Source organism: Corvus hawaiiensis, chromosome 18 (assembly GCF_020740725.1).
Source record: "Corvus hawaiiensis isolate bCorHaw1 chromosome 18, bCorHaw1.pri.cur, whole genome shotgun sequence".
In the NCBI taxonomy this organism is placed as follows: Eukaryota; Metazoa; Chordata; class Aves; order Passeriformes; family Corvidae; genus Corvus; species Corvus hawaiiensis.
In genome coordinates, this window is record NC_063230.1 from 3,192,955 (window position 1) to 3,261,420 (window position 68,466).

Genomic DNA, 68,466 nt, shown 5'->3' on the forward strand with positions numbered 1-68,466 from the left:
ACAGCCTGGAGACATGGCCATTTGGATGACACCTTTGGACCTTTCTCAGTGACATGGCCTGGCAGCCCCTGTTCCTATTGGGAAGGTACCGTGCAGACTGGAGCATGTTCCAAGCACTGTAATTGCCCAATAAAACCGTGTTTCTTCACCATCCAGTTGAATTAGTGCCTGCAATATGTTTGAAAGCTTTATAGCCCAGTTAATTGTGAGGCAGTAACAGGAAGGGGCATTATGGCTTCAGGAACACAAGTTGCATCTGTATTTAATGATGCTAAACCGTAAGAAGCCTCCATTCAAATAAAGCAATGGCTGCTATAGTGCCTATAAAAGTGACGATCACCGTGTTCCGCAGAGATGCTGAGCTTGGGTGCAGCAGGAGCATGGACGCATTGCTTGGGGCAAGGACACTGCCCAGCTCCTGTGGCCATTCCAGTCGATAGGGCTGAGAGTACCCACCCCTGTACCCCAGGGACCCCTCTATGTGCCTGCTCTCCACACAGGATGTTATCCCACAGTCCCCCAGCCAATGGTGTCCCATGTCCCTTTGAAGGGAAGGGCCACCACCCCCATTCTGGCTACTAGACAGCTCACATCTTCCCTGCAGGCTCCCACCACCACCCTACCCATCCACGAAACTGGGACTGGGGACCTGCCCATGCCTCTTCTCATAGCTGGTGTGGATGGAGAAGCTTCTGTGGGAGTGGGAACCAGAGCACAAGTGTCCCTAAGTGAGACATGCCCTTCATTTTCATTAGGAGGACACGGATTTGGAGCTGGGGAGGGTCCAGGGCAGCAGAGCACTGAGAACAGCCCATGGTGATGTTCATGGACTCAGCAAGGTCCTTGCTTGGCACCTGCAAATGGTTCTTCTTGGGAGCCTCTCCTTTCTCCAGTCACAGGAGTATCTGGAGTAGCCCCTGGATGGAATAGGGATGAAGAAGCTGTTGGGGATGTTCTTCCACTCGTCTTCTGGATCCACCATCGGGGACATGAGAGTATTTAGGGGCAGAAACTGCACAGCACCTCAAAGCCTGTTTGGAGAAACATCTGGGCTCATTCTTGTGCTTGCAGGAGGGAATTTCAGCTGTGTCATGGATCCTCCCTTATCATGGATCTTACCCCAGAGAGTCCAGTTCACCAGGCAGGGCCACTGATCCAGCACAGCTCCTGGTGACAAGGACAACCCTAGGGCAGATGGCACAGAAGGACCCACCAAGGGGGCAGCAGCAGCTCTGGCTGATGGCAGGGCAGCTGTGATCACTTCATTGGGTCTTCACAGTCCATCCCCCCCTTCTGTGCATGCCTGGGTTGTGCACCCACCTGTACAGGCACTGTGCACCCCAGTGCTTGGACACTGGGGGTATCACCAGGGCAGCAGGGCCTGGAAGGGCTCGAGGCTAGTGGTGGCCATGGACAGAGAGCTACAGCCCCATGGTAAAGCACAGAAGAGAAATCCAGGGACACAAGGAAAGTCCCAGCCAGCAGCATTTCTTGCTTCCAAGCAAGAGCAGAGTAATCTTGCTCCTTTAGGGGCTTGGCCATCCCTGGAGCAATCATGGGGGTGACTATTTGTGACCAGCCTGTCATGACTGGCATGACTCATGAGCCTCCAACAGGATCTCAACAAGCAGAGGACCAAGAGCCAAGAGCCAAGGTCAGGCCAAGAGCCCTGACTGGATGGACACCCCCAAGAGCACCCTCTCCTGCAGAGCAAAAGCCTTGGCTCTGTTCTTTGGGTGCAAAGGGTGAGTATTTAGCACCTGCAGGAGTGGGTGACAGGCAGGTGACAAGCCTGTGACTCCTTCCGCATTGTATTTGCAACTATATCAACTGTTGAGATTAATTCAATGTGCAGCAGGGAAGTCAGTTGCCAGTGAGTTCATTTAGAATTAGATATGCAATCAATGGAAAATTAATACAATTAAGTTTCAAATTGTCATTTAATAAAACACCTTTTTGCAAGCGGAATATTAAGTGGGACATAAACGCTGCAACACTGCTGGAATGTGCTGCTCTCAGCCAGGGAGGTGTTTGTGCCTAGGAACTGTGCACACACATACCCCTCCACCACTTTAACTCATTAGACAGACTCTAATTATATATTTATAGTTTACAGAAGCTTCAGCTAATTGCATGATGCCTCTCAGAAGCTGCTGCAAGGCCCTGCTGCTGTTGTGGGGTGTTGGTTGTTACTGACATACCCGTAACTGAGAGTGCTCAGCAGATCTGCTAATTAGCACAAGCCTCAAATCTCCCTGCCTGACACATTAACTGCATGCAGGGACACTTCCACTGATAGTTCAGCCAGAAAATGAATAGAAAATACCCCAATTCCTAGTTTTTCTCATGGATTTGGAGAGAAATTGCCCCAACTTTTTAAAGTGATGTGCACAGGCCACGCCCAGAGCCCATCCATGAGAGGACAGTGATGGGACACCACTGGCTGTTCCCAAAACTGCTACAAGACCATTCCCAGAGAGTTTTCTTGGGCCATGGTGTGAGCACTGTTTTTTTGGGTGAGCAGGCACCACGAGGGATGTGCAGGAGGAACTGGAGGTGCACAGGGACACGTGGCTTCAAGGGGATGAGGACATGGGCAGGGCCAAGGGCAGGAGATGTGGAGGAAGGATCACAGCCCCAGCAGCTCCCACACACCTCAAACCTGCAGGATTTAGCTCCCAGCATCTCTCAGCCCCCCTCTCCACTGACCTCAAAGCACAGTGGGGCAGAGACCCAAGGCTCCCTGACAGCTCCTTGGGAGGAGATTGTCAGTGACACCAAATCAGATAGATCCTTAATTAAGCTGTTCATGCCCATCTTTTATTTCTGGTCTGACTCATCCTAGTGACTGTTTGTACCACGGACTCTTTTCTGTGTGCTGCTCTCACCCAAATTCCTGTCTCTCACCAGCGCCGCTCTCCCAAAGCAAGGGCTCCTGCTCAGCAGGTAGCTCACTGGGGCACCTGCCCCTCACTGCCCAGGCCAAGGCAGCTTTTCCAGCCACTCTGCCCTTCCTGCAGCTCTCTTCTTTTCATATCCCACTCCATGAACAGCCCTGACAAAGTGGAGATGCCATCCTCAGCCAGAGGATCCAGTCACCGGCTCAGAGCTGGGAATGGCACCACAAGGACTTGGCACAAAGCTGGACAGCTGCAGTGAGGAAGGGAAGGTAATTAACAGCAATTGCTTGCATGAAAGATGCACTAGTGAATCTCACTTGCACAGCCTGTGCAGGGCCCTGAGCTGTCAGGGAGCACCTCAGATTGTGTGAGTGGGAGAATAAACCCATGCAGGTCCTGCTGGATAGAGATCAGCACCGTAATGCATTCAGCATTTCTGGGAGCAGGAATCCAGAGCCCTCTCGGAGCCTGTCTGTGATCACACACCCCCAGCCTGGTGTGTGCCGTGGGACCACACAGCAGCAGGACCCCACCCTCGGCACCCTGCAGAACAGCAATAAAAATACAAACTGAGACTCGGGGAAGCATCACCACTGCTGCAGGCTTATTACACGAATCCCAGAAAGAGTTGCAGCTAAACATGTTATTAGGTTAAATAAAAATAAAATGCATTCTAGAAAATATTTTGAGATTTATCATGTAATTAAGCTATTAATTTAATGGTCTTACTTATTTGGATTGGAAATTCACACGGGTCCTCATCTCACTCCCGTTATTGAAAAGCGTGCTCATCATACGCAGTCATTATGCATTTTCATAAACATTTGATGAACAATAACTGTGAGAAACATAAAATATTGGTTTCGTCCTTCAACTGTAATGGCCATATGGAGACGAGCTGTGCCTCAGAGTCAGCAGTTGCAGCACATCCTCATTAATAACAACACTCTCTATTTTTACTGTTTACAGCACAAATGCAGCCCTTTAATGGGGGGGAAGAAGGGCGTAACCTGTAAGGCCTTTGCAGTGATTTGTAAGAGAGCTGATGAGCCCACATTCGTTTGCAATTCAGGGTGAGCTATAATTACTAAGTATTCTGGACAGCTCTCCTACAAGATGTCAATTTATTTGTAAGCGGAGCAAGGCGGTGGCTGGGGACACCTCAGGCCTCTCCCCTGCACACACACACACGTAGTTTCCTTAGGTTTGCAAAGAAAATATTTTCCAAGTCAATGGAGTGAGGTCCTGCCCTGGAGGCAGGGCTGCTGGAGCTGGTGGCTGAGTGAGCACATCGCCTTGATGGTGGCCAAGGCATCCTTGCCACACATCACTGGCTTCCACAGGCACCTCATTCAGCCTGTCCTCACCAGGCTGGGGATGGAGCATTCCCTTGACTTCCCATCACTTCACCTGCCCCATGCTCATTCCTGCTCCTGCTCCGTGGCTGACAGGGAAAGGACCAAGGTGCTGCACTCAGAGGAGAGGAGGCTTGGCCAGGGCAGGTGGCAACCACCATGCACAAGGTTTGTGCACACACAGAGTGCTCTGGAACAGCTGCCAGCACCAGGGGAGGTGGCTGACTCTGGTCTCTGCTGCCAACAGGCTCAGCTCAAGTTTGCACCAGGCTGAGCAGACCCATAGACATGTCTAGCCCCAGCACTAGGGGCTGGATGAGATCTCTCCAGCTCTCCACTGCCAGCTGCAGCTCCCACTGCCCCAGGAGGTCCAAGCTGTGCCCAAAGACAGGAGCCAGGACACTTGTGCTGCCCACAACACCCTCCTGTTGGGCTGAATTTTACCACAAGCCTGGAGTGCAGGGCCGGGAGCCTTCCCCATCAGGTTCCTGTGGCAGCAGTGTCTGCACCTGCTACCCACAGAAGTGCTTGTAGTCTAAAAAGAGACACCTCAGATCACGGCCATCCCTTGAAGGTGATTTTCCCCATGGCCCAGAGCATCCCAGAACCTGAGGCAGAGCAGCTCTGTCCAGCGAACCAGCAGTTATACACCAAGGACCCCCCTGGGCCAAATTCTTCCATTCAATTTCATATCTGAGGAGAGAGGTAGCTTGCACCAGAACTGCTCTAGGAGAGTAACCAAAATCACATCAAAATGTGCCACCTCCTGTTCCACCTTCAAAAAAAACACCCAGATCTCCTGCCCCAAGGAGGCTCGGGAGCATAAAACCATACACCAGGAGTGCCAGGCAGTGGCAGGAGCAGGCAGGACAGCCTGCAAAATCTGGGGATGAATGTCCCAGGGCTTGGATGCGTCTGTCTCCCCTGTGCAAAGCATTAATGAAGTTTCTCCCAGGGCAGGACACAGATTCAGACACAACACTTCCCCTTCAGCTCTGAGTCCCAGGCCGATGTCAGCCCCGCGTGGATTTATGGCTCCCCGTGCTCATAAATGTCAGCACGGCTGTGATGGATGTGGGCGCTGGGAAGCGCTCCCCCAAGTTCGGGAGATTTCTTTATTTTTTTCTGATCTTTTACAACAGCCATAAACCAGCTGCTGATTAGTGACGGGTCTTAAAACTTTAGGCAAAAGCTGTTGAAATCAGCTTTAAGTGCTAAGCTTCTCCCAAAGCAGAGCAGCTTAGTGTTTCCCTTTTGAGGTCACACATGTGACGTGTGGCCCTCTGAGCCACTGCTCTTCCCAGGGCAGGACTGGGCAGCCCTTGCAGCCCACTGAGTCAGGGGCCAGCTCTGCCCTGCCTGGTGGCACCAGCAGCAGATGCCCCCAGACAGGTGTGCCAAAAAAAGGGCAGAGCCTGCTCTTCTCTCAGACCTTGCAGAGATATGTGAGGGGCAGGACAGAAGGACAGCTCACAGTGATGGGCATTGCCACCTCTCCCAGCAGGGCAGAGTCCCTTCCAGCATCCCTCTGGGCTGGCATGGTCACCGTGGGGACTGGCCATTGCTCGCCAGTGCTGATCCAGTGGTCACAGATGATGGGCAGAACCAACAAGGACATGGAGTGAAAAAGGCTGTGCTGGGAGAACCTTCCCAGCAGAACGGTCCCCACTGCCCCAAGGATATGGCAGGCCTGGTGATGACGTTTTTGTAGCCAGAGGGCTACTGCAATCATGTTTCCTGTGGTATTCATTAAGTATCTATTGCAGAGGCCACAAACTTGCAGAAAAATTTGCGCAAAATGACACAGAACATGGTTTCATATTTTGGGAAATTGTCTTCTGGTGCTTCTGACTGCCCACAGTTTCTGGATTCCTTCCACCTCCCAGCTCATGGCTGAGTTCTTGTCCCCATCCCAGCATCCTGCTGACTTTCCCTTGGCTGCTGCATGGGGCTGCAGCTGTGGCCTCTCCAGGCTTCCACAGCCCCTTCAGATGTGCTTTGGACTGTGCACTCCTGCCTCCTTGGCTCCAAGGGTTTTGCAGGACACACAGTCCCTTTTCCCACCTCCCACCGTTACAGGCAGCAGATTGTTGTGGGTTGGCTCTGGCTGGACACCAGGTGCCCACCAAAGCCTCTCCATCACTGCTCTCCTCAGCTGGACAGAGGACAGGAAATAGAACAAAAAGCTTCTGGATTAAGATAAGGGCAGGCAGAGATCACCCATCCATTACCATCACAGGCAAAACAGGCTTGACTGAGGAAAATACGATTTATTGCAAATCAAATCAGAGTAGGACAATAAGAAATAAACCCAAATCTTGAACCTTCCACCACCCCTCCTTTCTTCCTGGGCTCAACTTCACCCCTAATTTCTACACCTGTTTCCCCCCAGCAGTGCAGGGGGGCAGGGTTTTGATCCCTACCACACATTCTCTGCACCACTGCTCCTCCTGCTCCAGCGTGTGTCCCTCCACAGGGTCAGTCCTTCAGGAACAGGCTGCTCCCATGTGGTCACCCACAGGGTCACAAGTCACCACTGGGCTCGGCTTTGGCCAGTGGCGGGTGCATCCTGGAGCCAGCTGGAATTCGCTCTGCTGGACATGGGAGAGGCTTCCAGCAGCTTCTCACAGCAGCCAACCCTGGAGCCTCCCTGCTACCAAAACCTAGCCATGCAAACCCAGTTCATGGATGATGGATGGATGGATGCATGGATGATGGATGGATGCATGGATGCATGGATGCATGGATGGATGACGGATGGATGATGGATGGATGGATGATGGATGGATGGATGATGGATGGATGGATGGATGATGGATGATGCATGGAGGGATGGATGGATGAGGGATGGATGGAGGATGGATGATGGATGGAGGGATGGATGGAGGATGGAGGATGGATGGATGGATGGATGGATGGATGGAAGGATGATGGAGGATGGATGGATGGATGGAGGATGGATGGATGATGGATGGATGGATGGATGGATGGATGGATGGATGGATGGATGGATGAGGGATGATGGATGGATGGATGATGGATGGATGGTTGATGGATGGATGGATGGATGATGGATGGATGATGGATGGATGGATGGATGGATGGATGGATGGATGGATGGATGGATAGATGATGGACGGATGGATGGATGGATGGATGATGGATGATGGATGATGGATGATGGATGGATGGATGATGGCTGGATGATGGCTGGATGGATGGATGGATGGATGTTGGATGGATGATGGATGATGGATGATGGATGGATGGATGATGGATGGATGATGGATGGATGGATGGATGGATGGATGGATGGATGGATGTTGGATGGATGGATGGATGTTGGATAGATGATGGATGGATGGATGGATGGATGGATGGATGGATGGATGGATGTTGGATGGATGGATGATGGATGGAGGGATGGATGGATGGATGTTGGATGGATGGATGGATGTTGGATGGATGGATGGATGGATGAGGGATGAGTGGACAGACTGACTCTGGCTAGAGAACAAGTGTGGCATTTTGGGCACATTTCCTGTGGTGATAACTACTCTTTAACCCACCCCTCCTGCCCTCCTACTCCCCATTACACATTCAGGCTCAGACCTGGCAGGTCCCCATCACTCCCTCAGAGGGAGGAGGCTCCACTTCCCTGCGGGATCACTTCTGGGACCATCTGTCCTGCATTGGGCTGGACACATTCCCTCCCTGCTGCTGCTTCTCTCAGGAAGAGAAGTTAGTGAAGATTTATCATGGCACTAAACCTTAAATTGAGCACATTTGAAAGAAGAACAATTTATTCATCAAAAATATAGCTTCGTTTTATCTGCAATTATTCTCAAGTTAAGGCTCCATTCAGCAAGCATTTGGCTGAATAAACAGCAATTTTTTATGTCTAAACCATCCCATTTTGACATTCCAACACACAAACAAATGCAGGAGGACACAGCCCACCCAAAGATCATTTGTAAAGTTCTCTGGATACTTTTTTTATTCCAAAGTGCTGTTCTGGGGTGGTTGGGTGGGGGCAGCTCTTCCATCCTCTGACCAGTATGCAAGGACCAGTTGGGTCCTGTGGGGCAGAGCCATCACCAAAAGCGGTTCATCGGTTTTGAAATTAAAAGAGATAATCCAAAAAATGACAGGTGGCTGCACAACCATGAACAGAACAAACTCAGGGGGATGCTTTTCCACCAGCAACATCCCAAGGAAAAAATCAGAAATACTGGACTGGAAGAAGTTACTAAAAGAGAGTATATGAGGTGCACAGCTGCTAAACTTCCTGCTGCAGAGGAACCACAGGACAACAGTAAAAGGCCAATATTGCTGCATCAGGAGCACTTTAGTGTCCTGAAAATCAAAAAGGAGTCCTATAAAAATGGGAATGAGAGTATAAGGATGAGTATAAAGGGAAAGCTCAAGCACATGGGGGCAGAACGAGAAAGGGTAAGGAGCAGAGAGAGTTACAGTCAGTGAGGGGCATAAAAGGAAAGGAAACAAGTTCCAAAATATACTGGAAGTGCAATGAAAAGAAAAAAAGAGTCAGCATTCGTGTCTTGTGACGGAAAGAACCAAAGGGATGACACAGAGGCACAAACAGTGACTTCCTCACCGTGGCTACACAGTGCAAGCCTGTAACTAGTGCCCGGAGCTGTCACCATTAGCGAGAGAAGCTCGGTGCATTGACTAGTCAGGGGTCAAGAGAAGTCACCCTGGAAAATGTAAGCAACTTCTGAACAATTAGCAGAAGATTGTGACAAATTTTGAAGGCTTAGGGGATCCTGGGGAAGTGCAGAAAAAGCACTTTTTCTGTGAAAAATAGAAATACATAAATAAAGGAAATTAGGGGTTTGGGGAGTTACAGATCAGCCAAGCTGGCTTCAGTTCCTTGAAAAATTTTAGAACAAATTATTGAACAATCAATTTGTAAGTACCAATATTGTGATAAAAATAAAGGATAAAAACCAGCCAACACAACTCTACCAGGAACAAATGATGTCAAGGTGATCTAATTTCCCTCCTCGCCAGGGTATTTGGTCTAGTGGAGGAAGAGACAATGGATGTGATCCATTAGGCAAAGCGTCTGGTGCACTCCTAGGAACAGGCAGGGAAGTCCAATCTGAGTGAAAACATGGGAGAAGGGTAAAACTGAGAGCAATAGGTGCTCCAAGCAAAGCTAGGGGGCTGAGAGCAGGGGCAAGGGGGGTGGCAGGTCTGTTATCATGGTCTGGATGCCTTTTATTTTCCTACAGCATCACCAGCGGACATGTCCAAAGGCAAGGGTGACACCTCTGTGGACTCCCAAGACACTAGGGACCTCCAACCCCTGACAGACACTCAGTGGTGCCAAGTTTCCCTTGGGAAGGACAGTAGAAGCTTCTTCAAAACATCTGCAAGTTAAAGCAATTCCTCTTAACTGGACATTTCAGGTGATGGGAGGTGCATGGCTTCGAGTAAAGCTCTGTTAAATAAATATAGATATAGGTACATATTCAGATAAAAATAATCAATTATTGTTATTGTTGTTATTTAATTCTGGTTCATGCCCTGCAGCCCCACTCTGAAGTCTCCTGGCTGTTAAGCAATGACTAGCAGCAGTGTCAGCTCTGTCCCTCAGCCCTGGGGAAGCACGAGGAGAGCCTCAGGCAGCTGCCCTGCTGCCGTGAGGGGTGATGCTGCAGGATGGAGCTCCCAGTTCAAACCAATTCAGCACCAGAACCACCCCCACCCCAGACAGCAGGGGTTGAGCTCCAGCCCCGCCTCCTCATCAGAGCAGATGGTTTCAGAAGAGCCCCACAAATGCTCCTCTCTGGGCAGCCCCAAACAACAAAAAGTGTTTGAACCCACCCTATGACCTCTGCTTTCCTCCTTTTTTTCTGCCAAGACCAGAGAAAATACCCCATTTTGAGAATAAAATAGTGCAAAAAACTAAAATGCCACAATCTTGGAGTTCAGTGTCATGCACAGCCCCTCAGCCTGAAGAGGTTTGACAGTTTGTACTGGGGGGAAGGTGTGATGCTGCAACGTTTCTTTGGAGAGGAAAAAAAAAGAAAGAAAAAAGGATGACTTTTATTTTTAGAAGTTTAGCAGCCAAATTGTTGTCAGGCCGTCTGTGCTCTGCTGAGCAACACACAGTGTTGGCTACAGCCAAGAAGAGCTTTCTCACAGAGCAAAATGTCATGATAAAACCAGGTTTCATCAGAATCCTAGCACCCTTTATGGAAAGAATTGCCGAATTTTGGACAAACTGTATATTGTTTATCATCTTTTTTTGTTACCATGATCCGCTTACAGGTAGAGAAATATGAGACCGGGCCTGAATTGCTGTTTTATTTGAAAACATGCCACATTTCCCTTTGGTGTTCTCCGGTGATGCTGGACAGCTAAAGGAGGACTGGGACTTCAGTTCCCTTATATCTTACACCACCACCCAGCTTTTCCCTTAATTGCTGTCCATCCTCTGCAACTGTAGATGCTTCCAAAAGGAAACAAAACTGGATTCTTATTTCTCTTTGTCCTCTGGCCTTTGGACATTCTTCCAGGGCTCGACGCTCTCATGACTGACTCACAGCACTCTGAGGTTGGGGAACCTCTGGAGATGGTCCAGTGCCATCCCTGCTCAGGCAGGGTCACCTAAAGCTGGATTCTCTGGGCTATAGTCCACAGGCTTTAGGATATCCCCAAGGGTGGAGAGCACTGTTTCTCTCATGAGTGGTTTAGCCATTCCCCCAGCTCTTCCCTGGACTCAGTCCAGTAACCAGCATCTGTCTTGTACTGGGAAGCACAACAGGGTGCAACACTCCAGATGCCACCACATCTGTCTGTAAAACCAAACTGGTACCCCAGTAATCCCTGGCACCAGAGAGCCAGGCTGTGGGAGCTGTGCCTGTCCTGGTGAGACACTCAGCCATGACTGTACCCACCCCTGTCCACCTGTGATGTGGGCCAGGCTGGCAGATGGGCACACTGCAGTGTGGCCAAGGGGACTCCGGAGTCTGGGAAAGGGCAGCCCTTGGTCCAGACAATGGTGGTCCTGTGGGTGCCAGGAGGGAGCAGGCACAGGCAGGAGTTGTGGGAATTTTGCTGAGCCCATCCTTGACACCGACACCCACGCATGTCCCAGGGACAATTTGTTATTCGGGTTCCCCGTAAATGCCAAGTCAGTGTGTGATGGATGGGCTGGGAGCTCCTCCCTGGATCTCTCCACAGCAGCTCCCAGGAGCAGAAATAAAACTCCATTGCCAGTTGGGCCAGGATGAGGTGTATGGGGGATACCCTGGAAAGGAGCCTTTTTGGGGAGCCCTGCACCAGCCAGGCACCCCTGGGGCAGAGCAGGGACAGGGCTGATAGACCCACCTTGGTCTTGCTGGGCACTGCTCCATGCACACACTCCTTCCTCCTCCCACCTTCTGGACACGTGTGTGCCCCAATAAACACCCTCCTCTGCCCAAATCCCCCTCGAATGCACCGCCAGGGTGCACACACACACACACACACACTCTGCACAGCCCTGCGGGTGCTCACCTCTGCTCCCCAGCACCCCCCACCATCCCACACGGGCACTTGGCACTGCTGGGGCTGCATGACAACGTGCAGGGGAGGAGGGCTCATTCAGAGAGCTGCCATGTCCCACAGCATATGAACGGAAGACAACCCAGATGTCCCCAGCCCACCTGGCCCTCCCAGCACCCTGCAGGAGCCCTGGTGGGGGCAGGCAGTGAGGGAGTAGATGCAGCCATCCAAGGGCAGCCTCAGTGCCACCCACCTGGGACACTCACCTTGGGATTCCTTGGGGACCTTGTCCAGTCCCTGACAAGGAAACTCCACCCACACTATGGGAGAGCTGAACACCCCTGCCCACTCCTCACCTGCTGCCTGAAGAGCCCAGGCTGAGGCTGGAGGACGGACACCAGGACATCTCGGCTAGAGAACAGCCGGATAACTAGAGCTTTCAGGAGAACTGGAGGGCCCCCAGAGCTGTGCTGAGGAAGGGGCGGGAGGACAGCAGGGCAGAGGCTGGAGGAGCCTGAGGGGCTGAGGCGGGATAAATTCACGGGAGCAGCCGCTTCCAGAGCGGGCCAGACCCTAGGGTGGGGATAGAGACATCCAGGGGAAAGGAGCGGGGATAGCAGGACGAGGCCTCGGTGCCCGACGGCAGCCGGAGCCCGCGGTGTCCCCGCGGTGCCACCGGGACCGGCCCCGGGAGCTCCGGGCGCGAGGCCGCAGCGCCACCCAGCGGCCGAGAGCTGCCACCGCCTCGGCTCCTCCGCGTCCTCCCCGCTCCCGTCGTGGAATCCGGAATGCTCCAGGGACCTGCAGTGCTCATCCAGTGCCGCCTCTGCCATGGCCAGGGACACCTCCCACTGTCCCAGGCTGCTCCAAGCCCCAATGTCCAGCCTGGCCTTGGACACTGCCAGGGATCCAGGGGCAGCCACAGCTGCTCTGGGCACCCTGTGCCAGGGCCTGCCCACCCTCCCAGGGAACAATTCCTTCCCAATCTCCCATCCAGCCCTGCCCTCTGGCACTGGGAAGCCATTCCCTGTGTCCTGTCCCTCCATCCCTTGTCCCCAGTCCCTCTGCAGCTCTCCTGGAGCTCCTTTAGGCCCTGGAAGGGGCTCTGAGCTCTCCCTGGAGCCTTCTCCTCTCCAGGTGAACACCCCCAGCTCTCCCAGCCTGGCTCCAGAGCAGAGGGGCTCCAGCCCTGGAGCAGCTCCTTGGCCTCCACTGAACTGTCTCCAACAACTCCACCAGCACACCCAACCCACAGCCAGCCCCAGTTCAGCCTCCTGGCTGCTCCTGGCTGTCCCCTCAGCACAGGACAGCCAGGAACCGCTGCCACCACCACATGCTCCACCCAAAATCATGTCCCAGCTGAGTTGCTGTCTCAGGTGGGTGATGTGACCCAAGGAGGGCAGGAGCATCTACTGAGGCTCACATCTGCATCATGGTGCTTTAAGCACCTCTGCTCTGGGACAAAGGCACATCCATCTCCTCATGGATGAGCAGCCCCTTCCTGACCATACACAGGTCAGGAAGTGTCTTTGGTGTGTCTTTGGCCTTTCCTCATCCTCTTGAAGGAACACAGTCAGCAAAGCAGGGAACAAGACACCTGCACAGGCAGGTTGATGGAGCTTTATTCCTGTTTCTGGGTAAGAAACACAAATGCGTTCTCTCCAAAATCCAGGGGAAAGGAGATGCCACAGTGCTCCCTGGAGGGAAGGAGAGGACAGCAACCACACATCAAATTTGGTGATGACTTCTCCAAACTTACAGCGGAGCTTACAGGTTCATCTCTCATCTTCATCTTGCTTTTATTTACCTTGAATTTGCTACCTTTCTCTTTATTGGAAAAAAGAATACCCAAAGCATAAAGGCATCCTTTTAGTAACACAAAAAAGGTTTAAACCCTTGGAATGACTCAGATCTAATCTCCTTGTTTCTCCACAGGTGAATTTGGAGGCCTTTGGCCTCAGCACCTGGGGACTTTCTCAGTGGCTCATGGGGTCCCCATGGAGTGCTGTGGGGTCCCTCCCAGTGCAGAGGAGCCCAAGACTCAGCACAGCCCATGAAGGTCCTCCTGCAGAGCTCCACAAACCTTGCAGGGATGGGTTGGCATCCTCTGGCAAAGACCTGAGTGGAAGAATTCACAGGGGGGAGATGGAGTCACAGCAGTCTCCAGCATGTCCCTTGTTAAAAGCAGCCTCGGGTGCATCCCAGAGCCAGCCAGCAATGCACAGACACAGAGTAGCTCTTTGCCTTTGGTTTCTAGTAAGCAGAGCTTGTAACAAGATCCCAGCTCCTCATTTCCATCAGGTGATTTATCTGGGCTATGTCAGGGTTGTTCTGGTGCTACCACAGATGTGCAGCGTCTGCTGTGCACAAGCAGCCAGAGGATCAAAGCTGCTGGGCCACCTCTGGGAGTGGGGTGGGCGGATGGACAGCCATCCCCACAGGATGCAAGACCACTGCAGCGTCTGCTTCTGAAATATCCACAGCTCCAGAGACAAAAAAAAAAACCTTGGGAAAACCCAGAGAACGTCACATGTGGTGGTGTTAACATCACCTCTTACACTGGCAGAACTTGACCTGGCTGAAGCAGAGCTGCAGAGAGGCTCTCCGAAGCACAGAGCAAAAATGTCAGCACAAGGAACAACCTTTGCTGGGTCTCTCTGCCAAGTCCCACCTGGATTCACTCCAACTTTATCCTTTAGGCTTGAAATTTTCCATCCTAGAGTTTTATTTTTCTTTCCAAGTCCCAGTGCAAGAAGCTGGGGCAGCCATACAGCCCGAGATATGGTGGGGGGATGCTGCCCTTCACCGGCAGATGAGGCTTTGGAGAGAGAGCTCATTTTTCCGGCTGTATCAGGAGCTCTAATGAGAGAAAACTACTTTGGCCTGCATTAATAAAAAAAACCCCTTTCATTCCAGTGGAAAGCTGTCACATTGCCAGCTTGAGGAACAGGGACTTGGAGTGTTGCCTTCTCCTGTCCCCAGGAAAATCTGTGGAAATTTGGCTGGTGGCATTGAAAAATTATTTGAGTTCTCATAGAATCAAGGTGTGAGTTCTGGTGACAGCTGCCAGCACTGCTGTCCCAGGCCCAGTGTCCCCTGGCTGTCCCTGGTGGAGCATCCTCCAGAGCTCTGGAGGGGCTCTGTCCTGTGCTCTCCCCTGTCTTGGGGTGGCTGTCGTGGCTGTGGGACAGCAGCAATGGGGCTCAGCAAGGTGAACCTCCCCTGTGGATGGCATGGCTTGAATCCCTCTGAGGAGGGATGCTCCCTTTGATACTTCCTTGGGCAAAGAATTAAAAAATTACCCATAAAACTTCAACTGGAAGAAACTTTGAATGAGCAAAATGAAGCCACACAACCACCAGAGTGAAATATTCAGCTTTGAAAAAAATAAAACATAAAGGGTGAAAAAGACCTATGAGTAGGTCAGCAAGGATCTGCAGCCCGTGCAGTGAGCGAGGACGCGTGGGTTTGGATGTGGAGTTCAGGGCTCTCTGAGCATCCCCTGGCCCTGTGGTGCCCATCCCAGCTTCGGGGCAGGGACTGGCTGGGATCACAGGACAGAGCCCACAGGTGAGGTGGAGGAGGAGGGAGACACAGCAGATATGGAGCCTGGACAGGAGCAGATGGAGATGGAGAGCAGAGTCCAGCTGATCTGTCAGGTGACAGATGGCCTCCACGCTGGCTGGGGAGGGAGGCAGGGCCAGTGCTGGCAGCCAGCAACTGCAGCCACTCTTCCCTTTTTCTCCTTAATTTGTCTCAGAAGGCCTCTGTATTCCCCCTGCCGGGCTGTGCTCAGCTGCACAGAGGTTGTGGTGCTGGCGGGAGGGATGGTGGGGACCACAGGGCTCTCAAGTACCCCCTCTCCACCTCCAGGACATGACAAGACACTCCTGACACAAGAACCCAAACTCAGAGACATGAAACAACCCCAGGAAATAAATCTATCTTCTATATTTTTTCTCTTTTCAGCCTTTTTGGGATTCGCACAGCTTCTATGGGACAGGAGAATAAGGGAAAAGCATGAAAAGTTCCCACAAAATATTTGTCCTTGTAAAGGAAGGAAGGAAGGAATTCGGAAGGAAGGAAGGAAGGAAGGAAGGAAGGAAGGAAGGAAGGAAGGAAGGAAGGAAGGAAGGAATAAGGAAGGAAGGAATTCGGAAGGAAGGAAGGAAGGAATTCGGAAGGAAGGAAGGAATTCGGAAGGAAGGAATTCGGAAGGAAGGAAGGAATTTGGAAGGAAGGAAGGAAGGAAGGAAGGAAGGAAGGAAGGAAGGAAGGAAGGAAGGAAGGAAGGCAGGCTTTTTCCCTTCTCTACAGACAGTTCAGGAGCACAAGGCAAAAATGAACATTTTTCCTTCCATTTTGTTCCACTGGAAGAGAAGTCCAAGTGCCCCTCAGTGCAACCCGCTCACAATTAAGCACACAGAAAGTTAAGAAGCAAAACTAAGTGACACTTGGAAAAAACAAATATCCATCAGCTGCTGTGAGCTGGGAACTGACCTGAACCAGCCTGAAACCTCCTGTGGCCAGGAGCTGTCTCTGGCAGAGGCTATCCAGGCTCTGTGGCCACAGGTCCTGAGCTGGAGCTGCAGCTGCAGCTGCCCTCAAATCAATCAGGTTTTGCTGTGAGACAACTCTGCTTCCAGAGGCTCAGTAATTAAGAGCCTATTTTTAGAGAAATGAGCCACCACATTAATCAATAAGGAGCAGCCAGGTTCTCAAGGGTAAGGAGGGTTGGAATTGCCCTGCTCCAGTCTCTGGGGCTTGTCCCTAGTCCCATGATGTGTGGTTGCCCCCAGGTGCTTCAGGGAGCTCTGCCCCATGTCCCCACCTCGCTGGGGTCCCACAGGGCACATGGGACCTTTGGCCCCATTGGCCTTCCCAGGGGATGCTCCTGACAGGCAAGGGCTGCAAAAAGGAGTAGAGGGGCTCCTTAGGAACATCATCTGGGAGGGGTTTGGGAGGATGCCTCTGGCCAGCTGGACTAGGAGCTGCTGGTTCAGGTCTCAGCAGCAGCTCTTGGGGGACAGGAGGGGCACAGCCATCCCCACCACACGCTCCTGCTGTCCCTGCCAGGGCTGGCTCCCTCTGCCTCCCACCATCTCCTGCATAGCCCTGGTCTGCCCAGGAAGAAGAGCCAAGCAGCCCCTTTCCTGGGAATGTTCCCCCAGCACGAGGTGTTTAAATCATTTACAAAGCGCTAAAATAGAGCTGGCTCCCTTCCAGGCACTCTGGCATCCAGGCTCTGTAAACAACTCACTCACCAAGGGAGTCAGCCAGGAAAAAAGGCTTTTCATGTCCATTCCCCAGGCCCCACTTCCACAGAAACCTTCCAGCATGATCCTTTCTCAGCTGCAAGAGCAGCAAAATTGTTTAAGGTCTTCACTGACGTTCCTTTTCCCCCAAGCATGCTTGTGGACATCCCACACAACTCCCTTCTGCCAGTGGACGGAAAAAGAGAAGGACTCTCTGCAAAAAAAATAATTAGCTGATGTGGTAAGTCTGATGTGTCTGTCCCTGCCTTGGATATTTCCTAGGTTCCCTTACAGAGGCAACTTATTTTTTTAATAGCATTGACCTTTATGGAGAAAAGAATTCACCTGGGTATTTTCTCATGGCTTCTGAGCTGCACCTAGGGACTCGCAGGGAGAATCAAGATATCTCCAAGGATAAAAAGACAGAGGAAAGAGGACATTTATTTCTTAGGCTGAAAGTGATTCACCAAAAATCACTGGGATGCAAGTGGAAAATGCCAGGGATCAGAACACAGCCCAGCTTTCAAAATCCCAACCATGCTGGGAGAGCAAGGTCTGGGCTAGCCAGGAGATCAGCTGCAAGAGGAGCCACCCAGCATCTCTTTCCACTGCAGGGTCTGTGGCAGCTCTCAGCTGCTCTCCCCAGGGCCCCCAACCCAAAGGAACACCCCAGGAGCTGGAGCTCCCACCCTGCGACTCCCCAGATAACCAGCAAGTTCCCAAAACTCCTACTCTGGTCTCACAGAGGCAAGACACGGAGTTCTGCAGCCTCACCTGCTTGTGCCACACCTGGATGGGGATCACCCCTAATCCTGCTGGAGCAGCTGAACCTCCTGGGTCCTCTGCAGCACCAGGTGCAAGGCAAAGGATGCCGTTCCCTGGTTGCCCAGCTGTGAGAGGGAAGGCTGGGGAACTTCATCCATCCTGCTTCCTCCATCACTCCGGCTTCCTCCATCCTGCTGCCGGAGTGTGGTCCATACTGTGGCACAAGTTAGAGTCACCTCCAGGAGGGTGACACTGAGGCTGACAGGGTGCTTGGGGGGGTCAGAGAGTACCAACTCATTATCCAAACACACCCCATCCTAAGGCTGGGAGCTCCTGTGCACCCCAAAGGGGATTATCCCCTCAGAGTGGGCAGTAGTGGATCTGGAGCTCTGCCTGACGAGTTGCACAGAGGGAGAAGAAGCCTCTTGTGAAGAAAAATAACCCTCTACAAGATGAGAACCCACACATGGCTGCAATTTGGGAAGCGCTGTCCACCTTCTCTCGGGTTTTGCCAGTGGATCCACATCACACTCTGACCCACCCAGCTCCTGCCACCCCTGCACCTGCTGCTCCAAGGGGCACCTGTGGCAGAGCCAGATGCAGCTGAGCATCCACCCCCACCCGCAGGGTGTAGGTGTCCCTCCTGCATGCTGGCCTGCGGTGGCAGTGATTAGGTAGCGCAGGTGCTGGGCACGAGTCAGGCATATGGTCAGTGAGAAACACCTGACAGAGGAGGACCTGAGTCAGCACTCTCCAAGGAAACCTCAGAGGAGCAATGATGGAAGCACGGAGTGCTGGGGCAGCAGGCCTGGAGGGCTCACAGAGCTGTGGGACAGTGAGGACAGAGCCCCAGCCCCGAGGATGGGGCAGAATTGCCCCTAGCCTGGCACTGGGCTGGAGGAAGAGGAGGGTGAGGAAGGCTGATCCCACACCGGGGGAGCACAGCCAGCAGCTTCCAGGTCCTGTGCCCCTGCCCACTTCTGCCATGAGGCAGGAGGAGCAATCATCCCACAGCTCTCCTTCCCAGATGCTGGAAGGGGCTGCTGTTACTCCTTGCCATGAGGCCTCTGCTGAGGGCTGGCCCATGAAATATGCATGGCGTGTCCTCCCCTTCTAAACTGCATCTCCTCCTGAGCCAAATTCCCTCCTCGCCTATTTGTCTCACATTCAAATGTTTCTTCACATTCTACAGCTTCTCAAGCCATCCATAACAGCTTCTCCTGGATTTATTCCCATCGCTGGTGCAGCCAAAAGTGCCCATGGAAGGACTTGGATGTGTGTTATCTGGCCTGGGCCATGTTCCCTGTGTGGGATACAGCAGTATGGTTGTGTCCGTGGTGTGTGTTCTAGCCATGGGCTGGACTGAGCCACTGTGAGCAGGGACCGGCCCCTCTGTGCCAGCAGCACCTGCCTGGGCATGGTGGGGACAGGGACAGCAGCCTTGAGGGCATTATGTCACAGCCAAAGGGGATTGGGAGCTGGGGTATCAGTGCTCTGCAAGGCCACGGTGACCCAGGAGGACTTGGCACAGTCCCCACAGCAGCCTGGAGCATCCCTTGTCAGTCTCCCCACCACTGGCAGGGCTGCCAGCTCAGGGATTTCCTCTGCTTCAGGTACAACCATCCTGAGAGAAACCCCATCAGATTTCACTTCCACCAAAAAGTGGCTTTTTTACATTTCATCTCTGAGTTTGGGCCTGAGAATAAAGTTTCTTCAGAAACTCAGACCTGGTTTTGCACCACAAGCTCTCAGTCCCAGCCGGACGCTGCAGGGCTGCAGCTCTGCTGGCACAGCAGGCAGCGCTTGGAAGCTTTCCCTGCTAGGACCAGGCGAGTGTTTCCCAGGGGTGACTGGTGCCATTAGAGCCTTTGAAGGGAATTTTCTGTGACACCTGGATGAGAAACAAGGTTTGAACTGCAGCCCAAGAATTCGTATGTGCAGTCTCATTATGGCAAGGAGCTTCAGGTAAATTATTATTATCTCTAAATGGCACAAAAGAGTTAGCACAGCACAGGGAATGTTTTGAAGGAAGTGGATGCTTTTCCAGAACTTTGTACCCAGCTCTGTCAGAGGCAATGCCCCGTCTCCGGCTGTCTCTGTGGAAGGACAAGATGTTCCCAAAGAAAACCTTACAAATGAGCTCAGGGAATCTCCGTGGTTTCACTGTTGGTTACAGCAATGTCAGTGTTAGGGAGGGCAGGAAAAAACAATTGCAGGAACTAATTTTCCCAGCTCCTGCCTGCGCTGAGCATTCCCAGCACAAGATGTCACTGAGGAACTGAATTTGGACAGCTCTGCATCAGCCCGGCGTCATCATGGAAACGGGACTGGAGAGATGGGCATGGAGAAGGAACATGGTCACAGAGAGAGGATGTGGGCACAGAGAAGGGATGAGGGCACAGAGAAGGGGCACGGGCACAGAGAAAGGACGCAGCTGTGATGCTGCTGTGAAACAATCCTGCGAAAAGGAAGGGAGGTACCTGATCTCCCAGGCCAAGACTCGGGAGCATTTCTGGCCGCGGGGTGTCAGGGAGGTGCTCGGCGATCTCCGGAGCTCAGCACTGAGTGCGCCGGGGAGGAACAGCTCAAGCAAACCCCTGCTAGGAGCAGGACAGGCACTCGTCCTGCCTGGGAAGATCCCGAGGTCCTGCCAGCCCCAGACGGAGCAGGCGAAGGTAAACAGCCCCAGCCCGTGACGAGGGAGCCAAGTCTGCTGCCTGAAGCACCCCAAGCACCCATGGACCCCGACCAAATGAGCGAGTATCCAGCTGAAATCCCCAACCTGTTGATGCACACATCAGGAGGAGCAAGTGCGGGAGCTTGAAACATCTCTCCCATGATAGGTCCCGCAGGTCTGGGATCCCCTCCCCAAGTTTTTCCAGCTCCATAGGCTGGATATACCACAGCCTGCCCCAAGGATACGAGGGAACAAGGACCCTTTGAGGCATCCTTGGGCCCTCTCTGGGGCTGCCCTGAGCAGTCAGTAGCCCCTTGGCTCTGCAGGGTTGGCCCCGGTGCTCCCACAGGTCCCCTTCAGGGACCACTTCAAAGTTCCCTTGGGACCTTCATAATTTTCCCAAGGGCTCCTCCAAAGGCATGAGGCTCTTTTTGCCCTGCTCCCAGCACTACTCCAAGCCCCACCCAGGGCTCCCCTCGAGCCGCACCTGCCCCTCCAGGCCCTTCCTGGGGCTTCCGGGGAGGGAGGTGTCCCCGGGACCGGCTGCGTCAAGGGGATAGGAATGGGGAAGGCACCGGCCAGGGGGCTGCGGGAGCGGGGTGCACTGGGCAGGGTGGCTCCAGTCCTGGTGCTGGCCCCGGTGACGGTGCCAGTCCCGGTTCGTATCCCCGTGTCGGTCTTGGTCTCTATCCCAGTGTCGGTCTTGGTCGCAGTCCCGCTCCCGACCGTAGTTCCGGTCCCAGTGCCAGTCTCGGTGCCGGTGCTGGTCCCGGTCCCTGTCCAGGTCCGAGTCCTGGTGCCGCTTCCGTTTTCGGTTCCAGTGCCGGTCTCGGTGCCGGACCCGTTCCCAGTCCCGCTGCCGGTCCCTGTCCTCGTGTCGGTGCCTGTCCCGGAATCAGTCCCAGTTCCCATCCCCGTGGCCGTGCTGATGCCTGTCTCGGTGCCAGTGCCACTCCCATTTCCAGTCCCGCTGCCGGTCCCAGAATCAGTCCCCGTCCCGGTGCCGGGGCAGTGCCGGGGCGCGGTACCGGTTCCGGTGGCAGCAGAGCGGAGCCAAAGGCGGGGCGGAGCGGGGCCGCGGAGCTGGAGGCCCGGGGGCGGTCCCGCGCGGGCCGTACTTAAGGCGGCGACGGGCAGCGACCCCGCCGTGCCCATGGCTCTCCCGAGCGCCGCCCGGGTGCTCCGCGCCGCCGTTCGCCGGTGCGATCCCCCAAGCCGCCCGCGCTCCGCGCCCGCCGGCGCCCCCCGCGGGTCCTCCCCGGCGGCAGCGAGCACGGGACTCCGGCCGGGGCCGCCCCCTCCCCCGCGGGGCGCGGAGCGGAGCCCGCCGCCGCCCGCCGTGGATTTCGGGGACGCGCGCGAGGCGTTCCGCAGCAAGAGCAGCGCGGAGCTGCTGCGGGGGCTGGTGGTGCTGGGGCTGTGCGCCGTGGAGCCGCTGGTGCAGCACAACCGGGAGGTGGGTGGAGGAAGGGGTCCAACTTGGGGGGGTTCTCCGGGGCGGGGCTTGTCCCCGCTTGGGGGGTTACCGGCTCTGGGCCGGCGGGGCTTTCGCTCAGGGGCGGCCCGCTCCGGCAGGTGTCAGTCCCCTTCTGGAGAGGCTTCTTGCTCCGGGGAGTCCCATTTTGGGACTGCGAGTCCCGGGATGGGGGTTCTGTCGCTACAGGGGTGACTGCTCCAAATGGGGGGATCTTTCGTCACGGGGGAGTGCCTGTTTTGCAGGATGTTGGTGCGTGCCAGGGATACTGTCACTCCGGGGGGTGCCGGTCCTAGGCTCGGGGGGCTCTCACCCTGGGGGTGCCCATTTCGGGACGTGTCATTCCCCTTCCGGGGGAAGTCTCGGACTGGGGGTGAGCGTGTTGGGGAGCTCTCGGTCCCGGGCTGGGGTGTGCCCGTTTTGGGGGATGCCAGTCCTAGGTCGTGGGGACTTTTCCTCCGGGGATGCCGGTGCGGGACGGGTGCTGAGCCGCTGCTGTCCCGCAGCTGCTGCAGTTGTGCCAGCGGGTGCTGGGGCAGACGCTGTTCGAGCGGCTGATGAAGATGACGTTCTACGGGCAGTTCGTAGCCGGGGAGGACCAGGAGGCCATCAAGCCGCTGCTGCGGCGGAACCAGGCCTTCGGCGTGGGCGCCGTGCTGGATTACAGCGTGGAGGAGGACCTGGGCGACGGGCGGTGAGTGCGGCACCGCGGCGCTGCGGGCGGGCCGGGGGCGGCCCCTGGCCGCGCTGCCATTGGCTGCGCCCGCCCAGCCCCCCTCTCCCATTGGCTGCGGGACCGCTTGCGTCACGGCCTCGCCCCCCCCATGCTGCCGCCCATGGCCCGCACACGGCAGGGGATGGCAGTGCCCAGAACACGGAGGTGGCAGTGCCCAGAACACGGCAGGGGATGGCAGTGCCCAGAACACGGGGATGGCAGTGCCCAGAACACGGCAGAGGATGGCAGTGCCCAGAACACGGAGGTGGCAGTGCCCAGAACACGGCAGGGGATGGCAGTGCCCAGAACACGGAGATGGCAGTGCCCAGAACACGGCAGGGGATGGCAGTGCCGAGAACACGGGGGTGGCAGAGCACAGAACACGGGGGTGGCAATGCCCAGAACACGGAGATGGCAGTGCCCAGAACACGGAGGTGGCAGTGCCCAGAACACGGGGGTGGCAGTGTCCAGAACACGGCAGGGGATGGCAGTGCCCAGAACACGGAGATGGCAGTGCCCAGAACACGGGGGTGGCAGTGCCCAGAACACGGAGGTGGCAGTGCCCAGAACACGGCAGGGGATGGCAGTGCCCAGAACACGGGGGTGGCAGAGCCCAGAACACGGGGGTGGCAGTGCCCAGAACACGGCAGGGGATGGCAGGGCCCAGAACACGGGGATGGCAGGGCCCAGAACACGGGGGTGGCAGTGCCCAGAACACGGCAGGGGATGGCAGTGCCCAGAACACGGGGATGGCAGTGCCCAGAACACGGCAGGGGATGGCAGTGCCCAGAACACGGGGGTGGCAGAGCCCAGAACACGGAGGTGGCAATGCCCAGAACACGGCAGGGGATGGCAGTGCCCAGAACACGGGGATGGCAGTGCCCAGAACACGGCAGAGGATGGCAGTGCCCAGAACACGGGGGTGGCAGTGCCCAGAACACGGCAGGGGATGGCAGTGCCCAGAACACGGCAGGGGATGGCAGTGCCCAGAACACGGGGGTGGCAGAGCCCAGAACACGGGGGTGGCAGAGCCCAGAACACGGAGGTGGCAATGCCCAGAACACGGCAGGGGATGGCAGTGCCCAGAACACGGCAGGGGATGGCAGTGCCCAGAACACGGAGGTGGCAGTGCCCAGAACACGGCAGGGGATGGCAGTGCCCAGAACACGGAGATGGCAGTGCCCAGAACACGGAGGTGGCAGTGCCCAGAACACGGAGATGGCAGTGCCCAGAACACGGCAGGGGATGGCAGTGCCCAGAACACGGGGGTGGCAGTGCACAGAACACGGGGGTGGCAATGCCCAGAACACGGAGATGGCAGTGCCCAGAACACGGAGGTGGCAGTGCCCAGAACACGGGGGTGGCAGTGCCCAGAACACGGCAGGGGATGGCAGTGCCCAGAACACGGGGATGGCAGTGCCCAGAACACGGCAGGGGATGGCAGTGCCCAGAACACGGGGGTGGCAGAGCCCAGAACACGGAGGTGGCAATGCCCAGAACACGGCAGGGGATGGCAGTGCCCAGAACACGGGGATGGCAGTGCCCAGAACACGGCAGAGGATGGCAGTGCCCAGAACACGGGGGTGGCAGTGCCCAGAACACGGCAGGGGGTGGCAGTGCCCAGAACACGGCAGGGGATGGCAGTGCCCAGAACACGGGGATGGCAGTGCCCAGAACACGGGGATGGCAGTGCCCAGAACACGGGGGTGGCAGAGCCCAGAACACGGGGGTGGCAGAGCCCAGAACACGGAGGTGGCAATGCCCAGAACACGGCAGGGGATGGCAGTGCCCAGAACACGGCAGGGGATGGCAGTGCCCAGAACACGGAGGTGGCAGTGCCCAGAACACGGCAGGGGATGGCAGTGCCCAGAACACGGAGATGGCAGTGCCCAGAACACGGAGGTGGCAGTGCCCAGAACACGGAGATGGCAGTGCCCAGAACACGGCAGGGGATGGCAGTGCCCAGAACACGGGGGTGGCAGAGCACAGAACACGGGGGTGGCAATGCCCAGAACACGGAGATGGCAGTGCCCAGAACACGGAGGTGGCAGTGCCCAGAACACGGGGGTGGCAGTGCCCAGAACACGGCAGGGGATGGCAGTGCCCAGAACACGGGGGTGGCAGAGCACAGAACACGGGGATGGCAGTGCCCAGAACACGGGGGTGGCAGAGCCCAGAACACGGCAGGGGATGGCAGAGCCCAGAACACGGGGGTGGCAGTGTCCAGAACACGGCAGGGGATGGCAGTGCCCAGAACACGGGGGTGGCAGTGCCCAGAACACGGCAGGGGATGGCAGTGCCCAGAACACGGCAGGGGGTGGCAGAGCCCAGAACACGGCAGGGGATGGCAGTGCCCAGAACACGGGAGTGGCAGTGCCCAGAACACGGCAGGGGATGGCAGTGCCCAGAACACGGGAGTGGCAGTGCCCCGCACACGGCGGGGACTGTGTCCTGTACACGGGGGTGCTGGGCCCCCACTGGGCTGTATCGCCCCCCCCGCCCCTCTGCACATACCGGGTGCTGCACCCCTGTCTGCTGCACCGCCTCTGTCCCCATTTATTCCCCTGCACACACCGGAGTGCAACCCCTCCCCGGCAGTGCTGTACACCCGGAACCCTCCTGCACACCCTGAGGGGGTTCCCGCCTCTATCCTCCATCTCCTATGGGATGCTGACCCCCCCCATTCCATCTTCCCTGTGAGGTGCTGCCAGCCACGTCCCATTTTCCCTAACCCTCCCGGGGCGCTGTGTCCCCCCCCCCCCCCCCCCCGCACACAGTGCGTTGCTGTCGCACCTGAAGTCCCCCTTTCCCCCCCCCCTCCCCCCATTCCTGCCGCCTTCATCCCCCACCTTACAAACACTGGGATGCTGCCCCCCACATTTTGGTGGGCTCAGTGATCTTGGAGCTCTTTTCCAATCTTAGCAAATCCATGATTCCACGACTTCCACCCTCCACCATTTCCACCCGTCTCAAGCTGGGGTGGTGCCCCCCGTTCCCGCACTGCCCCCCAGTCCCGGGCAGCTTTCACTGCCTCCCGCCCTCTGCCAAGAGCTGGCACCAGCCCAAAGCTGCCGGTAACTTTCCATTATTCAGGCTCCAGTTCCGGGCAGCTCCGCTCTCCGGATCGATGGGCCGCTGGCCGGCACCCCACGGTCACGGGGGTGGGCGGTATCCCCCCACCCACGACAAGGGTGGCCCTTCCGGAGGACACGGGCTGGGGATGCGGCGTCCCCCGGACCAGGCTGCACAGCGGCAGTTCCTGTGGGCAGCTGGGGACACCATCAGGGTGTCACATGCTTGTCACGTACTGTTAAAAACACAGCGGAAATGGCTTTTTTAGGGTGGTTTGCGAGCTTTTTTAGGGTGGTTTGCGAGGTGGTTTGTGAGCCAGGGTGGTGATGCAGGTGCTGCCGCTAGGAGCCTTATCTCTGGTCCACACCCGGGCACTGCTTATCGGGCACCCCCATGTGCCATGGCGGGTGCCACTGCCCCTCGCTGCTGCTGCTGCTGCTGCCAGACATCCGCGGGAGTGAAGGGTCTGTGCGGCCGTGATGGGAGCAGGCACTGGTGGGGGCAGCGCGGGCACGGGAGCTGTGCGGGGGGACGCAGGCCTGCGCCGTCCCAGAGTGGGCTGCAAACTTTCGGTTTTTTCTAGAAAAGCTTCAAAACACCCTGCTGATGCCTGGCAGGGGTGTGGCTGTTTTGAAGGTGTGTAGGCAGGTGTTTCTCCCCTGGACACACAGCCCTGGTCCGGGCACAGTATTCGGCATTCCCGTGGGGCTGAGCCGGCAGCACCGGTGCTGCCAGGCTGGCACTGCTGCCCTCCATGCCTGGCTCTGCTGGGCCAAGGGCTTTCCTGTGGGTGACCGTAGAAGACTTTCAGACAGGTTTTGCCTGCACCTGTATCCCTCCTGCTGATGGGTGCCTGCAGTGGTTTGTGAGCTGGCTGGGCTGTGCTGCTCCCCCCCTGCTGCAGATTTGCGATTGTGAGTTGCTAGGTGAGTTCTGCCTGTGCTGTGTGGGGCATTCACTTCCAAGAGAGTTCCCAATGCATCCCTGTCCAAGCCCCAGTGGGATTTGCCTGGATATCAGGAAAAGGGTCTTCACCCAGAGGATGGTTGGGCACTGAACAGGATCTCCAGGGAAAGATCACGGTCCCAAGGCTGCCAGAGCTCAAGGAGTGTTTGGACCATCGAGCACAGGGTGGATTGTTGTCCTTTGCAGGGCTAGGAGTGGGACTTGATGTCCTCATGGGTCCCTTCCACCTCAGGCTGTTCTATAATTCTATGAACAGGGACAAAGCCCAGGGTGGCACTGAAAGGGTTATGTTGAAACCTGTCCCTTGCCAGCCATCACTCTGTGTCCTCCTTGGCTCTGTTTGGGGCAAAATCCCAAATTCTCAGTGCTTCTGCCAGGGCTGGTGCTCAGTTGGGCTGCACGTGGTTGAGAGGGGTGGGCAGTCCTGGGTTCATGGCTGCTGGACTCTGGAGCTGTCCCCTTCCCTTTGGTGAATGCTTTGGGATTGTGCTGCCAGGAAGCAGAGGTACAAGCCACAGCAGTCAGTGGGTGTTGTGGCCTCTTGGTGCCATCTCCTGTTGTTCTGGAGCAAGCCAGAGATAATGGCAGGGAAATGCCCTTTCCACCCCAGCAACAGGCTGTGGCACCTTTTCCACAGCCTTTCCGGCTGGGAACAACAATGCAATGTGGGCAAGAACTGGCTTATCCTGCCTGCCGCAGGCCCCTGCCTGCCCTGCTCAGGCTGGCATCCAGGACTCTGCCAGCTTGTCCCAGGAGGCCTCAGCCACGTGCTGAAGGCTGCTGCCAGGTCATGGTGACACAGCTGGAAAATAAGTGTCCTGCAGGCAGCAGAGGGCTGGGGGCTTCGGGGTGGGTTCAGCCCTGGGTGGGGGGTGGAGAGGCAGCACTGGGCAGGGGCTTCTTTTACCCGTGGGGTGAAACAGAGAGCCCCCCCATAGTGGAGGTGGTTGTAGCCTTCTGGCAGCCTTGGGGCCATTGCTGGCCCACAGGCATCCCAAGACTGCAGGTGGGTTGGGGTTGTGCTGACACAGGGGAGGGACAATCCTGCCATAAGCATTGTCAGATGCTTTTCAGGCTCTGCCATGCGGAGTGTGGACTTGGCTTCCTCTAGAAATTCCTTGTGTGGATATCTGACACCTGCCCCAGTGTGGGATCACTGTCCAGCCTGGCCAATCCTGCTCTCAGAGCTGCCACCTCCCCTTCTCCTCCTGCTCCCAGTGCTGCTGCCCCCCCTGCCCAGTGCTCTGTCAGCATGTCCCTAGGATCATGGGGCAGCTTCTATTTAGCTTGAAGCTCTCCAAGGCAGTCCTGTGGTGGTCCTGGGCTGGTGTGTGCTGACAACTCCTGCATGGAGCACGTTGAAGGTCTATTCTGCCAAGAGCTTTGCTTTATTCCTACCTTTGGGATTTTAAGCACCCATAGCTCCAAAATGAACTTCATGTAACCATGAGTCTTTTCCGTGGATGTGGTAATTCAAGGACAGCTTGTCCCTGGTCCCTCATCCCCTTTGCCAGACCCATTTGCTGCTGAGCAAAGCAAACATGCTGTGCTGCTGGCATCCTCCAGGTAACCTCCAGGGCCAAAGGGATTATTTGTGGTAGTGGCACCTTTGTGCTCCTCCTGAGCTGGTTTGCATAGCCTGATCCAAAACTTCCTGAAAGCCCCATCTGCTATGTCAGCCAGATTACCCTTCCCAGCCATCCAGCAAATCATCACAACCTGCTTTAGGCGAGTGTGAGCTCCCAGGCCCTGAGCTCAACCTCGAGGTTGTTCCTTTCTGGATACAGCCTGCCAGGAGCATCTGGACAGCGCCTGGAGATGGGACCTGCTCTAAGAGACTTGCTGTGGGTTTGCAGAAGGGATGGTCAGGTATAAGCCTGGTTCAGTGGCACTTGGTGGGTGAGGGAATGGCTTTGCTGGCCAAGAATAATATTGCAAAGTGAGTAGCTGATATCCAGGACTAAGTTATTTCTTCAGCTGGAAGGAGCTTCCTTTTTTTGCTTGATGCAGAAGAACAAAGTGAGCACCGTGGCACTGCTTTGAATACCCCCCCTAGAGGGTGAAGGAACGCCTGGTGCAGTCATGCAGCAGGAATGCTGCTGGGAAGGGTGTGTTTGTCTTCAGGAGTATAAAACACTCTAACTCCAAGGGTGCCTTTTGCTAATTGAACTGTGTGCCTTCACTCCAGCCACTTGTCCCCAGCGCCTCAGATCTTGTGCCCAAGGTGTGCCTTGGGCTCAGAGCTGTCCCCTGCCTGCAGGACCCATGTCTCTGTGTGTCCTCACATCACAGCAGTGTTCAGCTGAAGCTGTCCCCTATGCCACACCGCCTGCTTCAAAAGGAGCTTCCACCTAGCAAGGGCTTTGCTGACAAATACCGTTTCTGAGTGTATGATCTCCTTCCTTTCCTCCACCCTCTGTATTCAGGGACAGAAAGCTGCTTTCCCTGTCCTCAGGCGAGTAAAATCAGGGAGCAGAGCCTGCTAGACATGGTGCCTGCTGCTTCCCATGAGCTCCAGCTGCTCCTGCCCTGGCTCACCCCGGGCTCTGTGGCACTTTGAGCAATGTGGGGCTGTTCCTGGCTCCAGGGGGCCAGAGGGAACGGCTTGTTTCTGGTTGTTTATGCTTCCAGCAGCCCCTAATCCCTGTCACAGGGTTTCCATGTGGGAGAACATGTCCTGGGACCATGCCATGTGCCTCTCTGCTCTCTTGTCCAGGCCTGCTGGCTCCAGATGGGTGGCTTTGCTGCTTCCCTCGCACTGTGCTTCTTCCCCATTGGGCACAGCCACTTTGGGGACAGTGATGCCAAGGCAGAGACCTCCTGGAGGAGATGGCTCTGCTGCCACCCAGAGCTGCTCTCCAGGGGCTGGCCCTGTTCCAGGTGAGACCCTGGGTCTGTGGCTGGGTTTAGGGCGCCAGCAAGAAGGCTTAGCTACTCAAGCTCAGAAAGGATCTCGTGACTTGGCCAGCATCCCCCAGGCTGTCAGAGCCCTGTTATCTCCATGGCAGAGAGTTTGGGCTTAAAATGACATCCGAGGTCAGCTGGAGTTGAAAATGAGACGTTGTTTATGAGTTGTTTGCTGAAGCCAAGGCACAGAGGAGCATGGAGTAGTAGGGCACCCTCGGCTTGATGTGCTCGGGGTCTGGAGAAGCTCCGTGCTTCATGGTCTGGCTGCTGGTGCTATGAAGATGAGGAGGCAGTGGGTTGAGGCTTGGTGTCACCCCAGCAAGGACCATGAGCAGGTTGGAGATGGAGCATGCCAGCCCCACAGGACTGACCTTGTCCTTGCCATGGGGTGGTCTGTTGGACGGCAGCTCTGAACCCTGGGACAGGCCATCCTCACTGTGCTGCCTCAGGGCTCCCAAGTCTTCTCTGGATGGATGGTGAAGCCCTGTACCCTTCCACAGGTGGATTTAGCCATCTGACCTGCCAGTTGGATCCCATCAGCAATGGGATGGCAAGGGAACAGCAGGGTCCAGCACCAGGATGGCAGCACAGGAGCCTCAGAGCTTCCCTGTCCATCAGTGTAGGGTTGCAGGGGGTTGCTGACCTGGCCCTTATCTTCCCTGTTTCTCTTCTTAGCTCCCGCACCTCTGCAGCCGAGAAGGAGATGGGAGGTGAGTGACAGGAGATAGCCTGGAGGTCCAGGCACTGCAGGCCTGGTGTTGTGGGGGAAGGACCCAGGTACCACAGCCTCAAAAAATGAGCTGAATGAAGAACAATGTGGTTCCTGGCCCAGTCCTGCCCCTCAGCAAAGACTCAGCCTCTGCTCAGGCACAGAGCAAGCAGGGCCCTTGTCAGCGCTGGGGGCTCTTCTGAGGTCCAAGCTGGAGCCTCTCTCCCCTTCACCCACACTGAAAGCTCCTGGGGAGGCCATAGGAGCTTGGTGGGGCATGGCCCATCTCCATCCTCTTCCACCCCAGGAGCAGAACAAAGGGAGAAGCAATACCGAGCCCATCAGGGATTTGGGGATCACCGTAGTGGAGTCACCGGTGCCCACACCTATTTCTACGCTGATGAGGCCAAGTGTGACCAGCACATGGAGACTTTTCTCCACTGCATTGATGCTTCAAGTGAGTGCTCCATGTGTCCTGGACAGCCCCACTGTGCTGGGGACTGCCAGGATCCCTCAGTCCCACCACCACTGTATCCCTCCTGCCCAAGGGCTGACTGTTAGGCTGACTCTGTCCTTGTGGCTCCATCCAGGTGGCAGCTCAGAGGACGGCTTCTCTGCCATCAAGCTGACAGCGCTGGCCAGACCCCAGTTCCTGGTGAGTGCCAGAGCTGTGACTGGGTGTGGTAGGGCAGAGCCAGGGCCACAGATGATGCTTCTGCTGGGTCAGGTGCCAGGTGGCATCTCTAGTAATGGCAGAGAGGAGTGGGCACCAACAGCCTGTCCTCTGTGAGCCCAAGACCCCTGGAGACCCTGCCTTAACTTTTGGGGAGACATCAAGAGCTTAGAAGTTTAAAGGTCCCAACATGAAGGGGGGTGTGTGAGGTCTGTATTGCTTGGCTTGGCCAAGGTGCCCTTCTCTGGGGTCAGCATCTGCCTTGGGCTGGGTGTGAGTGATCTTGCAAAGCCCTGGCAGGACAGGAGGCTCCAACCTGGGTGTCTCACCTGGAGCTCTGTCCCCACAGGTGCGGTTCTCAGAGGTGCTGGTGAAGTGGCGGAGGTTCTTCCACCAAATGGCCGCAGAGCAGGGCCAGGCCGGGTGGGCAGTCCTGGACACAAAGCTGGAGGTGGAGAAGCTGCAGGTGAGGCAGGTGATGCCTGTGGGAGGAGGCTGTGCTGCAGGGACACACTGCTGGAGGTGGCCATGGACACAGAGGTGCCAGAGCAGCCCTGAGCTGTGACACCTCAAGCAGACAGACCCCTGTAGCCCCTGACGCTCCTTTCGGTGGCAGGAGGCACTGGCCAACCTCGGCATTGTGAGCAAGGCAGAGAGCCAGCAGTGGTTCACGGGCAAGAACGTGGGCACGAGCGGGTAAGCTGCCTGGGAGCTGGGGGTGCTGCAGGGTGGGGACACTGCGGGACTTTGTGCCTGTCCCTGGGGCAGCAGCAGTGGGAGGTCTCCAAAAGCTCCAGCACAGCAATGGAGCACAGGGGAAGTTTGGGTGGAGGTGACAAGACAGGTCAGGGTGGCACGTGTCATGTATCCTTCTTGCTGGTGGGGGTTGGGAGCTGATAGAGAGCCCCCTGCCTTTGCAAGACATCAGCAAGGACCTGGCTCTCTGCTCCCAGCACTGTGGACCTGCTGGACTGGAACAGCCTGTTCGACAGCCGCACCAAGCTCTCCCGGCCTCTGCTCATCCCCAATAGGAAGGTGGGTACCCGCCTTTGCCACCCCCAGAGTGGTGCCACAGAGTGTTTGTGGAAGCAGGGTGAGGGTCTCATGCTCTTCCTAGTAAATGCTGGTGGCTGCAGTGCTGGTGGCAGAGCTCAGCCACGCTGTGACCACAGTGCACAACCACCAGGCTGGCAGGATGGGTGGGCACCCTGTCACGCCATGCTGGCTGGTGGGGGTTGGGGGGCTGGGGTGGGGCAGCAGTCCTGGGGATGGGCTCCCTCCAGGGGCATTTGTGTCCCCCATGGGCAGAGCTGGGTGCAGGCAGGGTGCCACAAAACTGTTCTTGTTTCAGACTGGGCAGCTGGAGCCTCTGCTGTCACGCTTCAGCAAGGAGGAAGAGCTGCAGATGAAGCGGATGCTGCAACGCATGGATGTCCTCGCTAAGGTGAGGGGGCCTGGGGCTGAGGGAGCCACAGAGGGGGACACATGGAGCAGGAAGCCCTATGAACCCAACCTGTGGGTCATTCACCCCCCAGAGAGCCATGGAGAAGGGTGTGAGGCTGATGGTGGACGCGGAGCAGAGCTACTTCCAGCCAGCCATCAGCCGCCTCACCGTGGAGACGCAGCGCCGCTTCAACAGGAGCCAGCCCATCATCTACAACACCTACCAGTGCTACCTGAAGGTGAGGCAGGCATCTCCCAGTGCCTGCTGGTACAGATGGATGGAGACCTCAGCTCCCGAAGCCATGGCAGTGCAATGGCACAGCTGCTGAGGCACAGTCAGGGGTGGCACTGGAGCAATGACCTAGTGCCATCTCTTCCACCTGGTCACAGGAGGCTTACAACAACGTGACAGGGGACGTGGAGCTGTCGCGCCGGGAGGGCTGGCACTTTGGCACCAAGCTGGTGCGTGGTGCCTACATGGAGCAGGAGAGGGAGAGGGCAGCTCAGATGGGCTATGAGGATCCCATCAACCCAAACTATGAGAAGACCAACGAGATGTACCACAGGTAGGGGACAACCCCAGGCACACTGCTCCCTGCTGCCCCAGTGGGAAGAGGCCTCACCAGAGGCCCATCTTGCCTTACAGGTGCCTGGACTATGTCCTGGAGGAGATCAAGCATAGCCAGAAAGCCAGTGTGATGGTGGCATCTCACAATGAGGACACAGTGAAGTTCACCCTGCGCAGGTGAGTGCTGGGCAGGCACCATGGTGAGGCAGGGACAAGGGGCTTGAGGAATGTGGGGGCCCAGCAGAGCTGCAGGGAGATGTGCTGTGGTTTGTCAGGTCCCCCCTGAGCTCACCTGGGGGGATCCTGGCTCCCACCTGGTGCTCAGGGCTTTAGATGGGGCTTGGAGCTGGGGTACAACATGGTGGCCCCAGTGGCTGCAGAACTGGTCCCATCCCCAACCCAGAGGCTGTTGTAAAAACAAATCATTCAAGCTCTACATCCCAGCATCCATCTGGGACATGGTCAGTGCCATGCTACCCTATTTGGAGATGATCTCCAGTCCTCTGGTGGGGCACACTGCCCTGGTGAGCTCTGCTGTGTCTGCTCTCTCCCTATGCTGAGGCTTGTTTTGCAGGATGATGGAGCTGGGGATCCATCCCTCAGACAAGAAGGTGTGCTTCGGGCAGCTGCTGGGCATGTGTGACCAGATCACCTTCCCCCTGGGTGAGTGATGGGAGTGGAGGGGGGGGGGCTTGGCAGAGGTGCTCCAGCCCCACCGTGACCCCTGAACAGCTGCTGTGGGGTCTAGGGGAGGGAGGGCAGGGGAGAAGGGAGGAAGGCCTGTCATAGAGCAGGACTGGCTGAGCACAGTGCCTTGCTATGGGGAGTGCTGTGACCCCTGTGTGGGGTTTGGGGAAGATGTAGATGAGGATATAAGTGAAGAGTCACATCTCTCTCCTGGAGTTCCATGAGCCCGTAGTGGCTGGGCAGAGACATTCCCACTTTGGAGTCTGAGCAGAGATCAGGGTGCCCCAGGGTGGGGCAGAGACTGGTCCTGGCAGACAGAAACCCTCTCCTGTACCTCCTTGGCCTGGGGGTGTCCCTTGGCTCCATGGGAGGTGCACACCAAGTCCTGAGCTCTCTGCTAACAGGATGGCACCAGCCTCTTGTGTGACCTTGTCCTCAGCCAGCAGCCCAGGCAGCGAAACAGCACTGCCAGGGGCCTGAACAGAGGGACACACAAGGGTCCAGGTTGACAGGACTGATCCCTGTTTCAACAGCCCAAGTCAGGGACTGATCCCCCTGCCCGCACCAGTGTCCAGAACAGAGTCCCAAGGCCAACAGAGCAGCAGGAGGCAAACTGGGCAGTTGTCCAGCGCAGATGCTGCTCTGTCCTGGATTTCTCTCTGAAGCAGGGCTTGGCCGCCCATCTGCAGCCTCCTCCGGTCATGCTGGAAAAATGTGTTAACTTGATGTTTCTGGTTGAACGCTCCTTGAGCTGGCCCAGCCCTGGCTGCTGACATTCCCAGGGCTCCTGGTGACCTCGGCCCGCTCCCTCTGGCCCTTTCCCAAGCTCCCGGTGCTGAGCCGGGAGAGATGCACGGCTGCTCCCCCGACCAGTCTCCACCGCTGGATCCCCCTCCCAGTGCCCAGCCACAGCCTCCTGCACATCCATACCCACTCCATCGGCACAGCCTCAGGGGCATGGCAGAGCAGGCAGGGAAGGGTGGGTGGCTTTTTTTTCTTTCCCCCCTCTTTTTTTATTTGCCCCCCTTTTTTTTCTTCCACTCCCCCTTTTTTTTCTTCACCCCCTTTTTTTTCTTCCGCCCCCTTTTTTTTCTTCATCCCCTTTTTTTTCTTCACCCCCCTTTCTTTCTTCACCCCCTTTTTTTTCTTCACCCCCCTTTTTTTCTTCACCCCCTTTTTTTTCTTCATCCCTTTTTTCCTCACCCCTTTTTCTTCCCTCTTTTATCCCCTTCTTCTCCTCCTTTTTCCTCCCCCTTCCTGTCCCTTCCTCCCCCTTCCTGTCCCTTCCTCCCCCTTCCTGTCCCTTCTTCCCCCTTCCCCCCTTTTTTCCCCTTTTCATGTATCTTCCTCCTATTTCCCTTTTCCCTTTTCACATTTTTTCACTTTCTTCCTCCGTTTTTACCTTCTTTTCCCATCTTTCCACATTTTTTTGCTCTCTCAGCAATTCCCTGATCCACAGCCTCTCTCCCTGCAGGCCAGGCTGGCTTCCCTGTGTACAAGTACGTGCCCTACGGGCCGGTGAACGAAGTGCTGCCTTACCTGTCCCGCCGGGCCCAGGAGAACAGGGGCTTCATGCAGCGGGCAAACCGCGAGCGGGACCTGCTCTGGAAAGAGGTCAAGAGGCGTCTCCTCACAGGAAACCTCTTCAGCCACTGACCCCAGCCCCAGCCCCGGGGCTCCTGTGCCTTCAGCCTGAACCACTGTCACCATTCCCCATCCCAGTTCTGCTGCAGCTCCCCCAGCCCCCTTTGCCCTGGGAGACAAGTGTCCTTGTTGCTGTTGAACCACTCACACCTTCCAGTGGCCTCTGGGTTCACCCCAGCTGGCACTGCCCCACGCATGTCCCTCTACCATCCCACGGCCTCTCGAGCTGTCCCGGGGGACATGCTGGGGCTCTCCTGCCAGCCCACCCCATGCCTTGATGAACACTGTCCTGGGATTTTTTTCCCTGGCAGGATTGCACAGCATGATTTATCCACTTGCCTTGTGCCCATGGGCTCAGGTCCAGGTGGGCTGGGTGACTTGGGGACAAGCTGGCCTCAGCCAGAAGCTCCTCCAGCCTCTGCCAGGGTTGGAGCTTTGCCTCAACCAGACCTTTGAAGGGGCAGGATCAGCCCCTGTTTCCTGTCCCAGGCAGCCACTACCAGCCTGCTGACTGGCTTTGCACTGACCAGAGCTGGGCAGGTCCAGGCTCTCCCCCATCCCGCTGGGATAAGCTGCCTGGGATTGTCCATCCTCAGGCACACATCCGATGGAACAGGAGGGGTGAGGGGAGCGGGCTGGGCCCATCCCTGTACCATTCCTGCCCTGCCCACAGTCCCTGGCTCTAATGATGGACCAGGGGCAGTAGGAGTGCCAGGAGCTGGACCACAGCTCGTCTCTGCTGTACACTGGATTTGCAGAGAATGGAAATTATTAAATCTCAACTGTTCCTGCTCCTGTCTCTCTGTTATTGGGCAGCCACATGTCCTCAGGCACTGCCGTGGTCTCAAAGGGGGGTTAATGCTGCACGCTTTGGCCTAAGCCAGGGCTTGGGGAAAGGAGTGAGGCCAAACTTCTTGGGACAGGGACTGGAGAAGCTGTGGAGCTGCCTGTGATGGGCTTGGGGGGAGCTGGGAGCCCTGGGGCATCCCCCTACCTGCAGAGTGGTAGCGTGGGAGAGCCTCTCCCCACCTTCAGACCTGCTTTTGGGGGACATGCACCCTGCAGGCTTTCACACCTCAAATTAGGGGCACTTTTTCCTGGGCTCTGCAGGACCACAGGCATCTCTGAGACTCCCTGCCTGGAGATGTTGCAGTGTCCTTTTTTCCTGGGTCAGTCCCTCTACTTGGTGAGCCACCCACACCAAAGGGCTGATGTTTCGGCTTTCCAGAGCTGTTCACCTCCTGCCTTTTCTCTAGCTGAGACTCTTCTGCCTTAAAAAAAACCTGGAGGGGAGCAGGGAGCCTTGCTGGAGCATGGGACCAGAACAGCACTGGTACAGGCAGCAGCTGGGCTCCTGGAACTTAAGGGAAGATGGGAGGTGCTCTAGGCCCTGGGCTGCCTCTCCAGCCCATGCAGGATGCTGTGACAGTGGCACAGAGTACCCTGGTGCCCCAGGGCCTGAGCTCTGCTGCTGCAGCTGCACCCAGGGCTGGCTGATGCAGGAGCAGCTGTTACCCACTGTGAGCTTCTGCAAAGACCCCCAGACATCTGTGCAGTAGGGCAGGAGAAGCCCCTCTTGACCCTCTGGTTTGCAGTTAATCCTTTCCCCAGCCCTCTTTCTAGGAAAGAAGGACAGCTTCGCAGGGTCGGTGGTGTTGTGTGCAGCTGTTTGCAGGGGCTGTGTAGGGCTGCAGGTGCTGCCTCCTGAACACCCAAGGCACAGGATGCCCTTGAAACCCCCAGATCCCTGGTTCCCCACAACCTTTTGCAGAATGTCCTCAGCTGGGAGGGACCCACAGGTACCATCCAGCTCAGCTCCTGGCCCTGCTCAGACACCCCAACAACCCCAGCCTGGGCATCCCTGGCAGCGCTGTCCAAACGCTCCTGGAGCTCTGGCAGCCTCGGGGCCGTGCCCATTCCCTGGGGAGCCTGGGCAGTGCCCAGCACCCTCTGGGGGAAGGACCTTTCCCTGATATCCAACCTAACCCTCCCCTGGCACAGCTGTATCCATGCTCAGCGAGAAAACAGCAACTGCCTCTTTTATTTCTGTCCCAACCAACCCTCCCATGTCCCAGGCTTTACTCACCCTGCTCAGTCTTAGCTTTTGCTGCTGTTTTCTGCTTGTCCTGAAGGAAGAGGAGGCACAGTATGGCGCTGTCTGTAGGACCCTGTGCTGCAGCCTTCTTGCTTGGGAGGATGCTGCTGCAGCATGGGGGAGCTGGAAGGGGAAAGAGCCATATCCTTGCAGCAACCATCCTGACAGCCTGGGCACAGTCAGGATGGTGACAAGTACATCATATTGTAGGGCTCCCCGTGCCCCACTGTGCAGTCCTGCCCACTGAAGCAGCCATGGGGATTTTTGAACCATTGACAAAACAGCATCTTTTTACTTCGTTTTGTGTTCAGAAATACTGTAGTGCTAGGGTTTCTGTCTTCTGTGGCATTTTCCAAAACACAAAAAGACAGGAGACAGGCACCTGGCAGGGTCTGAAATGGCAACTGCAAATAGTGGTGTGATGGAAAGCATGGGCCAAGCTCTGCATGGACAACAGCCTGGCTGGGGCCAGTGGGAGAGGAGGGAGGGGTGGGTGCTACCTATGGGCTGTGCAATGCCCCAGGCCTTGGCAGCACCAACCAGCCCAGAGCACTGTGAAACCTCCCTCTACCTCTTCCCCACAGCATCCTCAGCTTCTCCAGCCTCTTATGCCAGCTGGCAGCATCTTCTGAGGGACGAGCTTATCTCCCTGGCTACAGCCCAGTCCCTGCTCTGCCTGGGTTACACTGGTAGAAACGGAGCAGTCATGATGTGTTGCCTGCTGGCCAAGAGAAAGAGAAGTTAAGTTTATGGAAGCCAAAAAAAAACATCCAAAAACTTTCACATCCTCACACAAAGCACCAGCATAGTGAAGGTGAGGCAGTGTGATCCTGCCCTGGCTCATTGTGACCGGGACAGCAGAGGACAAGGGATGCTCAGCACAATGCAGGGGGATGAAGAGAGCAGGATAGGAAGGGAATCCTAGCTGTGGAAACAGCCTGAGTGAGGCTACAGCTCGAGGTGGGCACAGCTGCCAGGGGAGGCACCACCACCAAACCCAGATTTCTGCCTAACTTTGGAGCTGACCCTCCCCATTCCACTTTCCCCAGCAGAAAGGGATGCTGAGCTCAGCCTGAGGCTGAGTCATCCCAAGGGAGCAATTTGTGCCCCTATGGTCTTCACATTCCTGTGCCTGTGAGCAGGATGGGGCAGGGGGGACAGGGATGTGGAGGCAGGGGGAGATGGGCAAGGGATACTGCTTCCTGGTGCTGCTGCCAAACACATGGAATGTGCCAGGGAAAAAAGGGGGGGGGAGAGGGGGTGCTACCCAATGGTCACATTCCCACTGGTAAGACCACCAGGGACTTTCCATTGCAAGTCACCTGTCTGAGCAGGAGAGAAGCCTTCATGCACATCAGTACTGCAAATACAGAAGATGGAGAGAACCCACCAAACACATTTATTCTCTGCTTGGTGCACAGATCCCAAGGTGCCCAGAACCCCCTGATCCTCTCCAGAAGGATGGTCCCCAACTCATGCCTACTGGGATGGAGGCTCCACATCCACAGGAGATTCCTGGAGATGTGTGGCCCTCAGAGGCAGCTCTTTGGGAGATGCACTGTCCATACACCTTCCCCAGCGTTCCTCAGTGTTCCTCAGGGGATACATGCAGCTGTTCAGCTGGATTTGCACTGCCTTAAGGGAGATGGCTGGGGTGTCCCCATCCACGCTTCCCCCATACTGTTATCAGGTGTCCTGGGAGCTCAAAGAAGCTTGAGGCACCTCTTGCAGTGACCATTAAGCTTAAAATGCAGCTGGCACAGGGTGGTGGCCAAGGAAGCCCTGGCCCATTCAGTGCTGCTGCATTGTCAGGCTGAGGAGGTTTATTGACAGGGCTGCCCCACCATGCTAGAGGTGTGGGACTTGTCTGGGTGCCCAGGGTGTCCCCCTGATTCCCAGCTGTGTCCTTACAGCAGGTCAACCAGTGGCTGCTCTGAAGCCTTTCTGTCCCTATACAGGGTCCTTGGCTCCTCTGCTGCAGGCACCACTTGGCTCCCACAGGTCCCTGCATGGCTCCCAATAGGCTGGTCCAGGCTGCCAGGCACATGGAGATGCCAGACACCGGCATCTGGCACCTCCTGGACCTGCAGGACAGCTGGACACTGGGGCTACCAGACCTTTGGGGAAGCCATATCCTGGGGCTGTTGGGCACCTGAAGCTGCTGGATCCCCGGGTCAGGTGGATACTGGGGCTTTCGGGCTCCTCAGGGCTGCCATACTGCAGGACAGACTGACCCTCGCGTCCTTGGGCACCCAGGACTGTGGGACCCCTGGAGCTACTGGAACCACAGGTCAGACAGATCCCAGGGCTGCTGTGCATCTGGGGCTGCCGGATCCCAGATACAGCCAGACCCTGCGACAGCCAGACCCCCGGGTCAGTCAAAACCCGGAGCTCTTGGACACCCACGGCTGTCGAACCCCTGGAGCTGCTGGATCCCGGGACAGCCAGACCCCGGGGGCCATCGGACTGCTGGGGACTCCCCGGGCTCTGGAGCTTCCAAACCACCGTGACAGCCGATCCCCGGTGCTACCGGATCGCGGGCCATCCACACCCCTGAGCCACTGGACTCCCAGGAGTCCCAGGACTCCCGGGAGCTACTGGACCCCCGGGCTGCGCTGGAAGCCAGGACTCCGCATCCTCCCATTCCCCCTCGGGGACCCTCCCCGAGTTCGGCGGCGCTGCCCACCCGGTGGAGCCTCTCGGGTCCGTCGGGGCGGCGCTGCCCGGGGCCGGGGCGGCGGCGGCAGCGGCCCCCGGAGCCTGGCCCGCCGTCAGGGGAACCAATGCGGAATTTCCTGGCTGGCGGCGGAGCCCCTCCCGCCGCCGCCGAGAGGGGCGCGGGGGAGGCGGCGGCGAAGCGATCGCAGCGCGGCTTCCGCCCGCCGAGCGGCAGCGGGGACCGGCGGGGTCCGGGGCGGGCGGGGACCGGGAGCGGAGAAGCCGGGGCGGGGGGACAGCGCCCGGCCCTGGATGGGCTGTGCCGGACCCGGCCGAGCCCCGTCGCTCCGCCGCTGATGGCGGCCCGAGGGCTGCGGCCGCCCCGCCGCGCCCGGGCCGGGGCCGCGCTTCTGCCGCTGCTGCTGCTGCTGCCGGTGCTGAGCCGCGGAGCCGCGCAGGAGCTGAGCCCCCGCGGCAGGAACGTCTGCAGGGCCGGCGGGTAGGAGCGGGGAGGCAGGTGTGCGGGGCGGGACGGGACCCCCAGCGCCGTGCGGGGCCGGGGCCACGGGACGGGACGGGACGGGACGGGACGGGACGGGACGGGACGGGACGGGACGGGACGGGCTCGCCGGTCCATCCACCATCCCGGGCAGCCGCGGCTCTGGGCGCCTTCCAAGACAAAGTCCGTCCTGTGCGCGACTGAGGCGGGAGAAGCCGGCGGCGGGGAGAGCGTGAAGAACTGAGCCCGAGCGGGGCCGGGGACGTGGGGGCTGGTGCTGATCCCCGGGGGGCTGCGGGAAACCGGTCCTGGATGCCTCCGGAGCCAGCCCTGGATGCCCGGGGCCGGTTCTGCTGTAGTGAGCTGGGTTTGCGTGTCTCTGGGGATGGAGTCGTGAGAGGGACGGAGGGCAATCCTGCATCTCTGGGGCAGGATCTGCGCTGGGGAGCCGGTCCTGGGTGTCTCCAGGAATCGGGTTGCACTGTGGGGGCCGGTCCTGCTTCCCCCCGGGGGCCGGTCGAACTGCTGAGCCTGGGCTGGTGGGATACAGGATGCTCTGGGTGTCATGGTGGAGCTGCCCCAGGCTGCTGGGGATTGTGGAGTTGGTAGCCCCAGGACCCTCGTGTTTGGCTTCAGAATGTGAGTGCTGGCACTGTCTAGCTGTCCCGGCAGTCACATCCTGCCTGCCTGGCTGGGGGCAGGGTCTCAGGAGGTGGCACTGACTTGTCCCTGCTCCCAGTGCTTTCCGTGTCCCACAGGTCCTTTTGCAGAGCATCACCTCAGCCGAGCTTCTCTGCGGTGCTCAGACTCAGTGCTGCCCAGGCTCCTGGGCCACGCTGGCCCCAGCAAAGGGGGAGAGAGCCCACAGCCACTGCCTCCTGCCTGGGAGAGCTGGATCCCCTGTGCTTGATGGGGGGCCCAGGCCATAAATGCACCTTTACATCTTGCCCGTGAGGTCAGACAAGTCCACAAGGAAAACATGTGCTGCGAGCGAGAGGGGCCGCATAATGGCTCCATTCAGCAGGGCCACAGGGCGCTGGTGCCCCCTCCTCAAATTACAGCCGGAGTTTCCTAAGGAGGCATTTCACAAGCCAGAGTGGCCGCAGCTCCCACCCGTGCTGTTCCTCGACAGGGAGCCATCCCTCTTGGCTGCCCATGACCTGCACAGCAAAGCTGCCACTACATCATGGGACGACAGAGGGAATTTGAGCAGTGTCCCCACCCTGTTCCTTGTATCCTGCCCCATGTGCTGGGGATGGGGTGCCTGGGTGCTCCCCCTTGCAGAAGGACCCCCTCATCCCCAACGGATGAAGGTGGGGGAGATGCTGCACCAGCACCACAGGGCTCAGACTCGCTCACTGTGCCAGCCGTGGATGCCATGGGGTATGCAAGAGGCACTGGCTCTTGAGTGGGACAGGTTGGTGGAGTCCATCCTCCAGCAGGAATGGGACCTGAAGGCAGCCTGGGAGCTGGGGATGGTGGGGCAGGGAAGCTCAGATGATGTTTGCATAATTTTCTATCCCTCACCCTTCTGCAAACCCTTCTTCCCTCTCCACCCACCCACTTGGCACCCACCGCCATCATTATTGTGTACAATGGACACAGAGGACACCTCATATGTCACCGTCCAAACCCACCCCAGTGGCACCAAGGCCCTGGTGCTGCAGGTCCTGCCCTGTGCCTGGGGCCACAGGCAGTGGGGCTGGAGGTGGCTTTGGGAGGAGGTCCCAATGTCCTCCACCCAAGGCTGGTGGAGCTGCTGGTTGGACCCTTGGCTCTGTGAAGCCCATCCGGACATCTTGTGGAGATACCATCACAAGTTTCAGAGGCCTCAGGAGACCTGGCTCCCAAATAGCGATCCAAGGAATAATTTAGGGCAGAAGAAAAGGTCATATTTCGGGCTCTTTCAGGTTTCATGTCGTAAATTCAACTTGTCCTTAAATTTGAAGCTCTTTGACAACTGGTTGGTTGCCCATTGGCATGACCAAAGGTACCAGTTGTGATAGCCTGGGCGCTGCTTTGTCCTGTTCTGCTCTTTTGCTAACACTCTCTTTTCCAATCTTTCATCTTTTATTTTTTCTCTGCCTGAAGGGTTTCTATTTATGCCCATGATCCTATGCCCGCCTGCCCTGGGGATGTCTGTCCATCCGTCTGTCTGCACCCTGAGGCTGGGGTCAGGGAGCTACAGCTGGCATCAGATGGGGAGTGCCAGTGCCTGGGACCCAGTAGTCCCAGGAGCACTGTGTGCCAGCTGGGTGGCACCAAGTGATGGGTGACACAGAGAAGGATTAGCACTGGGGTGATGCCCAGAAGGAGCAGCGGGGGAGGGATGGAGGAGCACTGGGGATGGAGAAGGTGCCAGTGGTTCTCTAAGCACCAGGGGTATGCTGGGCTCTTCTACAGCTCCATCCACTGGGTTGAGCCAGATGGTCTCACATGGGACCACAGGTAGCTCCCAGCTGAGTTCCAGACTCTTGCTCCTGCTTCCAGGGATGTGAGCCTGCTCCTCATTGTTCAGGGCAGGCTGTGCTGGTCAGGGTCAGGACCCACCCCTCCTGCCTCAAATCTATTGGTAAAGTGATTTCAGGGAGCAGTGTAGGATACTAATCCACAAGAAAAATATTCTAGCTCTGTGAAAAGCCTGGGATCATTAGCTGAGATCCCAGTGATGCTCAGCATGAGCAGGACATGGCCGTGGGCTGGGGGCAAGGCTGGCATGGAGGACTTGTCCCTGCAGGTGGCAGCTCCAGCTCTGCCCACATCCCACTCCTTTTCCTCCACATCAGCTGAGGTCTCAAGCCCTTGCCACAGCTCAGAGGCAGCTTTTCATTCTTTTTTTCCCAGCATTTGTAGTGCTTTGAAGGAAAGAAAGTATTTGCATTGTGGATGTCTGCAGTGCCATATCTGTGTGGGTCAGGAGCAAGCTTTTAAACACATCTCCCAGTTTTCCCTTTCCACTGGTCAGGGGGCACATGGAGCAAGCCCTTTGTCAAGGAGCTGAGGCCATGAAACACCTTTTAGTCCCACACTCTGATGAGCACTGGTGGCCTGCAGCCAGCACTGACCCTCCATGGGCTGGCTGTGCTCTGGGACCAGTCCTTTGGGAGCAATGGTTTCCCAGTGCCGCATCCTGGCTACCTCTCCTTACCACAGGACCAAGTTTATTTGCTGTCAAAGCTTCTGATAAATGAGGTGGGGGCTGAGCAGGGTGTGGGAGGCCATCAGCAGCCACGGGGAAGGAGAGATTAGCTATCAGGGAACAGATAAGCCCAAATCCTGTGACACTGTGGGCTGGGTCCCAGCTGGGGGTGGTCGTGGTGCCACTCACCTCCTCCAGCTCATGGCAGAAGATTTTACCTCCTGCCATCATGTTCCAGTAACTCCCAGCTCCCCGCCATCAGCTCAGGGCTTTCATCACAAAGGATACTTTTTTGCACATTCCCCATAATGCCCTTTTTGGTGGCCGGGCTGGGCTGTTAGAGGCAGGTTTCCCAGGTGGAAGGGTTTTCTCTTGCAAACCTGTGATGGTTTCATTCTAAAAGCCACCAAACTGAATTTCTAAAGGGTGGAGTGGTGAAAGCAACCCCAGGTGGAACAGTGAGGCTTTGGCCATGCCGTGGGAGGGCAAGAGCACCATGGACCCTTCCCCACCTGTGCCTGAGTATTCCAGCACAGCTGGCAAAGCTTTTTGGGGGCCCAGCCTGAAGCTTCTTGCAGAAAAGGACCTTGACTCCAGCCCACCCAGTCCTAGGGTAGGTGATTTGGTGGTTAGCCCCCCTTTGCCATTAATCCCATGCATCCCCTCGCATGCTCGGCAGGAGCAGAGCTCCGCATTGAGGCCTGGGGTCCCCGTGGGGGGCGTTTGTGCTGCTGCCATCGCAGCATCTTGCGGCTGCTTCCACAGGCTGCATAGATGGAGCTATTTTGGGCTCCGGCTGCAAGGCATTTTTTCCAGGCCTTGAATCATTTTTGTGGTTCTTTTCTGCCTCCTTTCCAACTTTTCACTGTCCGCCACGAAAAGGGGGACACGGTGCTCCTGGCTGGGCCATGTGGGTGCTGCCCGCCAAGGGGCCGGGGCGGGAGCTGTGGCCCCAGGACCCCGCTTTGGCCGAGGGGCTGCTGGCAGCTCCCTCCCCGGCCCCAGGACGAGGCGGTCTGGCAGCCAGACGTGGTCCTGTGACTGCGCTGGGTTTTGAGCGAATACTTCCTCGCTGTCTCCTCCTCTTCTGCATTTGTTACATATAAAGAGGAAAAGAGGAAAAAAAAAGAAAAAACCAAATGCATTCCAGGCTGCGCCGCCGGACCAGCCTGGGTGAAGTTTTCCTTGACTGCAGCATCCGCCTGTGCTGTTTGTGACCCTCCGGCATCACTCTCTCTGTGAGATCAGGCAGTGTGGATCACCCCGAGGATGAGTGGGTCGCTCCAGGGATGAGCAGGGGTCTACAAACAGGGATTTCTGTGGGGTCATGGGGAGTGTACTCCCCACACCCAATTGCAGCATCATGAGCCCCCAGACATTTGCTTGGGGAGAATTCTTTGACGAAGTGTGGGTGAGGTGTCACCTGGTACTCCCTGGAGGTAGTGGCACTCCAGGACTCTCAAGAGCTCAGGGACACATTCCAGCTGCCTGCAGTTGGCATCCCCCTGCTTGTACATAGGGACATTCCCTGGGAGCTGACTGTGTTCCAGCTACTCCAGCTAGGTGGTTCCAACCTGCTTTTGGGGTGCCATCCCCAAGCCACCAGGCACCAAGCCTGGGATTCAAGTCATGTTTTCCCCTGGGACATTTAGAACTTTCCCTTTTTTCCCAGCTTTTGTGGGGATCTTTGGATTTTTTTATTGTAGAGGTTGCAAACATGACTTTTGCTTTTTCATCACTCCTTATTAATGGGAGGAACTGGTCCTGCTCTTACTCCAGGCATCACCTTAGTGGCTGGTAGGGCATCCATGGGATGCCCCAACAGATCCATTAACTCACTCTGTGCTGGAGGAGGAGTCAAGAGCTCTCCTTCCCCTTTGGAGGTGTAGAAGTCCCCAGCAGGACCTCTCACCATCAGGACTTCAGTGGCCTGGTGGGTTTTTGAAAAGGACCAGGACTTTCTGAGAGTTGTAACTATTTGTGATGCTTTTTTTATCCCTGCAGTTCCTCGGTGCTCGTGTGCTGCCTGGGATGGAGGCAACAAGGGAACGAGTGTTTAATAGGTAAACACCGGCATTTTGCTTCATTGGGCTGTGCCCATCCTTCACTGAGCCCTCCTGGCCTCACCACCACTGTCAGGGGCCACCCTGATGTGTCCCGTGGCTGGGCCCCCCTGTCCTGAGAAACTGCAGCCGGAGTGCTGCCTCCCTGCAGTGCTCCAAGCCAGCACCATGCGGATGGAACGAGTGCTCAGCCCCAGTGTCAGGGGTCACAGACCTGTGGGGCTTTCTCTCCTTAACAGCCAGCTCTGGGTCCAAGAACTTGGGGGTGCTACTCAGGGTTCCAAGGGACAGTGAAGTGTCCCCCAGGGTGAAGGTGCAGCTGCAGGGATGGGACTGAGATTCCCCACAGATGCTTCAGCAGTGTGGGTAGCTGAGCCAGAGCCACCGGTGAAGCTGAAGCTGTCCAGACCAGGCATTGTGGCCCCACTGGGGAGAGGCTGCTGGAGCTGACAAAGACCATTGAGCTTGGACTCAGTCTGTACAAGGTTCACAGCTCTTTACTGGGGGCCGCAGTGAGCCCAGCATGGATGCTCAGCATGAAATCCTGGGAGCATCATTCCCTGCACTGCCACCACAATGAAGGCAGCTGCTTTGGGGCTCCCCCACAGTCTTGGCTGGCCACAGGGCTCACCATACCCCGGGAGAGCTGAAGGTGGCACTTTGCAGCTGGGACCAAAGCCCCCATAACCAACTAACCCACTGTGCATGAGCCTTGTAACCACTCGCTGCATGCGTTGGGAACAGGATGTGGCCCCTCTGGAAGGGAGAAGGACAGGATCTGCCAGGACAGTGGGGGGAGGATGGTCCCACAGTGAGCCGTCCCCATCTCCTGCCCCCCTGACCTGCTCTAACCTTTAGACTCACTGCTCCTAACCTGTGTAATCTGTCTATTTTAGGGGTTTCTATAATATCCATCACCGTAGGTCTAACAACTCCCAGGTAAGGTGGCTGGGATGGGTGGTTGTCTGTCCCTCTCCCAGTGCCTAAGGGAGCTTGTCCAGGGCCGTGTGGGATCTGTGAGCTCTGCCTGCACCGCGGTGCTGCCTGTCCCTGCTGCCTATCCCACATCCTGCACTTGCCTGGCTCCAGGCCCCCACCAGGGGCTGGTGGCCGGTGGCCACGTGGCAGAGGCAGTGCTGGGATGGCAGTGCCTACAACCCCTCCGCTCCCTGTACCCTTCTGCCCTCTGGCAATGCAGAGCTGGGCAAGGGACAACACCACTGGGTGCAGCCACTGGCAGGGACAGGGCTTGGCTGGGTGGCAGGAGGCTGGTGGCCAGGATGGGTGGCATCCTATCTGGCTGGCAGAGATGGAGCTGAGCTGGGTGACAGGAGGCTGGTGGCATTTTTCTGGCAAGGGTCCCATCCAGCCCAGGCAGCTGCTCGCCAGGATGGTCGCAGTGCCACAGCTCAGCAGGACTCAGAGGGTCACTGCACAGCCCTTTTTCTGCTCTGGAGGGGTCTGGAGGGCTTTAGGGAGCAAGCACTGGTGCTCATGCCTGCTGTGTGTCCATCTGTCTAGCTGTGTGCGAGGGGAACTTCACCTGCAAGGAGAACGAGGTGTGCGTCAGGCCCGGCGAGTGCCGCTGCCGCCACGGCTACTTCGGTGCCACCTGCGACACCAGTGAGTACTGGCAGGTGCCTTTGTGTCCTCAGGGGGTTCACTGGGGTGGACCTGGCTTATCCTGGGGTAACTTTCCAGAGCAGATCATCAGGGATGGAGCTGTGAATGCTCTTGCTCTGCCCTTGCCTGTCCCCTGGCTCTGTTCCCAGGGCATTGTCCCTTTGCTGAGGTCTCCTCTTAGATCCAGTGCACTGGGGGGAGGAGAAAGAGGACTGTGGTCAAGAGGTTCTGTTGGGGACTGGGGGTCTCCATTGGTGCCTGGTGGTGGGGTTGTCCCCCTGGGCAGTGCTGAGGCTGATGGCTCTCCCCACAGAGTGTCCCCGGCAGTTCTGGGGTCCCGACTGCAAGGAAATGTGCAACTGCCACCCCAACGGGCAGTGCGAGGATGTGACAGGCCAGTGCACCTGCAACCTCAACCGCTGGGGCCCCAAGTGCGAGAACATCTGCCTCTGCAAGCATGGCAAGTGTGACCAGAAGACAGGCAAATGCACCTGTGAGCCCAACTGGTGGGGCCCACAGTGCTCCAGCTCCTGCTATTGCAGCCACAACTCTCAGTGTGACCAGCAGACGGGCAACTGCCTGTGCCAGCCCGGCTGGTGGGGACGTGGCTGCAACAACCAGTGCTCCTGCAACAACTCGCCCTGCGAGCAGTTCACAGGGCGCTGCCAGTGCCGGGAGAGGACCTTTGGGCCCCGCTGCGACCGCTACTGCCAGTGCTACAAGGGCAAGTGCAACCAGGTGGATGGGACCTGCACCTGTGAGCCAGGCTACCGGGGCAAGTACTGCCGCGAGCCGTGCCCGGCTGGCTTATATGGCCAAGGCTGCAGGAGGCGGTGAGTGGCCAGCCCTGCTGGGTCTGATCCAGCACTGGTGGGAGGTGGCAGCAGGAGGGTTTGGGGTCCACTGGGTGATGGGTTCCCCTCGGCCATTTTAGGTGTGGGCAGTGCAAGAGCCTGCAGCCATGCACCGTGGCCGATGGGCGCTGCCTGACGTGTGAGGCAGGCTGGAACGGCACCAAGTGCGACCAGCCTTGCTCACCTGGCTTCTACGGAGAGGGCTGCGAGAAGCTCTGTCCCCCCTGCAAGGATGGCCACACCTGCAATCACATCAATGGAAAATGCTCCCACTGCAACCCAGGCTGGATCGGAGACCGGTGAGTGCGGCTGGGTGCAGCGTTGGGTTCTGAGAGAGCAGTGCCTGGCTTCCCTGATTCTCCCAGGGAACAGGGTCACTGAAGGGTTCTGCAGCCCTGGAACCAATCCTGGGCACTAGAGTTTGCAGGACAGCATCCCAGCTTGAGTGCTGAGCTCCACTGCAAGCACCCAGGGTCCAAGGGGCATAGGGTAGGGGTCTCGCAGGCTCCCTCCAGTTCCACGGCCATGTCAGTGGGCTCAGTCCATGCCTGTACCCCTCTCCTGGCTTCAGAAACCACAAGCTACCACGGTGATATACAGCCCCGTCTCCATGCATGTGGAGGGATGCTGGAGGTCCCCAAGTGCCATGGGTGCTCCAGCCACTTGCCCTCATCCCTCCCAGGTGTGAAACCAAGTGCCGGAACGGGACATATGGGGAGAACTGCGCCTTCGTCTGCAGCGACTGCGTCAATGGCCAGTGCCACTTCGAGACTGGGCAGTGCCTCTGCCACCCCGGCTCCCACGGCACATAGTAAGTGAGGCACTGCTGAGCACACCTGGGGGCACCTTGGGGAAGAGGTGATGCTCAGGCACCTCCTGCCCCCTTGTGTTCTATGCTGTTCCCAGCTGAGAGGTTTCCTGCAGTGGAAGCGCTCATGGGCAATAGTTCGGATGATTTGGTGAACAGAGGGGGAAGGACAAGCTCACAGAGCAGCAAGGGGTGTTGTGCTTTAGAAAAGGCCTGTTCGGCAAAAACAAATCAACAAAGTGGTGGTCTGTTGGGAGTTTTTAAGTCCAGGGTGGAATTTCTATCCAAAAACAGAGAGAAAACCACATCTCAGAATAACAAACAGCCTCACAGGCATGGCATCCAGGGGGGCTCCTGCTTAAAGCTCTGCCTCTGGCTGGGGTCTTTCCCAGGCCTCCCCCTCCCCCCAGTCCAGGCGTACAAGGGCCATCGAGGGTCTGCTCACATCCCTGGGTAGTGTTTCCCATCATGGGACTGAAATGTTGTTTGAAAAGATGAGGAAAGCGTTTTCCGCCTGGCTTGGACACGCAGACAGCTCCCCCAGGTCCTGCTGGGTGGTGCTCAGGTTTTCCCAGCAATTAACTGAGGGTGACAGCAAGGACAGGGATTTGGAGCTGGCATCCTGCCCACGCTGGCATTTCACTCAGGGCATAAAAACAGGGAGCATTTTCATTTTGGGGATTTTTTTTGTGGGGCTTTGCCAACCACTTGTGGTGCTGGAACAGTTGCTGGGCACTGGCACCAGTTCAGGATGCCCAGCCTGGGCATCATGGCCACCTTTGATAGCAAAGGCAGAGGTGAGAGGGTCTGAATGCTCCCTAGGGGGGTGTAGTGATGCTTTCGGCACAGTGCCAGAGGGCAGAGTGTGGATTAACCTGTTCTGAGACCCTGGCACAGCACTGGGAAGGTGGGGATGGGGGATGCTTGGGATGCAGCCTTGGTGCCATAACCTTGAGCTGAGCTGTGCCAGGTGGTGCAGTCGGGCAGGCTCGGGAATGGTCCGGGTGCTCAGGCAGATCCCTGTGACTATATCCAAACCAGTGGTTTTGTCAGCAGGGTATAATTTTGCTAAAAAGGGGATTTCTGCAATGAAGGTAGAAGCAACGTCCTTGCCATGCAGCATGTCCTCTCAGCTCTGTGTCGGGAGGAGGCTAAAGGAGCAGCTGCTGGAATATTCATGTGTGCACAAAGTGCTTTATCTTCTCTGTCTTTCCCAGAAGTGTCAGGACTCTGCCGGAAAAAAGTCACCCTCCTCTGCTCCCAAAATCTCAGCCTGGGGCAGAAATGTGGGGCCAAGTATTGCGTTGAGAGGTTTTGCCTTGCTGGGGGACTATCCCTGCTCCTGTTCTGCTGCATTAGCTGCCCGGTGCAGCAGAGCAGACACAGAAGCTCAGCGTCCATCCTGGCAGGCACATGATGGGCACATGACTGGCACATGACAGGCACGAACCAGGCACACAGCAGGCAGGAGGCTTGGCCAAAGTGGCACTTTGCAAGTTGTTGGAGTGTGAAATGGGCTGAGCCGCCTTGGGGCACAGCGCCAAGGGCTGGGGGCAGCTGTGTCCCCAGGGGAGTGGGTTTGGGCTGGGGCCCACTGGCTCTTTCCATCTGCAGCCATTCCAGCTGGGATGCAGCTGGCGGAGGGTTTGGTGCCCAGCAGTGCTGCCAACATCTCCCAGCTCCATCTGGGTCCTGCTCTGTAGTGCCTGGCCCGTGTCTGGGGAGGCAGGTTGGGTTGGACCCGCTGACAAGAAAAGGCCCAGGTGCTTTGGCACATGCCTGGCACATGTTTTCCGTGCTCAAGCCCTTGAGACCCATGGATTGGTGCCCATTTATTCGTGTCCCTATCATCTCTGTGACACCATCAGGAAGTCATTTTACCAGGAGTGGAGGTTTGACACCAGACATAACCAAACTGGGAGGGTCTTAGGGCTGCTCTGTTGTTTTTCCTTCTTGGAGGCAAAAAAAAAAAAAAAAAAAAGTAAATTTGGGCACCTTCCCAGCTTGTGGCCACTGTGGTTCTGCCTGGCTTGGTGGGGGGTGGGGCTTGGGGTGCCATGGCCACATCACCACTGAGCTGAGCTGGAATCCCTGTGTGTGACATCAGGGTGTCTTTAGATGTGACTGCTGGGTTAATGACCTTTCCTAATTACTGTGTCTAATGGTGAAGTCCCATGCAGAGAGCAGCAAGAGAGTCTGAGATCCAGCTGGGCCGAATCTTCTGAGCAATGGGCGAAGCCACTGTGTGGGTGATGGGCTCCTGATCCCTGCAGATTAAGGGTTCCCTCAGGATGTGGAGGAGCTGTGTTGGAGCAAGCTGGAGAAGTGCTCCCTGGAGCTTGGAGGGTTTGGGAGGAGGTGGCAGCCAAGTGGCCCCCACTGCTGTGCCTGGGGTGGGGGATGCACCATTCTCATCCAGCCCTTCCCTCCAGCTGTAACCTGACTTGCCCTCCCGGACACTACGGAGCCAACTGTGCCAGTGTCTGCAGCTGCCACGACGGCGCCTGTGACCCCCTGACGGGCGCCTGCCACATGGGTGAGTGCCAGGGACTGAGGGCTGGGCTCTGCCACAGGGCTGGCCCCGGGCTGAGTCGCGGGTATGCCTTGCAGAGGCCAACCAGAGGATGGGGGTGATCGGGGCAGGGGCCCTCCTGGCGCTGCTGCTCATCCTCCTGCTCTCCCTGCTCTGCTGCTGCTGCGTCTGCCGCAAGAAGGACGAAGCCAGTGGGTGAGTGCCGGGACCAGGAGGGATCTCACCAGGCTGGGAGTGTGGAAGACCAGTGGGGTCTGGGATTGACAGGGAGATGCAGAGACCATGCTGGGACAGCAGTGCTGCAGGGAAACTGAGGCAGAACTGTGCTGCCCACATGGCACCATGTGGGTACCTGGGTCTGAGCAGTCCTGCTGCATCATCAGGGCTAATGGAGGTGCTCAGGGTGAGCCTTTCCTGGGGAACCCTTTCTTGCTCTCCTTGACTTTGTTTCTCTCTTGTGGGCCATCATTTCATGGAGACCTGCCAAGTCCCCTCCACTCTCTACGGTCTGGAGCTGATCTGCAAAGGGAGCCCTGAAATACAGCAAGGGCATCGAGTCACAAGCCAAGACCTTCAGAACAAACCCCTGGGCCAAGGGATGAGGCCTGGGGGGTGGAGGGGATGCTGACTGTCCCACATGGGAATGGATTATCAGGGCTGGGAGGGTGGGTTCCTGAGCAAGGTCAGGATGCTGGCAGTGTTTTGGCAGCACCAGGTTAACATCCTACCATGAGAATAGGCGTGGGGACAGACCCAAGGCAGGGGGAAAGGTTTGTGCTGCTCAGCAAGTGATGAGAGGGCTGTTGGAGCTCCTCCAGCTGCAGAGAAAACCCCCTTGTGCCGCCAGCCACTGCATAGGAATTTTCCAGAAGCCTCCCCTTGCCACCCTGTGAGCTCAATCCCAGCCCGGCACAGCTGGCTTGGAGAGCCTGGGGGCTGCAGGTAATTATCCTGCAGGTAAAGCACAAACCCAGCAGGTGAGGAACAGCACAAGGAGAGGGGGAATGGCTCCAGAGTGTTTCCTCTCTCCCAGAGTGCCCAGACCACAGTGTCCCCAGACTGATGGGTGACCCATGGTGCTGTCCCGGGGCGATCCCTTGCAGGGGGTGGTGGGCATGGCGGCGCAGGTTTCCTTGAGTCAACACAGAAAGCCACTCACTCCTGTGGCTGCAGAGAATTGCTTGAAAACGCAGCCCCAGGAGGCTTCAAAACCAGAGAGCAAATAAAGAGAAGCCATATGTTTGGCTCTGGGTTGGGATGATTTTTATTTTTTTTAAAGGTTTGGAGTCTTGACGAGGCATTGCAGGTATTTTGGGGCTGCACTGCCAATGGCCGTGGTTGGATCTGGCCTTGCCACCATCCCCTGGCACTGCTCTACATCCTGGTGTGTGCAAGCTGGTGCCCAGGGCTGACAGCAGCCTCTGTGGGTCCCCAACGCCTTCGGCCTGGGCACATCCCTGCTTTTGATCCACCCCATTATCACTCCAAAACCCCTTAGCACTTGCAGCATCCCTGAGCTACTGCCTGTCTCTGTTGCCCACGAAGGCTGTCCCCACCACAGGAGGGGAACAGTGCCTCTGACAGTGCCATTACCTTCTCTGCAGCTCAAGCCAGGACCCAGCAGCAGCCAAGAAGCCTCCGAGACGTTTGTGTGGGCGGTTCAGTCGGATTGGGATGAAGCTCCCGCGCATCCCCCTGCGCCGCCAGAAGCTACCCAAGGTCATGGGTAAGGTGCTGCGGTTTGGGGAGGGTGCAGAGAGCCAGGTTTTACTCCTGTCAGGGCAGTGTGTGTGGCTCACAGCATCCTTTGCAGCCCCAAAGCGGGGAGATGAGCATGGCAGGGCAGTGACAGGGACACACAGATCCCTGGGAGCATTTCAGTGGCTGGTATGAGCTGCCTGGCTCGCAGGGGCTCAGCCCTTTCTGTCTGCAGCTTCTGGATCTCCAAGCACATTTTGCTTCGTTAGGATGCAAAGGTTGTGCCTGGTTCTGGAGATCTGCTGAGTAGTTTTGGGTTTACTCTCCTGAGGTTCCCCTGGAAAGGAATGACGCCTGTCACTCAGCAAGATGCCTTGCTAGTGCTTTTGATCCTGAGGTAACCCTGCCCAGCTTTGCCTGGAGCCAGAGTATCTGGGGGGATGCCCACCCTCCTGCCATGTGCAGCAGAGTTGAGGATGGAGGGGCAGAGATTTGGGTTGAGCTTCCCACTCTGCCCGGGACAGAATTGGCTTGTAGGGAGCTGTTCATACCTGGCAAAGCCCCTGACATGACACTGTCAGGGCTATTGGGGACCCCCTGTATCCCAGAAGCTGAGGAATGCTGTCCCCTGCACTCTCTGGACTCTCCTTGCACCTCTTCCCAGCATGGGGAGCTGGGGTTCTGCTGCAACCCCATGGAGTAAAATTGGTGTGAAGGCAGCAATCCCCACCCCATGCTGGGATGCGCTTCAGCCCCAGCCCCTCCTCCTGAGCCCAGCACCTCCCTGGGCATGCTGTGCTGGTGGAACCCCCAGAGCAGCCACATCCTGGCACACAGTAGCTCAGCATAAGGTTAAATCCCTCTTCCCAAGCAGGACGTAGAGGTGACCCCCATCCCTGCACACCACACACAACCTTCAGCATCCAAGCTGGGGGGGATAACCCCTTGCCACGTGGGGTACAGCAAAGCCCTGCCTAGAGCAGGGTGTGCCAGGGCCCAAGAAACATTCCCGCTGGAAGAATAACAGAGGATCATAGAGGCTATGTTTGTGGAAGGGGCCAGGAAGGGCTTGGAGAGGACAGAGGGTGCCTGTGTGCGATGAGGGCAGGGGGGCTGCCTGCAGGCAGCTGGCACCAGCCCAGCTGCTCTGTGTACACAGGGCAGCAGCGGCCCCACGAAAGGCTGAGGGTGCTCAGGATGGTCTCGGGTCCCAGCAGGGCTGGGGCTGTTCCTGGAGTCTGCTGTGGGGCTGAGGGTTGTCATCTCACCAGAAGGAAAGGCTTTGGTCAGGGCTTGCCTTGTGTTATCCAGCACAGTGGAGTCCATATGGGTTCCAGCAGCTCCCAGTCCCACTGACACCTGGTCTGGCAGTGCCTCCAGCCCCCACTGGGTCTGGGGACCCCAGGGTGACAGAGACCTGTTGGGGTGCCTGTGGCAGCTGCATCCCTGATGCCTGGTGACCAGGGTGCCACATCATGACCACACTTGGGGCTGTGGAAGCCACAGTAGCCAGTATCCACTGGCAGAGGCCACTTGTTCCCAGCATTCGTCCTGCCCCAGCAGGAGTTGCTGAAGTGCCCCAACCCAAGGGTCAAGTCAGTGCTGGAGGTGCTCAGGACCTTGTGGGGATGTGACAGTGAAACTGGTGCTGGCTGATGCCTGGGCAGTGGTTGCTCTGGAGCTGCCCACATTCTAGCCATGGGTTTGCTGGCACCAGGTGGGTTTTCCCCTCTGGGCTCAAACACTGGTGAGTGCAAGCCTACACATGGTAGAACCTTGTGTAGGTTCTACCTACACCAGCCCCGAACCTTCCCAGGTGGGACAGCAGGTCTTGAAGCCCCACAAAAGCTCATCAAGTGCCTGGAGCCCCAGGTTCCTCCCTCAAAAGCTGCTCCTCAGCCTTGGCAGCAGCTTTGGATCCACATCTCACTGGGGATCGCACCTGAGCTGGCAGCCTGCAGGGCCACACCCTGGGCTTACACCAGTGGCCGTAAGGCCAGCGTTTGGGTACCCCTGTGTGTGGGATTTGCTCCTCAGGTGTCAGTGGTACCAGCGTGGGTCTTGGTCACATCACCCTGAAGATGCCAGGGCTAACCTGTGCCCTGCAACCCACCGCATCTCCTCTCCAAGCAGCAAAGCTCAACCAGCCCCAAGTGTGATGCTGATCATGGGGAGCTTGGGATGAGTGGGAAGGGGTGGCCAGGAGGACTCTGGGATCCCTCTCTCATGGTTCTTCTGCTGCTCTTCTCTGCTTCATCATGGTCTTGAGACTAACCGTGCAAGCAGGGCTGGGGTTGTCATCCTGATGCTGTGGCTCCGGGAGATTTTGGGGAGCAGTGACAGGTAGGGATATGTGGGAAGCATCCAAGTTTCTCTCAGCTCCAACAGCCAGGGAAGAAAAATCCCTGGTGACCATGATGGAGCCCCCAAGCCTCCCGAAGCTTCCAGGTACACTACATATCCTCATTTCATACTTTGGCTGTGTCCTGGGTCTCACTGGAGTCCCAGAGTCACCTCGTGGCTGTGAGTCCCAGCCGCTCGTCACGCCTCCTCTCAGGAAGCATCTCCCTTCATCTGCTTCCAGACGGCTGCTTTTAATTTTCTCTTTTTGGTTTTTATTACTAGGAAAGCCATGTTGGAACTGCCGCTTCCCCCTCTCTGGGCCATTTGCTCTTTAAATATCTCTGCTTGGGTTTTTTTTCCTTACTCCAGGAAGCCGAACTATGTAGGGGTGAGCACTGCTGTCATTTTAACGGCCCTACATGTCTGAAGCCAGATTCCCTAATGATGGATAAACATTCCAGTGGGCACCCCAATAACACTAAAAGTTATTTTATTGTAAAACAGGGATGTGCTGCAAGAATCAAACAGTCCAGCCAGGCAATTGCAGCATGACTGGGATGCAGTTGCGGTTGGGATGCAGTTGGGATGTTCAGTCAAAGATTAAAAATACCTGGAAATATCCATGTACAGCTGGGACTCTCTCTGTGCATGGGGTTTTCATAGAATCACAGAATATCCTGAGCTGGAAGGGACCCACAGGGATCATCAGTCCAGCTCCTGGCCCTGCCCAGACACCCCAACAACCCCACCCTGGGCCTGAGAGCATTGTCCAAATACTCCTGGAGGTCTGGCAGCCTTGGGGCCATGACCATTCCCTGGGGAGCCTGGGCAGTGCCTGAGCATCCCCTGGGACCACCCTTTTGCAGCCCTTTATCCAAAGCAAGGCTCTGCCTGGCCTTGAAGGCAGCTTGTCACTGTCCCAGGGGACAAAAGCCAGTGGAAGGGGATGGGGACAAGTGCATCTACTGCTGCATGGCTCTCCGGGAGGATCGGCCCATCCTCACAGCTGGGTGTTGCCTCAGTTCTGTGGGTATCCAAGGATGATGCTGAAGCTGTGGGCACCTGGGAAAGCCCCTCAGGATGTGTTGGGACATGAGCTTATCCAGCAAAAAGCCTTAAAATTATCAAGCTGAGAAAAAAGGTCACTCCAGCCCAGACAACTCTTAACTGCTCCTCTTCTCTATTTCATTTTATTAACACAGCAGGTTTTTCCTCTGGTGGTTTCTCTCTTCCACTTGACTTCTCTGTGGGTGGCCCCTTGGCAGAGGGGCAGTGCTAGGGGATGATGGGAGGGATACTCCTACTCAGCTTCAGGAGGGAAGAAGCTGGCAAAGGGATTGAAAAGTGGCAGAATTGGGAAAAGGTACATCCCCCTGCTGCAGGCTTCTTTTGATCATCCTTCTGCATCCATGTGCAAATGCACATGGAAAAGGAAAATGCAGTCAGTGATGCTGAAGTGGGAATGAGTGGATTAAAGCCAGCAGCTAATTTTCTCCCTAAGAAGGGGACAGTCACAGTGCCAGGACCCTCTTTGCAAGGTGGCTGTGCCCAGTTGCACAGCTCATGGGTGACCACCAGGACACTCACCAAGTCCTCATGGGACCCAGGGTTTGGATGGCTCATCCCTCCACCACGTCCATCCTCAATTTGGGCAGCTGAAGAGGGGGATAGATGGAAGTGTGAGGCTTGAAGAGGCTCTGCTGCCCACAGCCCAAGCATGGGGGATGCTGGTCACCACCACTGCTGGTTGATGGCTTCTGTGGCCACTTGGCTGAGGAATCTGGTGGGACTGTGCATCAAGAGGTGTTGCCATGCCTTGTATGCTGTCCCTGTCCCTGACACCCAGCAGGAAGTTGGGCAGCGGGGAGCTGTGCAGCATCCCACCCTCCTGGCTGGCAGCGGGGACTTGGGGGTTCAGCAGAACAGGCACTGACAACAGTTCCTTGCCCTCACAGTGGCCCACCATGACCTGGAAAACACCCTGAACTGCAGCTTTATCGAACCACCCTCTGTGGTGGAGCAGCCTTCCCCATCCTGGTCATCCCGCGGCTCCTTCTCCTCCTTTGACACCACGGATGAGGGGCCCGTGTACTGCGTCCCCCATGAAGGTGAGCAGGGAATAGGGTGCATCCCCAGGGGACTTCAGGGACATCACCAGGGGCCTGCTCGATGGAGAATCACTCTTGTGTGGTGGGGACCGTGTCACCCTGGTTCCTCGTGCCCCAGGAAGGAGTGCAGGTTCCAGTCTTGCCTCCCACACAGTTTCAGAGCTCCCTCCTCCAGCATTTGCTGCTCCAGGGTTAAGACCCAGGAGATCCCCGACTGGGAGCTTAACTGGGAGGACACTGTCCTGTGGGAGCATCTCAGTCCTTCCCCTCCTCAGGCACATCCCACCTGACACCGCTGTGCTCTCTTCCCGCAGAGAGCATGGGTGACAGCAGGGACAGAGGGACACCTGCCAGCCCCGGGGACAAGCTGCTGGCCCCGATCAGCGGGGAGGAAGCGGGCGAATACACGTTCCTGAAGGAGACGGGCTCTGTCAGAGCCTTCCCGGCCGACAGCAGTGAGACCCCCCTGCTCAAGTCCTCGGACAGCGAACGCTCCTCCTGCGGCTCGGGCTCGGCCGGCGCCGCGCTCTACGCCCGGGTCGCCCGCCTCTCCAAGCAGTCCAAGGAGGAGGAGGATGCCACTGCGGAGCCCCGCAGCCCCGGGAAGCCGCCATCCCCGGAAAGGACCAAGCCCCGTCCTCCAGACCCGGCCACGAAGCCCAAAGTCTCCTGGATCCACGGCAGGTACAACTCTGGCCAGTCCAATTCGCTGCCGGCACCCAGCCAGTCCCCAGAGCAAGCGGCCGCCCGGTCCGGCAGCCCCGAGCAAGGCCAGGGCTTGGCCAAGAGGAAGAGGAGCCCTAGCGAGACGTCGGCCAACGTGCAGGGCAGAGCGGAGGAGAAAGGCGGCGCCCGGGGCAAAGAGAAAGCGCAGAAGCAACCGAAGGAAACCGGCGTCCCCGAGGGCAAATCCAGCCTCGCTGGGGAGCCCCAGTCACCCTCCAAACCCAAGCAGAGAAGCAAAGCCGGCTCGGAGCCGATGGAGAGCATCAACGGGGCGGTGCAGAACGCCTTCCGAAAGATGGGTGCCTTCCAGCAGGAACGGCGGGCCGGGGACACCAGGGATGCTCCTCGCAGCCCCGGCACCAGCAAACCCCGCTCCGAGCCGCTGCATCCCCAGCTGGCCTCCGAGCTGGCCGCCCAGCTGAAGGAAAAGACTCAGAGCCTCAACAAGGGGGACGGAGGCATCCGGGCGAACGGGGTCAGTGCCCAGCGGGAGAAACCCACCCCTCCACAGAAAGCCAAGCGCTCGGCGGCCGCCGGCGGCCAGAAGACCAGCAAACCCTTGCTGCCCACCTCTCCCCATCTGCAAAAACTGATCCCTGGGGCGGCCGAGACAGCAGCCGGGGAGCCCAAGTGGGTGGAGAAGCCAAGTGCCGGCAGCGGCCAGGATCAGGCTCTCCCCACTGAGCAGGCAGCCAAGAAAACCCCCATTAAGAAGCCTCCCAGGAAGAAGAGCCGGGAAGCGAGCCTGGAGCCTCCCAGGGCAGCTGCTATGCCTGCTCAGGCAGTGCAGTGACCTGGAACCGGGCATCGGCCCTGCACCGGTCGCACGCCGGGAAGAAGGACATTTGCCAGTACAACCAGCGAACGTGGGAGCCTGGACTGGGCTGGGGGCACTGGAAGAGCCTTGAGCCTCCCTTTATTCCCCCTCCATCTCACTCAGCCCCCTTTTTGCCTTAGTCCCCCCTGCCCTTAGGACCCGGTCCCTCTATCTGTGCCCTGCTCCTGCTCCCTGCCCGGGTCTCAGTTCGCATTCCCTCCCCGCGCAGGGCGGGACCGCAAGGAGCCAGCCCGGCCGCCATCCCGGGGGCTCCGTGTGTGGCGTATTCCACCCCCCCCCCCCCCCCCCTTTTTTTTTGTAGCAGTATTATCGACCGCATAAGCAGCGCTTGTTGTACTAGACGTGCCCACGGTATATTCTGCAGTAACCGAGCCGCTCGCTTCCCGCGCCCCACTCGGGTCTGTCGGGGTCGCGGAGCACGGGAGAGGAAGGGAGCTGCTGCTTAGTGCCCAGGGCAGTGCCAGAGATGTGCCCCACATCCATCGCTGGCAGCAGCCCCTCGCCCCGGCGCCCTCCAGGCACAGCTCTCCACTGCCGGTGCATGCCGGAGTGGGGTCGAGCTGGTTTCGACCGATGCCACCCTCCCTCCCCTCCGCCCCGGCGCTGCTCCTGGCCAGGAGGAAGCACTATTTATGGATGGAGCTGGACGCCCTTTGGGCTCCTTCATCCCATCCAGTGGAGTTGGAGGGATTAGTTTGGTATGAGAGAGCCTGGCACCTCTGCAGAGCGCTTTCCTAATAAAAATGTATTTCTTCGATAGCTGGGTGCCATCTCTCCCTGCCCCAGCCTTCCCGTGGGCAGGCAACATGCCTTGCTTGGGCACTGCCTGGTCCTGAGTGGGATGCAGTGGGGAGATGGATGACCTTGCAGCAGTACAGGCAGGTGGTAACAAGCAGCAGACAGGGTGGGAAGCAGGTCCCCACTGGGGCTGCTGCTACATGTGCTCACCTGGCATCAGAGATGAGCCCTGAGCTCCCCTTCCCCCAGCATCCAGCATTGTCCCAATGGCTGACCGGTCCCACTCCCAGACACTCCTCACTGTAGCCTGGGTCAGACCCTGAGGTTCAAGAGAGCTCTGGTCACTGAGCAAAGAGAGCCCACCCCTGGGTGCTCAGAGTGCTGGGACACAAATGTGGGGGGGCATGGGGGTGCAGGGACTCTGAGCCCAGCTTTCTAACCCCCTGCCCAGGGGCTGCCAACCCTGGCAGCATTTGAGGTCTCCACACAGCGCCAGGCACGATGCTGCCAGAGGGAGCAAGGCTGGGACAAGCCCAGGGGCAGCCCAGAAGCTGAGGCTTCTCCCACACAGCTTCTGCCCAAGATTCCTAAGCAGGACTCTCCCTGCCATTGGAATTGGGGCTGTCTGCTTCCAGGGGAGCTGGGAGCATTGGTGCCCACCACTGAGCCATCCTGAGCTGTGCCCAAGGGGGGGTGATGGCCCAGAAGACCACCAGGCCAAAAGGTCAACCACAGCAATCTCAGAGGTGATTGAGTCAGCTGGTGAACACCAGAATGGGATGAGACCACGTGGAACCAGGACTGCAACCAGCCCAGCACAGCACTCAGGAGGGGATGGAGCTCCAGCCCACACCTGGGCATGGCTCATCATTGTGGGGCTGGAGCCAGCACACTGCCTGACGCTGGCTGGAGAAGCATCATCACATAACACAAAGCTGAAGAATGACATCACAGTGTTGTTTCATAGGCTTCTGGTCACCTTTCAGAGTTCCTTCACTCTCCCTCCTCTTTCCTTCAGGTTTTATTTGGGAAGGTGAAGGACAATGGCTGAAACTTGTCCTGGGGCATCACACAGTGTAGAAAAAGGAGTGGATGAATCAGCTCAGTGTCACCAGATACAAAACAGAGAAAATCAATAGAAAAATGGGGACACTGAATCTATGAGACCTGGGATAGCATCCAAACCCCTCTCTCTCCACCACAAAGGCCATTGTTGAATGAACTGAAGAGGCTTCCAAGACACTCAGATTAATAACTACTCATAGGTTAGGAAAGAGAAGGAAAGGAGTTGAATCCAGGCAATAAAAGTGCAAAACTAAACACAGTTTAAGAGGAAAGGTTTGTCACAGGCATCACATGGTCCTTATATACATCTCTTCATGTCAGTGCTGAAGGGCACTCAGGGGAGCCACCCATGATGCTCATGATGGTGATCCAGCAAGGTGAATTTGTGAATTGCCCCAGCCTCCTCTTGGGGCACTTTCTTGCTCATGCAGGCAGCAGAGCTGGGGCTGATTCCTCAGGAAAGTAGGGCACTGTAAGCTCTCCCTTGGTCCCCAGGCTATCCTGGGACAGCAGAGGATCACCCAGGCATAAGCCCATCCATGGGCTCCAATCACAGTCCCAACGAGCCAGAGGAGAGCCTGCAAGTGAGGAGCCTGTGGATAAAAGCAAAAATCCCTGTCACGGACAGGCAGGCAGGTCACCAGAGTCTCCAGCCCAGCCATCACATCAGGGTGGCCATGGCAATGTCAGGCTAAGTCTTGGGATTCTCCAAGGGTGGAGATGCCCCAGCTCCCTTTGACTGTTCCAGGGTCACTCTCCTAGGAAGGAATTTTATTCCAAGATTCAACCTGAATCTTCCAAGCTTCAGCTGGTGACTCTTTTACCCCATCACATCCTCCAGCACCACCAACAAGGGTTCAACTTCATCATAAAGCTGTGTCAGGGGAGATTTAATATGAGTAACAGGGAAAGGTTCTTCCCCCAGAGGGTGCTGGGCACTGCCCAGGTTCCCCAGGGAATGGGCACGGCCCCGAGGCTGCCAGAGCTCCAGGAGCGTTTGGACAGCGCTGCCAGGGATGCCCAGGCTGGGGTTGTTTGGGGGTCTGTGCAGGGCCGGGAGCTGGGCTGAACGGTCCTTGTGGGTCTCTTCCAGCTCAGGATATTCTGTGATTCTGTGACCTTAGTCATTGGCTCAGAACAGAACCCTTCCCCCAGCCCAGCCCTGCCCCCTCCTCCTGGTGTGATGTGTGCCAGCTCCATGAATGTGTTGATATCCCTTGTCCAGGCCTCTCCAGTTTCTTCACATCCCTCTTGAACTAGGAGACCACATCTGGACACTTCCTTCAGGTGTCTACCTGTGCCCTTCCCAGCAGCTCCCACTATGGGCTTTGCCTTATCTGGGAAAAACATCAAAAAGCTGATGTTCAACCTGAGGTTCTCTGTTGCTTCCAGGGTCTTTTCAACAGGGTCCTTCCAGCTCAGACACCTCAGAATCTTCCAGTAATGTCCTGTGATGCCGTCGGCTGTGAAGGACATGGATGAGGCATTGCCACATCTCAGTATCATGAGGGGCTGATGAATCTCTTTTCCAGGCATTCTGCAGGCTTTCTTCCCACCGCTGCACATTGGATATCTCTGACTGAGATACCCAACGTGATAGACACTACTGAGGAGGTCTTGTTCAGGGGTCCACAAACCAGCAGAGGCTGAAAACTATCAAACAATTTCCCTGTAGCTGTGCGTTCCACCAGGAAATTATACATACTTGCTGTTCTGAGCTGCTTTCCAGGGCTGTTTTGGGCAGGCAGAAAACTTCGGCCTCAGGGAAAAAACAGCTGAACCCAGTCATAATGTGGAGAAATCAGGTGTTCTGCTCCCCTGAGACAGAGCAGGATCCACCTTCCCAGATAGACAGGTAGGGCTTTTGGTGACAACGTGGTGGCCGAGGCTGAGGTGAATTTGTAGGAGTGGCTGTGATGGAACCACCATCCCCTCTGCTCCACCAGCACCTCATCCACAGGATCAGTGGATCACAGTGACACTTATGGCTCATCCTCTCCTCCACCAACACTGCAACACTGATCTTCCTCCCATTTCCTCCTGATTTCCCAAAGCAAAGAAAGAGCTGTTGGGTTGGACAACGGTGCATTTTTTTGGCTTGGCCAGCGAGTAGCAATAAAAGCCAGCCTGCTGCCAACAATTCATTTCCTATTTCAGGCCCTACCAAAAATAAACTTGGAAGGGAAACTCCAATGAGAATGAAATGCAGAAGACAACTCAGGGCTCTCAAAACTATATAGGAAATTTCTCTCTCAGTGTTTGCTGGGAAGGGGAACAGCAATGTCAGAGGGAATTTCGTGCTGGATGGGGGGATTGTGAAGGGGTTTGGGCAGCTGTATCAGGATTACAGGGATATAAATATATATGCAGCTGACACTTCCTGTGGCTACGTTACATTTGGGGAAATGGCCATTTCCTTCTTTGCCTCACGAAGTGTATGCAGGGTCCTGACTGCCTTCCCCAAGGACACTTGGCTCCAGGGATGGCCAGGCTGGGGACACCGGGATGTCCCCACGCCATATGGGTGATGTCCTCGTGCAGCTACCATCCAGCTGGCACTGGGCTCCTCGCTGCCAGGCTGCGTGGATCACCCCAGCTGGGACCCCAAAGAGGTGCAGCCACTGCAACGCCACCAGAATCAGTTACCATTCCTCACCACAGCCATTGGTGACCTCATCAGCATCTCTTGAGGATAGCTGGTGTTTGAGGAAGGCTCTGGTGGTGTTTGAGTGGCAAGAAATAGAAGCCTTTTGCAGGCCATCAGCTGCTGCTTGTGTACTCTCCCTGTGCCCACCAGCTCCATGCAGGTAGCACTGAACCTGCAGAGCCGAGGATGGGCACTGTGCTCCTGCGGGATGGCAGCTCCAGCATCACCCCCCAGCAGGAAGGAGAAAGCTGTGCCCCAGGGGTCCCTGTGAGCATGGGTGATGGCTCTGGGACCCTGCACCACCAGCCCTGGCATGACATGGACACCTTGATACAGCACCCACAGCTTTCCCTTGGGATGGTGGAGCCTCTGGATGGGTATTTGCAGCCTTTTCCCTCATGAGGAAATGGAGCAGGGGGTTAGAGGGTGGTTTGTCTCTGAACCCAGTGCCTGAGATGCCACAAGACACAGGATATTGATAAAAATATATACTCCAGGAGTATATGCACCCACGCAAAAATATGTGTGTGTATATATTATATTTTTTTTTAATATATCAATATACATTATATATATATGTGTGTGTATATATATATATATATATAAATAAAATTTATTCCTGGAATGTATAGGAGTGTATATTATATATATATATATATATATATATATATATATATTTGTATGCACTCCTGTACACTCCAGGAGTAAATGTTTTTCTATTTCTATATTTCTTTTCATATATAGACAACTACACTCTCCTATATACTCCCGCAGTACATGGTACATATACTTACAAATATATAACATAGATATATAAACTTCTATAGTTTTATGTATACAGTAATATATATATACACACACAAACACTTATGTACTTACCTATTTTTCTAAGCTCCAGGAACCAAAGGTGAGGACATCAAGGTCAGGCTGAGCCTGCCCACAGCATCCAGGTGCCAGCCCCATCCCTGCTGGCTTCATGGCAGTGCCACCCAGGCACCTCCCAACACCTGCCCACAGACCGGGTTTTGTGATGCTGAATCCAACAAGCGCTGTGCTGGGTACTTCCTGAGGATCTGGGCTTCAGGGGGCTCCAGCACGGACTTGCAGGGAAACAGGGCAACAGCATGTCTGGCAGGGACTTCACCTCCCAGCACCATCCCAGCAGCAGCTCCAGGCTCTGCAAGCAGGACCTGGCACCCCTCTAAAGCCATTTTGTCCCCACTGATGGGCACTCAGGGCTGGGCAAAGCCACGGTCACCTCCTCTGCCCTGTCCTGCGCTGCAATGCGTTGCGTGGGCTTCAAACTGGGGATGCACCCTCAGCTTATCGAGACCTCCAGGGGTGCCTCTGCAGCCCCCAGCCCTCCAGCCTGAAGGATGAGGTGCACATGAATGTGCCTTTAGCGGGGCACAGGGCAGTGCCCTGAGCACTGCGCAGGGTAGGGGCTGCAGCCAGACCCCCGCTCGCAGGCATCAGGTGGGCATGCAGCACCTCCCCGGCTGCAGAACCAGCAAACCCACCTTGGCTCCATTTTAAGACTCTCCCTCACCCCACGGAATAGTGGAAGTGTTTCCATGTGATCCAGGACACCAATAAACCCCTAGCCGTAACGTGCTGCACAGAGCAAAGGGACTTCTAACACGCGGAGCCATCGCTGGACAGACCCAAGAGCCTGAGCCTTTATTTCAGCCTCTGCAAGCATCATTTGGGAAAAATCCCTATTTTTGCAGGGAAAGCACGAGGGCACTCTATCCAAGTATTTTGAGCAGGAGAAGAGGAATAACGAGGCGGAAGTCAGACAGAGGCTCCGGGTACCTGATTCATCCGCAGCCTGTGCTCCCAGCCGCATCTCGCCCGCCTGTGTTTAGTCTGTGTGGAAGCACAAATCACTGCGCAGTGTCATCACTCTGCCCGGATCTGGATTTCATTAGGAGCCACATGATCGGCCCTGGCTGCTGCCGGGGGCTGGCCGCGCTCCCCCGGAGGAACTGCGCAGGATGCGGGGCGGGGGTCGGGGCGCGGGGATGAATGGGCCCCTTGTCTGCAGCAGAGGAGCCGCAGCCGCTTCACTGGGGCGGGGGTTTTGTCTCCCCGAGGGGCTTGGAGACCCCGAAAATATCCTGAGGGGAAGGGAGTGCAGCCTGCAGCTGTCCCCTGCTCAGTTGGTGACTGCATGGGCACAGCAAGGAGGACCCCAGGACCCACGAGCTGGGGTCCTTGTCCCTGCCCAAAGTCAGGCTGCTGACACAGAGGGGCATGGATGCCAACTGGGCAGCCCCAGCCAAGGGATAGAAGGCGCTGGCTCCAGGCTGCTGCAACCCCTGCATACGGTCATATCCTTTACATCTCTTGCCTCCCATGGATCCTTTACATCCCATTGCAATCCTTACACCTCGTTGCACTCTCTGAATCCCTTGCAGCCTCCTTGCACATGCATTCTTTATAGTCTGCTGCAGCCCTTCCTGCATCCTTTATATCCCTTACATCCCTTGCATCCTTTTCAGCTCATTGAATCCCTTTTATCCTGCTGCCAGCTTTGTGTCCCCTGCAGCCTGCTGTATCTCTTGCATCCCGTACATCCTTTGCACTCACTCCTTGCTGCCTGTGGCCCCTGTGCACAACTCCCAGCCAAGCCCACACACTTCTGTCTCATCCCAGCTCATTCTTGGTTATGAAGCCCTGTGCAGTGACCTGGGAGCACTTGCACCAGCCAGCCGGAAGCCTCTGCAGCAGGTCCAGGGGAAGCAGTCCTGCCCCTTGCCCAGGCTCCCCAGGCAGGGTGTTGTCCATGGGGTGATATAGACCTGCCACCTCATCTCAAACAGACCTGACACCCTTCTCTCTGCAGGTGGCAAAGACATGAGATGCTCCTGGGCTGCTGAGCCACAATCCACATGAATTTGCCCTGGATGAGCTTCCATGTCCTATCCCAGGAATGACGTGCAGTCAGGACACATGGGTGCAGCATCTCCTCTGTGTCCCCATGGAACTTGGCCCAGACAACCAAAGCCTGGACATGTTTTCCAACAGGTTTCCAATGATGTCCACTGCCCTTCCAGCTCAGTAGCCCTTGCTCTCCTGGCTACACCAGCAGCCAACTGGGAAGGGAGCGTGGAGGCTTCATCCGGCACCACCAAGAGCCAGTGACCACCTCGATCCAGGTCTTATTTTAGCTGCAGCTCAGGGGTGAAATTCCCGTTCAGATATTCAGTTCCAGAGGCCAGAGCAGGGGAAACACTTTTACTCTGCAGTGTTTAAATTGGAATAAATCCGGTGAGCCTGAGGCTGATGCTCTGGCAGTCCCAGCAATGCCCTCCCCTCGCCTGGGGGATGAGGTGAGGGCCCACACAAGGTTAAAGTGTGAAAAAGGAGGGGGCAAGGCTGGGGACAGGTGGCAAAGCCATTGTGGTGGGTGACCACTCAGCCAGTGCAGGGTGCAGTCAGAGGCCTGCTGCTGAAGCCCCTGCTCCAGAGGGCTGGTGCAGAAGGGTCCAAAGAGGAGTTGGAGGAGACTTGAGGAAAACATCCAAGCCAAGCTGGCTGAGGAGAGACAGATCCAGCCTTAAGGAGAGGACCCTCCCAGACCTGGCCCTGCAGGGGTGTTGCTGCTCCAGGAGCACCCTGGCTCCAGTCCCGGTTCAGGTGCCAGCCAAGGACTAACTGCAAGCACCATGGCTTGGGCTGAGCTGCCATCCAGTCACCCGCTCTGGCCATCTCAGTCCACACCAATGCCATGGAGAGCAGAGCCACTGCTGGGATGCTCACCAGCTCTCACCCCAAGAACCAGATGATGCTGACCTGTCCCTGACTCCACAGTAAAGGCAGTAAAGCCATGTTTGGTGCAGAACTGGTGGTGCATTGGCCTCTTCCAGTGACAGCTGGCTGCCTGGTGACACCACACTCACCAAAGGTTGGGGGGCCGGCTCTGAAGTGGTGACTCAGAGCCATGGTGATGTGGCAGCTCTCCCAGGGACTCCAGGCTTGGACAGATACCTCCTGCAGGAGGGTGTGTGCTCAGGGTTCTCTGCAGGACTATTCCCCATGGCAATATGCCCCCATGCACCATGCTTCACAGACACCCCACTCCTACTGTATTTCTTGTCCCCCTGCTTCTTCCCAGCCTCTTCTGCACCAGCAGCATGAGGAAAGCCCTGCAGCTGGTTTGGGGGCTCAAGAAGCAGCAGCAGGACAAGATCAGCCACAGATTCCTCTGTGCCAAGGTAAGGAACATCCCACTCTCCCAGTGCAGAGGTCCCATGGCCATATGCACCCAAATATAGCCTCATCGTGCCCAGCAGGAAGAGTCCCATTGAGCTCTTCCCCAGCCTCCCTCACTCCATGGTGGGGGTATCAGGGTGAGGAAGGACAGAGGAGCTTTCTCAGCTCTGTCTGTCCCTCCATAGTTCAATCCAGGCTCAGTTAAGGCTCTTCCTGGGCATCACAACCCAACTGCAGGATTGTTTCTGCTCTCAGGCCCCTGGGTCCAGCTGCTGTTTTTTCATCCTGGCTGCTGGCATGTTCTGGGCAGCTCAGGAAGGACCTGTACTTCCTCCACCCATGCTGTGTCACCTGAGCTGCTTGTGGCACCACTGCAAACACTGTTAGCTGGTCAGGGACTGTAGGTTGCGGGGGTTCTGGGGTCCAGTCGGGACGGCCGGACGTAGACGGTGACAGATGGAGACGAGAGATCTCTATAGGCAGGT

General features: G+C 57.0%; 2 protein-coding genes and 1 long non-coding RNA gene across 9 annotated transcripts; all 3 read left to right on the top strand.

The window, feature by feature from the left end:
• Positions 1 to 21,750: 21,750 nt before the first annotated feature.
• Positions 21,751 to 36,120, top strand: PRODH (proline dehydrogenase 1). Of its 5 annotated transcripts, none has more exons than XM_048322857.1 (14): positions 21,751 to 21,926; positions 22,451 to 22,638; positions 30,280 to 30,314; positions 30,621 to 30,770; positions 30,904 to 30,968; positions 31,336 to 31,452; positions 31,603 to 31,682; positions 31,940 to 32,021; positions 32,338 to 32,430; positions 32,522 to 32,668; positions 32,820 to 32,995; positions 33,076 to 33,174; positions 33,572 to 33,660; positions 34,218 to 34,707. In XM_048322857.1, exons 2-14 carry the CDS (start codon positions 22,502 to 22,504, stop codon positions 34,232 to 34,234), a joined length of 1,287 nt encoding a protein of 428 aa, XP_048178814.1. In that variant the 5' UTR covers positions 21,751 to 21,926; positions 22,451 to 22,501; the 3' UTR covers positions 34,235 to 34,707. The 5 variants fall into 5 exon arrangements, with proteins under 5 accessions (XP_048178814.1, XP_048178813.1, XP_048178817.1 ...); XM_048322856.1 differs by lacking the exon at positions 34,218 to 34,707 and adding an exon at positions 35,159 to 36,120 and having other exon boundaries at positions 21,752 to 21,926; XM_048322860.1 differs by lacking the exons at positions 21,751 to 21,926; positions 22,451 to 22,638; positions 34,218 to 34,707 and adding exons at positions 26,017 to 26,657; positions 35,159 to 36,120.
• On the top strand, positions 24,284 to 25,457 carry LOC125335327. Its single transcript, XR_007207416.1, has 3 exons — positions 24,284 to 24,411; positions 24,585 to 24,634; positions 24,704 to 25,457. It is a non-coding gene; the product is annotated as an uncharacterized LOC125335327 (long non-coding RNA).
• A 4,071-nt stretch (positions 36,121 to 40,191) lies between the features above and the next one.
• SCARF2 (scavenger receptor class F member 2) lies at positions 40,192 to 60,070 on the top strand. 3 transcript variants are annotated; one of them, XM_048322942.1, is made up of 12 exons: positions 40,564 to 40,580; positions 45,724 to 45,782; positions 46,679 to 46,721; positions 47,304 to 47,405; positions 47,719 to 48,238; positions 48,340 to 48,558; positions 48,942 to 49,070; positions 51,500 to 51,603; positions 51,678 to 51,795; positions 53,205 to 53,326; positions 57,597 to 57,749; positions 58,064 to 60,070. In XM_048322942.1, exons 5-12 carry the CDS (start codon positions 47,757 to 47,759, stop codon positions 59,266 to 59,268), a joined length of 2,532 nt encoding a protein of 843 aa, XP_048178899.1. In that variant the 5' UTR covers positions 40,564 to 40,580; positions 45,724 to 45,782; positions 46,679 to 46,721; positions 47,304 to 47,405; positions 47,719 to 47,756; the 3' UTR covers positions 59,269 to 60,070. The 3 variants fall into 3 exon arrangements, with proteins under 3 accessions (XP_048178898.1, XP_048178899.1, XP_048178900.1); XM_048322943.1 differs by lacking the exon at positions 40,564 to 40,580 and adding an exon at positions 40,584 to 40,598; XM_048322941.1 differs by lacking the exon at positions 46,679 to 46,721 and having other exon boundaries at positions 40,192 to 40,580.
• Positions 60,071 to 68,466: the final 8,396 nt, after the last annotated feature.

What these genes read in the sequence shown, in the direction of transcription:
- PRODH (XM_048322858.1), top strand. Translation starts at nt 30,074, where the DNA reads ATGGATGGTGAAGCCCTGTACCCTTCCACAGGTGGATTTAGCCATCTG. An exon ending in AGCCGAGAAGGAGATGGGAG is followed by an intron (nt 30,315 to 30,620) that starts GTGAGTGACAGG and finishes CTTCCACCCCAG; the next exon opens with GAGCAGAACAAAGGGAGAAG. An exon ending in CCAGATCACCTTCCCCCTGG is followed by an intron (nt 33,661 to 35,158) that starts GTGAGTGATGGG and finishes CTCTCCCTGCAG; the next exon opens with GCCAGGCTGGCTTCCCTGTG.
- SCARF2 (XM_048322941.1), top strand. Translation starts at nt 40,207, where the DNA reads ATGCGGAATTTCCTGGCTGGCGGCGGAGCCCCTCCCGCCGCCGCCGAG. An exon ending in AGGGAACGAGTGTTTAATAG is followed by an intron (nt 45,783 to 47,303) that starts GTAAACACCGGC and finishes CCATCTGTCTAG; the next exon opens with CTGTGTGCGAGGGGAACTTC. An exon ending in GAAGCTACCCAAGGTCATGG is followed by an intron (nt 53,327 to 57,596) that starts GTAAGGTGCTGC and finishes TTGCCCTCACAG; the next exon opens with TGGCCCACCATGACCTGGAA.